Genomic DNA, 72,089 nt, shown 5'->3' with positions numbered 1-72,089 from the left:
ACTTATTTTTTGCTCTCAATCTCCTCAATGTGTCCATGCAATCAGACACCTCCTCATTATCCAACTGATATTTCCTCTTCATTTTCCCTTCCTTCTTCATATCCATGTTGTGATTGATTAGATCTATATTGCACCATTCTACTATTCATTCCTCATTCCCTTGGTTCTATACTGTACCGACCATCCTTTGTTATTCATGTTTTTATCACCCTGTAATTTGAAGGTTGTAGGACAAATCACAGGAATGTAACATTAAACCAAATTCGGGATGGGAATCTAGCCCTTCCAATCCTAGAGAGGGCTCTCTTTGTAAAATTTATCTTTGTTGCTTGAAAACCTTAGACTAGTTATGATTGTACTTGGGTTTTGGGTTTTTGAAGACTGCTTGTATTCAATTTAATTAGAATCTATTGGGAAATGGAGTCAAAAGGTAAGCTGGATGGTAGCATCAATTTTTCACAGAACAAACTCAGGGCAAGTTAGGAATATTTATTGGATCTTTCAGAGTAATAAGTGGATGATGGCAAAACAATGAAAACCTTCAGCAAAACTAAAGAGCAATTAAGGATTCTTTAATGTGGCATTCAGTCAATTAGGTAGAACTAAAGAGAAGTCAAGAATTCTTTAGTGTTGCCTTCAGTAGAAAACATATAGATTGTAAAAGCAGCCAGAATAAGGTACTCAAAAGTAAATCCTATTCATCACATTTCTGTTTTGCAATTGGAATTTAGATGATTACAGTGAAGAGATGACAATGAAACACTTTAACATAAGAAAAACATCACCAGTATTTAAGCCACAAGAATCATATGAATGGTCTGCTTAGTATTGATGCTCCAGTGCTTTAAAAAAACTTATAATGCTCCAACAGATCAATAATATTTCTGATCTCAAACAATCCACACCTAATACTTCAAAAGCATAAGTATTTATACAAAATTTATAAACTATTTACAATAAATGCATTAGACTATAGATGAACCAAAAGCTCTAACTGCTGCAGATTAATAGTTGTGGTGGATTGTGCTGTGCAAAAGCTGTTGCTGTGGAAGTGGGAGCAGGTAGGATGTGGACCCAAATTTGTGGAAGTGGGAGCAGGTAGGATGTGGACCCAAATTTGTGGCTGTGCTGGCAAATGAACTAGTATCTATCTTTTTCTTAGTAATTCACTCAACTTCTTGCTGATCCTCTGACTTGATAATCTGAGACTTCCCTCACTGATGGCTGATCCTGTGACTACCCTACTGTTTTATCATCCATTAGTGTCACAAAATATTTTGGAAAATATATAATAATATATATATTTGAATAATATTTCCAAAATATTTTAAATGAAATTTATAATTAAATTTCTACAAAACCATGTGTTGTTTCCAATCCGTGGTTTTGTTTTCTCTTTCCATGAATTCACAAAACCATGTGTAGTTTTGTTTCTATTACTCCTTCCTCTGTAAATTCATTTTATCTGTATGTAAATTCCTTTTACCCTTGTAGAATACCTGGATGGTTTTACAAAACCATGTGTTGATTTGTATGGTTGGAAGAGTATTCTCACTTTACTCTTTTACTTTCACCTACAACATGATTTTACACCTGTAAATTGATTTCAGCATGCCTGTAAATTGATTTCACCATGCCTGTAAATTGATTTCACCTTAATCTTCTATCGTGAAATGCATTTACATGAATGTTATCTTTGCTCTCTTGTACATTAATTACATGTGAAAATTTCCCTTTTATTTCCTCTGATAAATTCATGGCATCTGTGAATTTTATTTCATGTGTCGCTGTAAAACCATTTTATCTTTGAATCTCATTCCACAACCTTAGTCTTATATTTCCTGTAGCTATATAATTTTACCTCAAGTATAGTTTCACATGTAGCTCTCAAATATTACCACATTCTCATATTTTTGTATTTCACTTGAAATTAATCCACCCTATATTCCCGTAACATTTATAAGATTCAAAACCAAAACATTTAATGGTCTTTAAAGTGGTAGTGGTATTATTTTGGAGGAAGCCATATAACATGGGGTTGCCATGTAGCAAAAAGGTGGGCTGGGAAAACCACTAATCTCGCCTGCATTTTGAGTGCTAAGTGTTGGATGAGCTGACCGCGCGATATGGAATTTTAATCGTTCATTTATTTTTATGATGAAGGGGGTGTAATTCTTAGTGCAGGGTGGACCATCGCGCGATATGGAATTTTAATCGCTCATTTATTTTTATGAATCTCGAGGCAAATAAAAATGAAGGGGGTTTAATTCTTAGTGCGGGGTGGACCATTGGTTGACTTTGCAGGGGAAGAGGTAGTATAGGCTTGTGGGGAGAAATTAATATAAAGTCCAAAACTTTATATTAATAGGGTTTTGTGAAGTAAGGGGTAAAAAGAGGGATTATATATATATATATATATATATATATATATATATATATATATATATACTTTATGGGATTTATCCCACATTCACAAGGGATGGTTTATATAAGCCCATAGTTACATTGTGTTTTGACAAAATAAGCCCAAGGCTACCCACTTGTGCTTGGTGTTAGGTGTGTTAGGCTTAGGTATTGTGAATGCAGGTCGCATGGAGATGGAGCAGGAGCTAAGCTTTCAGGCTTATTTTTTATGCAAATTTCAATAAAATCCAAGGCTTTAAAACCAGAAGCTCTGCAATATATAACCTTTTTGTCACACAAACCTATTCTTAATGACTTGAAAGCAGGTATTCGGCTTATGTTGGGTTAATATTAAGATGAATTAACAAGGTAAGTGGGTGATAAAGTAGGAAGCTGAGTAAAGGACGATGGAAAATTGAGAGGAAGTGGGCAAAGTAAGCAAGCCAAAAGCTTCATCATGAGAGCAACAAATAATATCTGAATCATCAAATTTCCTATAATTATAGGACCCTAACACATGTGTTCCTTAACATTCATGTGTTGCCATTAACACACAAATTTTATATTCTAACAAATATCAATGTGTAATAAACATTATCACCTTGGCTTACCATTGGAAATTTTCTAGTGTAAATCTAGTTGCAACATCACACCTCAATTAGTGCATTAGTATAAGTAAAATCATATAAATCTTTAGCACCATGATACATTCATATGTTCATCACAATCAAGATACACCAAACAATGCATACAATTAGTTCACACAACTTTCATATTTCTAATATCTATCGTGAGGTGTTACTGCCTCACTAAATATTCAAAGTTCTGGGATTGAAACTTATATTCATTTTATCTCTGATAGATCCAAGTGTTGAACCTGGAAGATATGATACCACCTTGTAACAAACCCCCTTACCAACCCTAGCCCAACTAAGGATAGAGGGAGGCAATTATTAAGCTAACCCAACTTCCAATGTCTATTATGGAAACGCGGTCTAAATTTTTTGATCTTTTTTCAACCATCTCAGAACTTAAATTATATAACATTATTACAATTTTCTTTTTGAGACCTTTCCATCAATATAAATTCTGCTTCAATCTGACTCCCAGATCAAAATATATGGCAGATTAAAGTCTTGGCTAATCATATTGTGCCACATGATCAAGCCTACCACGTGGTCCCCACATGGTTGTTCATGTCATAGGCCACATGGATGTTGTCGACTCACTCATACCATGACCCTTCGAAAGCAATGAATGTTCACACATAGACTCTTACGTAGGCTAAGCAATTGCTACCCAACCGACAACCAACAACCTCTTATAGCCACCAGATAGATTGATGTGCCATATCTCCACCACCCGAGCCAACCATGTGGTCCCTCACCTATCTTTTGTGATCGTATGTTTGAAGGTGGGCATCCTGACCCCAAAGGTATGACTTTTCATTGTGTGTTTGGGTAATTTTGTTGACTTATCATGGACACTTTTGGGCATGGATTAGTGGCGAGATTCGACGAAAGAGTGGGTTTGGTTTGTACTCATGTCTCCTTTGTCCAATTTGATGGTTAGCTCTGTATCCTAGTCCCATGGGATCTCTTTTACTGGCTATTAGCTTTAGGGATGGCACTACATAGGGAAATCCTAGTTTTGATTGTGTGGTACCACTTATCGGCACCATATACATCACTCCCCTCTACTCATTATAACCCCTTTCAACGTATTTCCTATCTAGGTCCACAATTGTCTATTGGGTCCACAAGGAGTTAGCATCCCCCTCCCCTTGTCCACACCTTGGGTTGGGGCTTGAATGATGCCCCAGAGGTTGATGCAGCTAAATGAAAAACAAAAAGCATAACTTGGCCACCCTCGACAAAAAATGTACTATAAAATGCAAAAGATGGTTGGGACATACACATTTAGCACATGGACAAAAGCCAAACATGAGTTTTACCCCTATCAGTATGGTGATCACCATGGTGCCTAGGGTTCCTCATATTGACCCCTTTCAGCATTAAGGAGCCCATGATTGTCCCAACCCCTGGTGGGTGATGAACTACCCCACTTTAAAGGGGGTATCCACTGCTATATCTTACACATCATGATCTCATCCCCTCGAGCCTCGAGCAGTTGTAATATAAAACCAATAAAAGGAAAAATCCATACGAAGAAGGGTGGAAAAACAAAGGTCAAGGTAAATCATGTACCATGTTTGCTCCCTCCTACATTCATACACCCAAGCGTGGGCTTTCCTTATTATGACTACCCTTGTACTATGGCATGTGGCTTGGAACCTTCCCCTGATGTCCCATTCCGTTACACCATTATATCACATGCTACCTACCGCTTGATGGATGTACCATGGACATGCCACCCCCTTTAGAAGTAGAAACCATTTAATCAGGTCCTTGGTTAACCCCCTTATTGATCTTGGAGACACCTATACATGCTAAATCCCACTATGAAAGGGCATGTCAATATGAAGTGCCCTTTTTGTTCCATGATTTGTAAGCTCTTTTACTAAATTACTCTAATGATTTGTTATACTGGAAGGCAAGGGGACACATCAAATCTTATATTGGCACCTGTAAGGTGAACGTTGATAGCCATGGGCCTCTACCATAGTAGAGAGCAGATTGCCACTTCATGGATCCCTCAATACCATTCATTGATTGCTTATATTGCACATTTTGGATGAGAATGATGCATCTGGACCACCCCACCAAGCCGAATTTACACTTGAACTACACACTTGGTAGATGTTCCAGGGCCTAGATGAGGATGTGTCTCACCATGGGAGACAAAGGGAGGGCTTATGTCATCATTCTAGCCATTTCAAATGATATACAAGCATTATCGATCCACTTGGAGACCCATGAGGATGCCATTATGCCCCCACACCCACTTGGGGACACCACATTTGATTTGCTTGATATCAAGGGGCCACCCCCTTGGTCACTATGTTTGGAGCCTATTCTCTCACCTTGGCATGATTTCGACTCTAATAGGCCTCTTCAAGGGCCCAACGACTCATTGTATTCACTATTTTTCCCTCTTGAGAGGCTTGCTCTTGTATTATGGAGCTATCTTGGTGGGCTTGTGACCAAGGGATGTTATTATTGAACATTATTTTATTATTTGAGGCTTAATTAGGCCATTTAGGTTATTCAAACCCCCTTATGGATTGTATAAATAGATGAGAGGCTCATTCATTCCTCTCATCAACTCTAGGGTTGGATTAGTATCTCTTGAGATTTTTACGCTTTCTTTCTTGGAAGAAATTTTGGAGTTTCTTGATGCACTATGATGTTTGGATTTTCGCTATTGTCTTTGGAGCTTATTTCTATGCAAAGATGATGAATGTACATACTCTTAGGGCTCTTGTAAGTGAAATTTAATGCTATTTTGTCTTTCGTACTTGTCTAATGAATGGAATTTTATCATTATCCTTGTATGGGCCCTAGATAATGAGAAAATATTCTCAAAGTCTTAAAAAAATGATATATTGCATGTGTTGTTCATAGATAGAGAGTGAATGTTCCTAGAGGCACCCTAGAAGGTTAGAAAGCCTTGAAACTTCATCTCCTTTGCAAATCGAAGCATAAATCCCTAAATGAACTAGTTGTTGCACTTAGAAGGTCTAGCGAAAGTCATCTAGGGCTCCTTAGCATATGAAAATTCTTGATCTAGGTGTATCTTGACTCCATTAGGCCCAAGAAGCAAGGCACCGGTCCTCACATTCCTTTAGTGGTAAAAGTAACCCTTCTTTTCTTCCATTATTCTTACTCTAGGTCTAACCCTAGAAGGCCTCCTAGGTTAGTATTCGACGAAGACATGATCATGATGTTATTTTCCTTACCCTTCCCCTTGGATGCATAGAAACTTTTGACCAATTTGTGGATATTTTCAAGAAAACATGGTCATGTGATGCCCAAGGGACTTTTAACATTGAGAAATTTTACCAAATAAGTAGGGGAAGGGAAGACATAAAGAAATTTATCTAGAAATTTGATAGGGTAGTAAGGGATATCCCTGAAAATTTGAGACTCCCCGATGCTAGCATACTTGAAAAATTCATCAAGGTCATGAGTGGTCATCTGACATATGCATTAAGGGATAAGAAACCTAAGAGCTTGGCTAAGGATAAGGAGTTAGTTATGGAAGTTTAACAAACCTGCGAATTTCTAAAATAGATGTGGATGAACATTGAACATGCTAAAGCTAAGGTTGAAGTCAAAAAGGAAAAATCCAAGGAACAAACTGAAGAGACTCTTTTAGTTCTCCTTAATAAATTCGATAAGCTAACTGAGGAGATGAACTCACGGGATAGACTCTACATGAATAAGCTCACCACCTTTTAAAGGGCTTAAAAATAAAATTATATTCCTAAAGGAAAGCCTTTCCCTAGTGTTACACAGTAATTTGTCACCGTTGGTCACCGTCCCTATCGCCCCGATTCCAGTATATTGGAGGATGCATTTCGGGACCTGTGAGCAGTGACATAGCCTAAAAATACTTGCACTATGTTCCCCTGAGTATGTACTTCATGTTCCCTGAAGACACCTTCTGCAAATTATCCCTGAAAAGTTCCCTTTTTCCATTGGCGCAGGTACACAATGTCTGACCCGTGCCAACAACTCAAATCCTCAAAAAGGGGCGCGCCCATTGGCGCTCTGTCTTAGAACAACACCCGCGCCAACCAACTTTGGTAATGATTTTTTCCAAGCGCGCGCCTGTATGATTTTTCCTTCCAGATCACGAAGTCCTTTGAGGGAAAAATCCATCTAATAGAGGTCGAGAGTCATCATTTATCCTTGACATCTATCCACAGTAGCTTTTCGGAGATGTTGCCAATCCACAATGAGTGTCCTGGTACATTGAATCTTTCTCCCTTCTTCATCTATAAAAGCCTGTCCTCATGCATTAGACATGCTAGTTCTAGTTTTTGAGAGTTCTAGTTTTTAGTTCTAGAGTTTTAGTTCTAGAGTTTGAGTTCTTGAGTTGTTGGAGTAATGCTAGTTGTGTTCATGCTTGTCTTGAGTCTTGAAGTATAGAGAGGATATGCTGCCGGAAATCCGAGAGAGAGGAAGTCTACTGCAAGGCATATAGCTGCTCGCCCAACCAGAGGAAAGGTTCAACGTCAGAACCTTGGTTGTATCTTACTCTGCCTATTATTTGTTAATAAACGACTGCTGTTATAGTTCCAATCCCATTGCTTATTATGATGGTTGATTTATTTCCTTTCTGACTGAAATATAGTTGTACCTTGGTGGATTTTATGCTTGTAGTTGTCTCGTTCTTTGTGTGTGCAGGTGTCCGTTCGCGAGGATCGCAAGGATTGTGACCTGCTGGAGTAAGGGAACGAGAGGGTCAGCTCTACTTCGACATTTGCGTTGGACCTCAGGTTGGTCTTCGTAATCCATCTTTTAGTATACAACTAGGAACTTGCGTAGCAACGTGAATTGATTGTTACTAGACCCCTTTTGGGCTAGTGGGATCGCCTCTGTCCGCAGAGGGGATTTACCTGTTTAACAATTTGGCGACTCCACTAGGGAGAAGCTATTTGGAGTTTGTCTTGCATGTTAGTTTTCTCTTGCTTGCCTGAGTTAATGAGCTTTCTGGGTCAGTTCTAAAATTGCTATCTGCTGTTTGATTCTTCTGGGCACTGTCAGTCCGACCCTGGTCTGTTATATTTATTTTTTGGTTCAGCAAACGCGGTTGGCGCGTTTTTTCTTTTGACAGTCGCGCCAGTTGGCGCATGTTGCACCATAGAGACCCGCGCCAATTGACTGTTAGCGCGAGTTGCAGATTCACAGTCGCGCCAGCTTTGTGAATTTTGCCAGTTTGATAGTTGAAAGCTCCTTAAACTTGGATTTTTGTTTTTCTATATCTTTTACAGCTTCTAGGAGTGTGTTGGACCTCTGTGTGACTGGTTGTTACTTTCATCCTTCAGTCGTTTGCTTATTTCTATCGATTTTGTATCCCAGCCCTAGAGTACCTAGTGGCTTTGCATGTCGAGCCTTCTGTGGGACGTTGTGGTTTGATTATCCAGTCAGCTTTTTGATTGTTCTCCGCAATCATCTGGTGATTGTTAAAATTCGGTATTCTATGCTTCGAGTGATTCACTTCTAGCTTGTTTGGATCTTGCTTGACTTCATTTGAACTTAGATCACACGGTTCATCGAATGTCTTTGTGTTTTCTTTTGCTTTGACAGTTCATCTTCGTGTTTCTGAATTGGTTCTATCTCCATTGAGTGAATTGTGTTTGTTTATACTTGTGGATCTGTGGAAGTTTGCTTAAATGCATTATTCCATCTTAAAAGACAAAAAAACAAAAGATCTTTTTGCATTGTATTAGTTAGCATTTATTGTTATTTGTCGCTTTTAAAAAGAAAAAGAAAAGGAAAAAACTTTTATCTCTTGTTATTAGCTGCATTAGGGTCTTTGTTAATTGCTTGGTAATCATTTTGTTTGTGTAAAAATCTCTACTCTCCTGTAGGTAGAATTCATCGAATGAAATGATACAATTTTGGCATATAGTTTGCATTTAGGAAGTTTTGAGAGACCACATATGGTAGGACCAAAAAACTGAAACATAATTGAAGATAAACTTTAAAATAAACTCAATGAACATAACAACGCATTGGAACATAACACAAACATTCTAGAGGTCTAGGTTAGAGACGTGTTCCGGCGTCTTTAAACCTGGTAGCTTACCGTCGAGTGGTTGGGTGATTCCTCCACGGTGAAACGATAGTTGCCAGTACGGACTGTGCTCCCACGTACCGTCGCGTATACATTGGGAGACCCCTATAGGTTTAAAACCTTTTATCCATAGGAAGCCGTGTCGGCCGCCTTACTGATCGCAATGCACTGAACACAACATTCGGGAAGATTGACCGCCTGTACCCTAAAAAGTATTCTGCGGTTTTGCGAAAAGTTTGGCACACCCTCTACCTAGAATTCCAGAGCAGTCACTTTTGATCCTTTTCGGACTCCTTAAACGAAAAGGTGCCTGTGAGCGTCTTGTCACTTCGTACTCATTAAATATTCGAAGGAGACTAGAGTCATCTTTTTGTCCTTTTCTCGACTCTTAAAAAATGAAAAGGTCAAGTTCAGTGTCCTAAAATTTATTTGGCCACGATAACATTTACCCAATTAGATTTTGTTTGCGTTAGCTTGAGTAGGATTCTTTCTCGCTCAATGGCATCCTTCCCTGAGCCCACTGGCCAAGGTGGTCCCCCGGCTGGTCCGATTCCTTCTGTCGGAAATGTTTGTGTTCAGTATATGGCAACTTTGTCTTTGCCTGGGTTCACCATCGGTTTGCCTGTATGGTTGTTTCCAAACTCGGTGGTCTCGAGTGTGATAACTCCTGTTCCACCACCACCTCCTCCACCCGAACAACATCATGTTGATTCCAAGGTGGACCCCTCCCCTTCTTCACCTATTGCTGCGTCCTCATCTTCTACTTCGCCTGGTGAAACTCTGGATTTAAGTAACCAGGTGGCTAAGAAGAAGAAGAAAAAGACCAAAAAGAAGAAGTCTCCCAAGAGAAAGGTCACATCTACCCTGAATATACCTGAAGTAAATCCACCTTCTGCTCCGCCGTGGAAGGCTAAATTTCCTTGTAGATTATGCAAGGAGGACCATCTTCTTCGCGATTGTCCTGGCATTCCCAGGGTCTTAGAAATATGGTCCCGTGACCCAACTCGCCCCTCGTCGTCACAGATTGACGATACTTTATCAGCTGGTAAGGGAAAAGGGAAGGTTCGTTTCCCTTGTCGACTTTGTGAAGGTACTCATCTCCTTCGCCTTTGTCCACTTATGGATGAAGCCTCCCGTCTTTTGGAAAGTCTGTCAGCTCCCTTACCCCAATTACCCGCTGGATATTAGCGTCTTTTTCCAACTGCAGATCATCTCTCCGCTAACCAAGAAATCAAGCATGATTCCTCTTTGGTCCAGCCTTCTCTTCCCGAACCTGGCTGTGCTCAGCCTGTTCCAGACCAGTCCCTGGTCGGAAAGAGTGTTGATTTACGTTCATCGTCTACGCACCACTTTGTTTCGGGAACGTTTATCATCAAGGATGAACCACCTGAATCCAAACCAGACGAAAGTCCAAAGGTCCAGATGACAGTTGACCCGGTCTTTCCAAAGGTCCAGATAACAGTTGACCCGGTTTTGCCTTCAGAAGTTCCATCCTCAGATGATATTATCACTGTAAAGAATGAAGACCACACCGTCCCAATTCTATTCATAAACATAGACTCTAATGATCAAGTGAGCATCCATCTCATTCCTTCGCAGCAGGAAGGAAGTCCATCAGAGTCATACTCGGCCGTTTATCCGGTCCCACCTCCAAGCAACCTAGTTGTTTCCTTCAATTGGGATCAACTAGGCAATCCCCGGTTACCAGCTTCCATACCATTTCGAATTATAGTTCAAGTCTACCGAATGGTTATGGCCGGTACCATTATTGATGAGGGATCTCCTGTGAGCATCCTTTCTTCAACAGCTTGGGAAGCACTTGGTTCGCCACTGCTTCTGCCTGAGATGAGAAACCTTACAGGTTTTCATCGAGAAACCAGTCGACCTTTAGGAATTCTTCCCAATGTACCTATCACATTAGAAGGGAAGACCGTTCAAATGGGCGTCATGGTAGTCCAAGGCCTGTTAGATTACAATTTACTCCTTGGGCGAGACTATATTTATCGCATACGTGCGATTGTGTCCTCACTCTTCAGAGTGATGTGTTTTCTGCACGAAGGAAGGACGATCAAGATCGTAGACCAACTTTCGCTCCCCGGTTCACACTTCACATATAGTCATCTACCATTCCTAAATGGTCTTATTTCCACAGGAAATGCCTCAACATCCAGTCCGTCATTCTGATGATGGCAGCTGACCCGGGCGCATGACTGAAGCCCAGGGGGCATGCATCCTCCTTCTCAAAATCGAGTCTTTCCTAGATCTCGAAAGTGAACCTTCATTCCATCCACTTTGTTGAATGTAATGAAGCTTGGGGGGCATGTACCTCGATTTGCATTATCATGCTGGGGGCATGCAAATTTATAACAAGCATAGTTTTTTCGTTTCAAGCTTGTGTAAACATGAAACCGAATCCAAGCAGAGTTCTCCATGGTTCAAGCTTGTGTAAAAATGAACCCATACCTGATTTACATCTCGTGACTGCTGCCTATCTGCTAAATTCTGCCAGATGAGCCTTGGTTGTTTCATTCCATCGCCACCATCTTTTTGGTCGATCATATGCTTTCACTTGGTTGTTTTCCTTTCCTGAGGAACCTCAGCGATGAGTGGTTTTATTAGCCAGCCTCTTGACCATTACATGTTTTGAGCAGTTCCACCATTACCGGAACCAGTTGCTACCCTTTATACCACTCGTTCCTCTAGGACGAGTCGCCTTTAAGCTCTTTTCTGACTCGTAAAATATGAAAAGATTGCCGAGTTACTCCCCCTGACTCGTTAAACGTTAATAAGGGGCGGTCGTTTTAAGTTCTTTTTGTCGACCGTTAAAACTTAAAAAGATTACCGGGTTTTGTCATTTTAAACTTGTTAATGGTTATGAAACGACGTGGTCTTGATCGCTTTTTTACTTTTTCAGGTCAAAATCACTATTTATGAAAAGTACTCCTCGATCGTAATGATCGGGCGGTTCTTTCAGGCATTATTTTATACTTTTTCGAGCCCGAGAGACACAACTTTACGAAAAAGGACACCCCTGGAGTTTCCTTTTTGCTGTCTTTTCAAACTCTCTAAACATGAAAAGACGCCGAGTTCTTCCTTTGTCAGACTCGTTAAAACCTGATGACATCGGATTTTGTCGAAATGACGCGCCACAAGCATATGCTATCCCCATCAAGCTTGTTAAAAATAATTGGGGTACTCGCCAGAAATGGTGGGGGAAAAGAAAATTTCGGAACCATAATTATTGTCGTGTCGGCAGTATGTCGCTCTTGAACATGGCACTTCTCTGCTTTCGTGTCTGGGTGGGGACATCTCATCTCATTTTTCACTTGCCTCCGTGGGATTGGGTAATCCTATTTGACCTCTCATCTGCTCATTGCCTCGTCACTATGACCTCTGATCCGTCGATGTCAAATACTGCCAACTCCATTCTAGTGCCGCCGGTATGTTCAAGAGAAGTTGACCTCTGTAAAGAAACAACCTCCCTCTGATAGCTCATACAATTTTGATTCATAACATTATCTCTCTGTCTCGTGTCGATGATGTGGGAAACATTATGGCCCACCTTCGATCAAGGTCACTTCCTGTCGACTTCAGCTCATTATCCAGGAAGCTGATCTAGAGACCCCCTTCCGGTGCCTTGGAGCTTGCATGCCTCAATGGCAGGTTCTTCGTGTTCGACGCGAGGTTTTCATCATTGGCCTCCGATCGAATGATTCTACGGGTGTTCGACTTCAGATCACTAATTCGCACGCCGTAGATTGTACCTATAGTACCTTGAGGACCATTGTCATTATTGGTGGTACCTCTCGCGTTTGTTAACAGTTCCAAATATTGACTGGTAATCAGACGATGTTCATGCATGTTCGACTTCAGCTCACATATTCGCATGCTTGAACTTGTACTTCTGTTCGGGTCGAGATGGAGCGCAAGACCCTGGATTGTGTCTGTTGTAATCCAGGCGTGATTCTTGATACATGACTCATTCACTGGATGGCTGCGACCATACCTGAGTCAATTCATAGATCCTACCCAGATGGCTGCGTCCATACTATGGATCTAAATTATCATGTACTCTCTTATGGATGGCTGCGACCATACCATGTACATCATGTATTTGAGCTATCAATGGTATCTCTCAGTGCAGGTTCTCGGCAGCAGCTATATGTGTTCTTGCAAAGCATTTCACCCCTCTCTCTCACTCGGGCCTCATGCTTTGGGGGGCATCTGTTACACAGTAATTTGTCACCGTTGGTCACCGTCCCTATCGCCCCGATTCCAGTATATTGGAGGATGCATTTCGAGACCTGTGAGCAGTGACATAGCCTAAAAATACTTGCACTATGTTCCCCTGAGTATGTACTTCATGTTCCCTGAAGACACCTTCTGCAAATTATCCCTGAAAAGTGCCCTTTTTCCATTGGCGCAGGTACACAATGTCTGACCCGCGCCAACCACTCAAATCCTCAAAAAGGGGTGCGCCCATTGGCGCTCTGTCTTAGAAAACCACCCGCGCCAACCAACTTTGGTAGTGATTTTTGCCAAGCGCGCGCCTGTATGATTTTTCCTTCCAGATCACGAAGTCCTTTGAGGGAAAAATCCATTTGATAGAGGTCGAGAGTCATCATTTATCCTTGACATCTATCCACAGTAGCTTTTCGGAGATGTTGCCAATCCACAATGAGTGTCCTGGTACATTGAATCTTTCTCCCTTCTTCATCTATAAAAGCCTGTCCTCATGCATTAGACGGGCTAGTTCTAGTTTTTGAGAGTTCTAGTTTTTGGTTCTAGAGTTTTAGTTCTAGAGTTTGAGTTCTTGAGTTGTTGGAGTAATGCTAGTTGTGTTCATGCTTGTCTTGAGTCTTGAAGTATAGAGAGGATATGCTGCCGGAAATCCAAGAGAGAGGAAGTCTACTGCAAGGCATATAGCTGCTCGCCCAGCCAGAGGAAAGGTTCAACGTCAGAACCTTGGTTGTATCTTACTCTGCCTATTATTTGTTAATAAACGACTGCTATTATGGTTCCAATCTCATTGCTTATTATGATGTTTGATTTATTTCCTTTCTGACTGAAATATAGTTGTACCTTGGTGGATTTTATGCTTGTAGTTGTCTCGTTCTTTGCGTGTGCAGGTGTCCGTTCGCGAGGATCGCAAGGATTGTGACCTGCTGGAGCGAGGGAACGAGAGGGTCAGCTCTACTTCGACATTTGCGTTGGATCTCAGGTTGGTCTTCGTAATCCACCTTTTAGTATACAACTAGGAACTTGCGTAGCAGCGTGAATTGATTGTTACTAGACCCCTTTTGGGCTAGTGGGATCGCCTCTATCCGCAGAGGGGATTTACCTGTTTAACACCTAGGAAGAAAAATTATGAATGTAAGCCAAGCTCATCTCAAGTCCCGAACACTTTATTTCCAACAAACGTTTTGGACCAAGAATCATCTTCTCAGGATGAGAAAAGTGATAAGGAAGAGAGTAAAGATGAGGAAATCCATGAGCAAGCTAATATCATAGAATCCAAAGCCTTCAACCTTTTTCTAGGTGGCTCGTACACTCATCCTCCCATTAGTGAAGTGGCCATTAAGGAAGAGAAAAATGAGTTAATCCTCAATGCTGATGATAGTGGGAGATTTAAATGAATCTAATACTGAAGAAAAAATGATAAGAACCCTCCTACCACCTCCAAAGGAGCTTAGAACAAAAGAATCGTTTCCTAAACAGTCCCTTCTTAAAGATCCTCCTCCTAAAGACCCCTTAGGAAATATCCCCTGAAGAAAGAAAGTTCTAAAGGGAATCCTCCAAAATGGAAGCCCAAAAATAAGCCCAAAGGTAAGGAGGTGAAACTTGATTTCGACGTAGATACTGCTATATGAAATATGACCATCCAAGTTCCCTTGAGGGAAATTTTGAAACTCCCACGTTAAGAATGGAAAGTTAAGGTTTGAAAAGGAAGAGGAAAGGAAGAGGACACACCAATAACATTGCAGAACATTCACCTTTCCAAATCAAATCTAGGACATGAGTCATTCTTCCTCACCGTAGCTATCAATGACCTCCTGCTACATAATTGTATGTTATATCTAGGGGCTTTCGCAAATATCATGCCATTAAAAGTCACGGAGGAATTGAACCTTAACATTACCGATGAATATAGGGAGATTTTGGTTTCAACTCCAAGCTTATTGAAGTAGAGGGCCTCATAAAGGATCTAAAGGTTACCTTAGATATGAACCCCGATATATCACTACTCATGGACATTGTGGTCACATATATTCCTGATGTGTGGGGAATGTTGTTGTTTAGTAAATGGAGTGCCACTGTTGGTGGTCAACTCCAAATGGACTTGTCGTATGTCACCATCTTGTACTCTGATGGGACTCCCTTTACCCTTCATAGAGAACCCATATACCCTACTCACGTGGTAAAACCTGGGCCCATCCCTTATTATAAGATCTTTGAGACCAAGGAGAAATCTCTTATTGTCCCTTCTCAAGAGGTCCATGTCCTTAAGAGGCCCAAACACAAGCCAAATAAGAAGTGGACGCCCAAAAAGGAATATAAGGTTGGGGATGTGGTCCTGGTAGATAAAAACCTCGTTTCTATCAAGATTCATGGAAATCTTAGAGAAGATTATTATTACATTTCCAAACTTAATGATGAGCTTTGGCTAGAGCTCGTCAAATTGAGTCGTATCACCCCTTTTCTTGATACTTGACATTGTATCATATGAATGTTAGGGTAGGATACATTGCATGTTGATTTTCTCATTAGAACTCACAACATATGATATTATCATGATATATTAGTTTCATTTAGATTAAAATTGCATTTGAAATAAATTTTATTTTCTTTTTGATTTTATGGCCTAATACTAAGCATGGGTGATCATAAGACACCACAAAACATGTTGACCAGGGTGCTTGGTCTTTGATAGATAACAGGTTTACGGTCCCGAGAGATTATTGGTGTTCTCATGACGTCCATGTTCGAGCATGTTCGTGCACCCTTCTGAGAGCTAGTATCCCCGTTGGAGCCAGATGTTACCCACCATCGATAGGAGAAAATATTTCTCCTATTTGGTCCTTAGTTGGAAACCAACAACCCCTTGCAGCCACTAGATAGATCGATGGGCCACTATCTTCGCCACTTGAGCTAGCCACGTGGTCTCTCAGCCATATTTTGTGATTGTATGATTGAAGGTGGGCATCCTGACCCCAAAGGTATGGATTTTCATTGTGTGATTGGGTAAATTTTTTTACTTATCATGGACACTTTTGGGCATGGATTAGTGGGGGGATGCGGCAGAAAGAGTGGGTTTGGTTTCTACTCTTGTCTCCTTTGTCCAATTTGATGTTTATCCTTGTATCCTAGTCACATGGGATCTCGTTTATTGTCTAATAGCTTTATGGATTGTACTACATAGGGATATCCGACTTTGGTTGCATGGTCCTGCTTCCTGGTACCATATACATCACTCTCCTCCACTCATTATAACCCCTTTCACCATATTTCCCACCCAGGTCCACAATTGTCCATTGGGTCCACAAGGAGTTAGCATCCCCCTCCCCTTATCTTCACTTTGGTTTGGGCCTTGAACAATGCCCTAAAGGTTGATGCAACTAAAAGAAAAATAAAAAGCATAACATGGCCACTCTCAATAGGAAATGTACCATAAAATGCAAAATATGGCTGGGACATACACATTTAGCACGTGGGAAAAAGCTAAACATGAGATCTACCCCTATCATTATGGCCATCAACCTGGTTCCTAGGGTCCCTCAAATTGGCCCCTTTCATTAGTAAGGAACCCATGATTTTCCCAACACTTGGTGGGCGATGAATTATCCCACCTTAAAGATGGTATCCACTGCTATATCTTACACATCACGATCTCATCCCCTCAAGCCCCGAGCATTTGCAAAATAAAATCAATAAAAGGAAAAAGACATATGAAGAAGGGTGGAAAAACAAAGGCTGACATAACTCATGTACCACGGTTACTCTCTCCTACATTCATACACCTAAGTGTGGGCTTTCCTTATTATGGCTACCCTTGTACTGTGGCATGTGGCTTGGAGCCTTCCCTTGATGCCCCATTCCATTGGACCACCATTATATCACATTCCATGTACCACTTGATGGATGTACCATGGACATGTCACCCCCTTTAGAAGTATAAACCACTTAATAGGGTCCTTGGTTAACCCCCTTATTGAGCTTGGATACACTTGTACATGCTAAATCCCACTATGGAAGGCATGCAACTATGAAATGTCCATTTGATTCCATGATTTGTAAGCTCTTTTACTCAATTAATTTAATGATTTTTTATATTGGAAGGAAAGGAGACGCATCATATCTTATATAGGATTGTAGGTAGGTCTCCATTTAGGGTTTGGTCTCCCTATACGGGGTCCAAGCCCTCTAGAGGGCCATATTGGAACTTGTAGGGTGAGCGTTGAGGGCCATGGGCCTCCACCATAGTAGAGAGTAGGTTGCAACTTCATTAATCCCTCAAAATCATTCATTGATTTCTCATGCTCCACCTTTTGGATGAGGATGATGCATCTGGACCACCCTGCCAAGCCGACTTCACACTTGCACCACACACTTGGCAGATATTCTAGGGACCAGATGAGGATGTGTCTCACCATGGGAAATAGAGGGAGGGCTTATGTCATAATTCTAGCCCTAACATATGTTATACATGTGTTATCGATCCACTTGGAGACCCATGAGGATGTCATTGTGCCCCCGCACTCACTTTGGGACACACATTTGATTTTACTGATATCAAGGGGCCACCCCCTTGTTCACTATGTTTAGAGGCTATTCTCTCACCTTGGCACACTTTGGAATCCACTAGGCCTGTTCAAAGGCCCAACGATTTATTGTATTCACTATTTTTCCCTCTTGGGAGGCTTGTTCTTGTATTATGGGGCTATCTTGGTGGGCTTGTCACTAACGAATGCTATTATTTCACATTATTTTATTATTTGGGGCTTAATTAGGCCATTTAGGTTGTTCAAACCCCCTTATGGATTTTATAAATAGATGAGAGGCTTATTGATTCCTCTCATCATCAATTGGATTGGATTAATATCTCTTGAGATTTTCACACTTGATTTTTTGGACAAAATTTTGGAGTTTCTTGATGCACTATTGTTATAGGCCATTTTTTCACATTTGGTCAATAGGCCTTCGAGCTGGATCAATTAACATCCGTGAACACCTTTCCATCATCCCTACACAAAGCCCTAATCATGACTCTTCCAAATCCTCAAGTTTCTGGGTCTAACTGCTTCAAATCAGTGCTTTTAAGGCACAACACACCCTAGCCCTTTACGGAGTTGCATTCAGCAACAGGTTGCTCCATTATGCACCAAAACTGATAAAAAATAGGTTTTCCCTTGTTGGGGGTGCGTTGATTCTAGAAATTTAGGAAAACTGAAAAGAATCCTGAAGCTTCCAGGAGTTGTTTTAACCATTTACCTTGGATAAGAACTTCAAATCTTATCTGATCATACCTTGGAAATTGCACCTCTTATCCCTTGAGCTCATCCACCCCTCTTAAGTGGATCTCAAGCCTAAATTGGTAAATGGGTCAAAATTCCTACACTACCATCTCTTTAATGTAAATTTACAACCATCTACAACATCAGGGTTGGATTTTGGAGACTAATCATACCCTCATGTTGTTGCCTTGAATCCAAGAGAGGCATCATCTTCATGCTTTAAGGTGACATTGAGGTGTGCTTTGTGACAAGGAAGGAGAAGTCAATTTGCGGAGATATATACAAGATCAACTACTATTCTTGGTTGTAAACTCTCTCCTATTCATATTAATTCAAAGAGTATATCATTTTATTATATATGTTATGTTATGTTTACATTAATATATTTCAATGCTTTGTTGATCCATTTAATAGAGTAATTTGATAATGCTACATAGATGTCATAGATATTTGGCTTGTGTTTATTGTATGTGAAGGTTCTAATTATAGAAATCAGAGTTACAATTGGAGCTTACAAGTCGAGAAGAGATAGTGACAGATTCCAAGTAAGCCTCTTTCCATTCTTTAATTTCTCTAAGGGGAACTTTATATTATTTTCTTTTTGTTGTTCTAGAGGAGACCACTAGGTCTACGGAATATAATTTTGTCCGTAGTTATAAATTATGCATAAAAAATTGATGACTCTACTGGGGACTCATTTCATTCCCTTAGTAGTTTTCTTGTCCCTAGTACTTGTTTCACCTCTTGAACAGACCTCCATTGCCTCACTCAGTCTGAATTGACCCTAGGAAGACCTTTTGTTGAGCTTCATTGGATTGTTTGTGTCGGAACTTGGCCTTACCTTTATCAGTGCTCCCTTTAGTCTGGAGCCAGAGCATTGCAGTGATCCCTGACCTTCTCTGCACCTATGCTGCAAATCTCTGGTTGCCCTTCATCACCTGCACTGACCCCTATTTCATGCAAAAAATTAACTTTTTGTGATTTTCTCTCTGATTAGCTTTGTTCCAGCTGGTCCTCCTTGTGTCCATAAGTGTGTCTTGGTCTTTGAGAAGCCTCCAACTTGTTTCTTTTGGTTTTGAGTGCCTTTGATAAGATTTTTTTTGGATTTTGCTTTCTCCTTGACAATCAGGTCATCATCAAACTAAATGCTTAATCGTTGATTGCTTGAAATAATTGGTGTTTCAGTCATCACTCTAAATAGTGTATTTCATTAGTGATTAGGAAAATATCTTATTTTTCATCTGAAAATTAAGTGGAATTGAAAAGAAAATCTTATGCATCTTGCATTACATGTAACATTTTGTGTGTGAAATGGAATTAGGCAAAGTTGCATTAGGGGAATTGCATTTAACAAACTTGTTTGTTGCATCTTGTATGTTGCATACTCTTTGTTCTCTTCCCTCCTGTATATAGATTTTCATTGAAAGAAAAGCTTCATTTCATCATGCTAGCTCGTATTTCTTAGGATATTCAGGTGTAATTCGCAGTGATCCTTGAAAAGTAAAACTTAATTCAAGATAAACTTTAAAATTTGTTGAATCAATCTTAAGGAGCATTTGAAACATTAACGCAAACATCTAGAGGTCTAGGTTAGAGATGTGTTCCAACGTCTATCAACATAGGAGTTGTCATTTTTTTTCCAGCGTTGCATTCCGGGGGTGATATCCCATTCCACATACGTAAGTGTATTGAACCGTTCTCCATGTACCTCCAGGCATATTGGATAGTGCTCCATCCATGAAAATTATATGGGAACGCTCTCATCATACGATTACACATTAGACAACACTAACACAAACTTCACTTCCACGTACCGTCGAGTATATTTTGGAAGTCCACCATAAGTAACCGAGTCGGCTGCCTTGTATACTTTGATACACATAACACAACATTCGAGGAGATGGCCTACTCGTACATAAATCCTTGGTTCTCCAAGGTTGTATATTGCATTTCATGGTTGCTTGGTAAACCTTTATGCCTAGTTTACCCTTTTTGATTTATTTTTTGCATTAGTTGTTAAAAGTTATTAATCCAAAGTGGAAGAACAACACCCTACCCTCCATTGTTTGAGTAGAATGCAAAATAAACCTCCCCTTCCACTTGAGGTAACTCCTGGCCATCATCAAAAGCATAAGAAGATGCAAACTATCGAATCTAGTGTTTCAGGAGCTACTACTTCTAGTGCTTTGCCTGAAATAGATCCACCAAAAACATCTTTTCCCATGAGTACTGAGCCCAAGATTACTTCTCCATAGGTTGGTGAATTTGACAAAGTCGAAACTGAAGCACCTAAACTCTCATTACTTGAGGTTATTCAACTTGACTATAGTGAATTAGAGACAACACAACCTGAGGTTATACAACCTCAGGCACCTCAGTTATCTACACCTATTACATCAGGTCCTTCCTCTTCTCTTCCTCTATCTTAGACACAACCACAAACAATATATCTTGGACCCGATGGTGAACCACTTCCACGTGATCATGTGAGTATCAAAGAGATTCCACAGGAAAAACTTCAACCCTCTTTGGGTAAGGGCTCATTTTTATCAGGCCCATCCTTCTCCTCATACTCCATTACAATCTCCTTTGTCTGATTCTTTTCCTTTCAACTTGCCTTTGCGTTTCCCTCACAACCATCTTTGGGACACTTAGCCATGACAAAATTTGCTATGGTTCCTTATCTTGTATCTATTACCATGATCTATACAGCCCATGTTGCAACTTCATCCACGTTTGTAACATTGCGAGAGACACATTTGTATGGTGGCCCGTCCGTCTTGTTTGGTTACCAATCTTTGTCTGGTACTTTCTCTGGCACAACATCCAGTCCATGGACCTCTCCATCCACATCTATAATTCCTTTTGATACTTCTTTTATGAGTGTTACACAGTCTACTCCTCCTCCTCCATCTACTCCTATGGTTCAACAACAGACTAGTCCTTATGTTAGTGGGTATGGACACCTACAATAGCCCATTCCACCTCCCATTGGGAACCCTCCTCTTCAAGGGCAGTTGCCTCTGCATGACCCTTCTCTTTCAGTAGGAGGGGAACTTATTACAGGGATATTTCCATCTCCTAAAGTTATTTCTCAACCTCATATGAGTCCTCCATATTCATGAATGGCTACTAATGTTTCGCAACTTACTGTGCCCATAAAACCTAGTTTGGTTGTGGCTTCATTTATAGTTTCTCAACCTGTTTCATCTACATCTCATATTCATGTTCAACAACCTATAACTCAACATGTTCAAGCTCAAATGTTTGTAAGCCAACCTTTATAGGTTGTGTCTATAACTCAGCCTATCCCACTGGTATCTGGCGCTTCTCAAGCCCTGTATACGCAACCTTTTCAAAGTAACTTACAAACACAAACACTTGGTCAAGCCATTCCTAAAATTCAGACAGGTTAGACTGTATATGGTATGGCACAGGAAAAACCCTAACCAACCTTATGTTAGGATGATGCAAAATCCCACAAGGAAACAATATCAACAGTATCAAGGTATCCATCAAATGCCTTACGGAAAAAAAATCCAAACCGAGCCTTTTCAACCTTTACAAGGTTATCCTGGAGTTGGGTAGCAAGGTCATGTGTATTATGGTTTTCAAAATCCTCCCTATCCTAGAACACAAATACTTGTTGCTAAGTCCCTCCCATATTATCTAGGGTATCCCCCACCTAACCTCAATAGGTAGTTTCCATTCATAGCAACTGTCGAATTGTCGAATCTGACTAGGTTCACCAATGATCCCATTGCCCATTCTCCTTGGTGGTTGGTTATTCCCACAAAGTTTCCCAGTGAATCCCTAAATTCAATGGAAATCCTGGAGAACACCCATCCACACATGTGACAACTTATAATTTGTGGTGTTCTTCAAACTCTCTCAATGATGACTCTATTCATTTACGTCTTTTCTAGTGTACACTCATCGGTACGACAATAAAATGGTATATTGAATTACCAAGAGTTTCATTTGATAATTTCAGCGCCTTGGCTACCAAATTCCTAACACATTTCTAGTTACCCATATGATATGAGACTGGAACTAAAATTTTAACCAATTTCAAACAAACATGTGCCACCCACATTTCCGATCACATTCATGAGTGGTGACGTTGTCGTCGTTTGGTTAAAATTTTTGTTCCTAATCAATTTTTAGCTGAATGGATCATTAAGTCTCTGTTTCCATCTATCACAAAAGACATCACCAAAGGTGGAGTTGTGACCGAAGATAAGGTAATTACTCGTGCCTTGTATTTAGATCTTATTTATACCCAATATAGCACGTTATATGATAACCTTTAAAACTGTAAATTCTCCTTCGCTCTTCTTCAATTCTGCTGGAAAATATGTAACCTTTAAAACTGTAAATTATTTTATTAATTCTAATCCTCTGCCTTTAATTATCGAGTGGCTATAGTTGTTTTTGTACAAGCTTGTTGATTGTCCATTCAAAACTAACATCCTTCTTTTCCTATGATTCGATAGCTTCCGACCCATATATCTATACACTTCTGCGTTATACTATTGGAGCCTAATATGTCGAAGCTGCAACTCATCGATAATTTATTCTTAAAACGTTACGAAAACAAATTTTCGATGTTCCCTTAACCCCTTTTGTTTAGCCCTTTCCCATATTTCTTTGCCATAAGACCGAGGGTTGTGACCATACCACCTAACCTTGAGGTGTTATGTGTTTTATTCTCTTCCAGGGGCTATTTTCCTTTGTTAAATTATTTAAGATTAGTTCTTTAAGTCTTAACGACTACGCGCCAACCCTAATATCGGAGCCCCCTATGATCAAAACTTTTTTAAGTGGAAAATGTTACAAAGATCCGATATCCTCAACCACTGATACGCTGACATCACTGCCACATGACACCTTGTGAGTGGTGACATGTGTCACCATGATTTTCCCCCTTAAGACTACTACATCATGATGATGTGAGATGCCACGTAGATTTATCAGAACCAATCATATTCCCCCACACATCCCGCTAGAGAAGAGAGAAAAGGGCCCATGTTGCTTTGGTTTTGCGATGAATTTGTTTGTTAACCTGTTTCAACGTTCCCCAATGGTTTAACACTATTAGCGCTTTCTCGACAGTTTAACACTATTGATGCTTTTTCATATTGATACTTCACATATCACAACATTTAAAGTTGTCACCCATCACATATGCCATCGACGATTTCTGATATGCCCTGGATATACGATCGTCGATGTGCGATGTGGGATCGCTGATATATAGGACCCGCCGATGTGCTGATTTGCCATGGACCTCCGATATGCGATATCTCCCGGACCTATGATATGCCTTAGACCTACAATTGCCAATCACCGATATGCTCTTTTTTCTTCCTTTCAAAGGCTTCAAACCCTTAAACTTCAACAAGCCATATATTTTGATCCACGAGTCCATTTTTGGACTTCCACATACCATTGAAAATCTTGTTCAGAGCAATTTCCAATGGAGAGGGTCTGATGTAGGCTTTGAGTCCTTCAGTTGCTTGGAAAATGACTGAAAACCTATCTTCTTATTTACTGGGATTTTCAAAAAATGTCTACAACACTACTATCGATAAATTTTCCTTGTTTATTAAAATTTGAAATACTGACACTACAACTGTCAACATTTTCCAAAAAATATTTAAAAATGCGAAAAGTTTATTGTGATAACAGCTGGCTCCACGGGGATGTTGTCAATCAATGATGGCAGCAAGAACCTTCCATAGACCTGTTGCCTCATCCATTACAAAATTTGGCTAAAAGCAAAATTGACTAAGAAATATAACTTCGTCTTTTTAAGAGATGATTTTACAGACTCTAAACTTGAAAGTAGAAAATACAACTGTTTCTAAAAAACTTCTTATTTTTCTGATGAATATCAGCAGAACCTTAGGGCCTTTAGTTTGGAATTCAATTCCTTTAGAAAATTCATCCACACCTATTGCACACTGCAAACTGAAAATGGAAATTGAAAAACTCACTGCTGAGAAACCACACTTATTAGATGCCATTTCGTACTCTAACCTACTAAAAGTATCTTCCCAATCAGGTGAAATATAAAACCTAATGAAACCATGCAAGTAAATGGTTACTTAACTGATTTCTACTCACATTTTCTTTAAGTAGAAAGAAAAATTTAAGAAATCAAAACTCAAACTGGAATCTGAATCCAATCCCTCTGTCAATGAACAAAGCAAACTCTACCATTACTGATGATTCTAGCAGACTAGCCACAGGGTCTTGGAAAACATGAAAACCACATCTTGTCTAATGATCTAATTGTTCCTTTTGCTTCAGCTATGAATTATCAAGCTCATGATTAAAGTCATAATATTTTCCATTCTTAGAACCGTAACTCCATCCTATGACTTCGAAACATCATAATATAATGTCCAAATATCAATATCTAGTCCTAATCTAAAAAAGACACCATTATTTACATCCACATCAATAACTATTGTTATTTACAAGTAATGTATAGGGGTCATTTTCACTAGTATTCAAACATTAAAGGAGGTCATAATGGATTTATGATGAATTTGGAGATGGTTGGGCTTCATAACAACCAATATTTATTCCCACAAAATAGTTCCCAAAAGTGGCATGTGAAAATTTAATTGGTTCATTTGGCCCCTGTAATTCAGTCACCATGCACTTCGTGTGTGACTCTTTGTCTACCATTATTTGGTTACTCTTTCCTTTTTATGGAAACTAGTGATGGGCCCTGTCTGTAGTATAATAACCTTGTTGTTTATGCGACCAATCTTTACTCCACAATACACCATTTTTTAGTTTGGAAACTTAGATTCACCGCAATCATTTTGTAGGAATGTCTAAGTTTCAGGTCCATAAGTGGATCCATCATCAAGACATAAAATCTTGACGAAATAATGCTTGAGAGAATAACAACATATATACACAAAAATGATAGTAAAAAGAAATAAGTAAAGAAACATCATCTCTAATGAGAAAACCCTTATAATATAAAGAGAAATAAATAATTTAATAATGTAATATTCTAATCAATTTTAAGGAATATTAACCAATATTATGTTCATGACTTGAATTACCTTGGGGTATCAGGATAACCTAATTAGCACATCCTTCATCTCACCAAATACTTTAACCTCAGTTCTGTCCAACTAAATAATCCTAGAATTAGTCTTTTCCAGTACAACATTTATCTTATGGGAGACAAAATACAACAGGACATTGGATGAATCCACCAAGAAGTTATGAACATTATTATTAAATATCCCAAATGTTAAAAGAAATGGCAAAGTCTAAGACTTTGAATAACTACCAATACTAGTGGCATTCACAATATAATTATCCATATTCACACTATCCTGAGTTAAAGTACTAGATTTTCTTGAAGTTTTTGAATTTGACGGTGGTTTTGATTGGTTTGAAGAAAGTTTAAATGTATTCATTATAAGGTCCTGTGGGAGATGGAAGAGATCATACATGGACACATTGGCCTTGATCTTCTTCATATCCTTAATTACAATATATTCTAGTGAATTTCCACTAGTTGAGGCTGAAGGTTGATTGTTCTAAGTTGAGGTAGATTCCTTATTGTTTTGGGCAGATGTTGTCGGTTGCTTAGAAATATATAGGGGAGTGGGTTCTATCTTAGAAGAATGATTTGAAATATCAATATTAGTTCGAGGAGGTAGCACTTGTATGAGAAAAAACTTGCCTTTTCTAATTGATTGATTATTAGGTGTGGGCCCTTTACTATGGAGATTGTATTCTCTTAGGGTTTTCTATGTAACTTGTGCTTCCCTGACTGAAATTTATTCAATAATTTGCATGATTTCATTGACCAACCAATCCCATAGGAACATAACTAAGCCCCTTATTGTCTCTTCCTCTATTATACTCAGTTCGGCCTTAGCTTCTTGGGTAGGTTTATTTGGTAGTAGAAGTTGTCCATGCCAAAATCATCCAGGTTCATGTTAAAACTAGAAATTCAAGTGGTTTTGGATGGTTATTTGGTTTCTTATTGAATGGTTTGAATGGTCTGTGTCCTAAGGAACTTTCTCATGTATTCTTCTTGAAATCTACCACCTCATTAGATAGATCCTTTACCAATTTGAGTACACTTTCCAAATCTATAGCCTCCTTTTTGGCTCGTGTTGGGTCTCCAAAATGTCATCGACTTTCACCTTCATTTCCATGATTTTACCCTCATTCTGTAACTCTATAGCCCCATAAACTTACATTAAGTAACCATTTTCATAATTACAAGGGTTTATCATTATTATTTTCCAAGTCATTGATTTTAAGTATTATAAGTGAATTTGTCATTAAATGTTAGGAAATTAACATATTTTCATATATATCTAAAGTTGTTATGAGTTTTGTGATATTGTAGGCTTACTTGGAGATTCTAGAAGGGTCCTACTTGGCCATCTGACCACAAATTCGAATTTCAAATTCCAACTCATGAGGATTTGTGGAATAATTATAGAAGACGTGGATCATTAACTATGCACATTCAAAGGAGAAGAATCATGGATGAGAGGATTCGTATCTTACATTTTTAGAAAATTGGTTGTAACCATAAGAGATAAATGTGGATTTAGGAGAGATCTAAGGATCTATATTTATTGTATAGTTATCTTCAGTTTTTGTATAAATAGGAGTGCACCCTTCATACAAAGGGTTATTAGTTGTTAAATGCAAGTTAGAAGTTGTCAAGTTGTTAGTGTTAGTGTTAGTTGCTAGTTGGAGGTTCCAAGTTCCATCTGTGTGGTTTGAAAAGTGAGGAGAGAGAATTGTTGTAATAACTTGTAACTTCATTTTATGAAATACATACTGCCATTTTGATATCCACGAGATGTGATAGTTTGTTTAGTATGCTTGCTGAGGAATGGAGGGCCCCCATCAACCACAGTTTGCACACCTTTGTACATATTGGTAACATAGTATAGTTTTGTTATTTCATTTATTTTCATGCAAGTGTGATTTTATTTTCAGAAAGTGTGACTTCATTTCAACAGACGTGATTTACTTTCCAGCAAGTGTGATTTCAATTATGCAAGTGTGGTGTGATTTGAATATGTAAGTGTGATTTCATTTATTCAAGTGTGGTGTGATTTCAATTCTGCAAGTGTGATTTCATTTATGAAAGTGTGATTTCCTTTATGCAAGTGTGATTTAAATTTCTTATGTTTAGTTTGGTTTGGATTATACTAATTTAACTTGTTTGGTAATTAGTTTTAACTGCATTAGATTAATCTATTCTAATAGTGCAGGTATACCTCATCAGTTCTACGAACCCCGAGTTGAAAACTAATGACAAGGATTTAACTCGCAATTAAATCACCCAACAAATGGATTGGTCAATAGTAGAGGATTCTTTCTTGTGGCCTTAGGCTCTTCTTTGGTTAAGTTTCTTTCTAGGGAAAACATTTGTTTCTAATTTTTTAAGGCCTCATTGAAATTATTAGCTAGTGTGTGCTTTCTTGCTCTCTTCATGAACAAGGCTATGAAATAATTGAGACACAAAGTGTAGAAAATGCTAAGGGACCAACAAGTTGTGAATGAGTGGGAATTTTTTTCATTAGAGTGGTGAATAATTGATTAAAGTCCTTGACCTTTTCCTTCTTCTCCATCCTTATGGAAATAAATTCTTCTGGGAGTGTGGCTAGGGATTTTCATTCTCCAAACTTATTAAAAAATTATCTTTCAAAATCATCTTATCCATTTATTGAGGTGACTAGAAGATTGTGGTACTAGGTGCTTTCTTTGTTTTCAAATGTGTATAGAAATAACCTACATAATACCTCTTCATTCTCTACCTCCAATAGGTGTAAGGCTAAATATAAATTATTTTTAAGGTCTTCTAGACTAACATATTTATAAGGGCCAAACTATGGTAATAACCTTTCCGAACACCAAGGAGGAGGAGGATGTGAAGGCTGTAAGTTAAGTGCTCCCTAGGATAAACAACTCAATTAATGTTGTCCTGTCATCGCATAGACTTGACAAAGTATTTTTTCTTTTGAATCTAAAGAGGTATCAATATGGTCATTACAATCAGAATGATAAGGAGAATCAGATGGAGTAAGGGAAATCTAATCAAAAGGACCAAGAATATTGGTCAAGGATAACTTAAAAATATATTCAATAGAAACAACTAGAACACCTTCATTGGGAATATGTATTCGAGTAGCTTTTCATCTTGGGAGAAGAGGTGCTATGTTATAGATCTGATCTGAAAATATATGATACTAGAAATATACCCAAAAATAACAATATCTGAATATAGAAATGCTTCACTTTATTAATCAAACCCTTAAGGTAGGGCAACACCATACAATCACTCCTTAAGGAAGGAGAACACTCCACAAGCCATACGCCTGTTCATACAATAAGACACCTCTCAATGGGGAGTCTCTAGCCTCTATATAGGCCTCATACACACAATACCATGGATCATTACCAAGGTTCTCTCAATACCATCTATCTAATACCATGGGTTTGTTACATTATTGCTAACTACTTGTGGTCCCTTGCATGATACGGGTTAACCACTTTATTTATTACTATGGCCCATTTCGTTATTACATTAGTCCCTTGGGTACCTCCCTCTGTACCCCATACTATCCCCCCTAGGTATACTACATTCCACCCCCTTAAACATGTTTCATCCTCGAAACGTAAGAAGAACACAAATAATAACATCTACTCAAACGAGTAGTCCACTGGTACCATGCACGTGCATCTAGCCATCCAAGAGAAAGGTGCACCTTTGATCTAGCTGGTGCTTCGCTCGCTTGAGATGGAAGTTGACCCTGACGGATCTTCTGTGTTGCTGTGTTGTGGGTGGATCATCGCCCCTCTCTATCTGTCATGTGGGGGTTGTTGTCCTTGTTATTGATTCGTTGCCATCTTGTTGGTTGTTTTCTTGCGGGGTGATGTGGGTGGTGATATGATAAAGTTTTAACCAATGGTGTATCTTTCTTTAATTCACCACCTAATGGAGCCTGATTGGTATCTAGTACATGTTGTAGTGTCTTCTGTTGTTGCTTATCTTCCAATATGACTTCAACCGCCGATTCCTCATCTGATGTATCAGTACGTGTAACATTTTCTGCTTCAACCTCCTTGGACTCTACCTGTTGTTCTGGTACCTGGTTTGATGTTTATGTTTGGTTGTCGACCATCAAAGGCTCATCATCTGATGTGTTAGTCCCTGGAACATCTTCTGCTTCAACCTCCTTGGACTCTACCTGTTTATTGATGGAAATATCCTGTAATGTAATTTTCTTCTTTTTATACCAGAGCTTCAGGAATTTCTTCTACACATTAATATTGATAGTACCCACCGATTCCATCCAAGGGTATCCCAAAAAAACATCCACATTAGCCATATCTGAAGCATAAAAATCAGAATGCAATACATACTTGTCCATAGAAATCTTCAAATCTTTATAAACTTGCACCTCCTCATTATTAACCTGTGTGTGCTCCATTTGTTTTGCTGGAACTTGCAATTTTTTTGCCAAATTGACATTTATAAGATTTTGCTTGCAACTAGGATTTATAGACACAATGATCTTCTCCTTCTGAATATATCCATGAACCTATAATAAGCAGATACCAGTAGAAAATAACCCCACATGTTTCTCATTATCTTGTTTTCTAGCATGAGACCATCTCTATAAAAGGATTTTTTCAAATTCTTCATCGGGCAGGTTGGAACATTTCTTTTTGTTAAATAATTCCCACCATGTGGCTGCTTCATCTTTAGAATTAACCATTGCCCAAAATTTCCAATGTGTTGCCCATAATGACTTTCGTTCTTTTATGTATTCTTCAATAGTAGGACCATTATCTTTTCCTATAAAATATAGAACCGCCATGAAGAGGGTTTTGAAAAAAATTCACTTACTTGGCGAAAATTTGAAATGGCCACAATTTAGTCAATATTGCTCAGAATCCCTATTATAACTTGTTTTCGGAAATGGAACAACCATTCTGGATCTTCCCATGTGATAGAAATCCCGATCTAGGCACTGAAATTTCAGATTCGAGCTGCAACTGTCCCGCCGTCACAAAAATTTCTGAAAAAAGAGCTGATTTTAAATTAGCGCTATCTCCCTCATCCTGACTCCAATTTGACCGATTTTATTTATTTATTATTATTATTATTATTTTATTTATTTATTTTTAATTGGGTATTTTTTTGCAAAGAACCTAGATCTGCAATTAGATTATGCAAATGTTGCCCCAGAACATATAGATCTGATTTGCAAAATCGCCGCCCCGAAAAATGTCTACCACACAACTGATTTTTAAATCAACAATATCTCCCTCATCTGGACTTTGATTCAACTGATTTTTTTTTTCAAATTGGGTATTTTTTCACAAAAAACCTAGATTTGCAATTATATTCTACAAATATTTCCCCAGAATGTAGAGATCTGATATGCAAAATCTCCGCCCTGAAAAATGTCTGCAACATAACTGATTTTTAAATCAGCGATATCTCCCTCATCCGGACTCCGATTCGACCGATTTTCTTTTCAAATTGGGTATTTTTCCACAAAAAACCCAGATCTGCAATTATATTCTACAAATATTTCTCCAGCACATACAGATCTGATTTTCAAACTCGCCGCCCCAAAAAGTTCCTGCAAAAATAGTAAAAAAAATTCTCCTCTTTGCCCAAGAAAGTGCTCTGATACCACTTGTTATAAATGATTTGAAAATATATGATAATAGAAATATACCAAAAAATAACAAGATGTGGATATAGAAATGCTTCACTTTATTAATCACACCCTTAAGGTAGGGCAACACCATACAATCGCTCCTTAAGGACGGAGAACACTCCACAAGCCGCTTATTACATTATTGCTAACTACTTGTGGTCCCTTACATGATATGGGTTAACCACTTTATTTATTACCATGGACCATCCCATTATTACATTATTCCCTTGGGTACCTCCCTCTGTACCCCATACTATCCCCCCTAGGTTCCCTCAATACCATCTATTTAACACCATGGTCTTATTACATTATTGCTAACTACCATCTATTTAACACCATGGGCTTATTACATTATTGCTAACTACTTGTGGTCTCTTACATGATACATGTTAACCACTTTATTTATTACTATGGCTCATCCCATAATTACATTATTCCGTTGGGTACCTCCCTCTGTACCCCATACTATCCCTCCTAGGTATACTACATGCTACATGCAGTTTCCCAATCCACTTTTCATAATCATGACTAATGCATCTAAAGGAGATTACATCAATATGGGGAACAAAATACAATTGCTCTTCAACTGGAGAACTATAATGTTTTGGTTTAGAGGGAATGTCTTCCTAGCTTGTTTTATTTTAAGTATGATCTAGAAAAATAAGAAGGGTATGACGATGTGGAGAGTGAAATTAATCTCTAGTAATAATAGTTCAATATGATCAAGAGGTATTACTAGCCATGCAATTTATGCAACCCTCCTTCTAGCGCAAAAATCTATTAATAAGGCAAAAATTCCATAACAACAATTAGGGGTTCTCTCTTGTATGAGGTCACAATTATACCTCACACCATTTGGTATGAGAGACCCATCTAGATTATAGTCCGACTGCCATTTTTTGTTGTGTGTGAGGGTTGTGAGATGTGTGTGTGTCATCACAGTGGTGGGGAGCACCTATTGAGTTAGCAACTAACCTAAATGCAAGAATGAAATTATTCTAAATGCAGGAAGTTAGATGAGAAAATTGGGAGAAATGAGTATAAAAATGCACAGATGCATAGCCAAGGAAAAATTAGATATAGGCTTAGATGACGTACACTTAAATCATCTGAGTAGAATAAAAAATAGTCAGTCCCTGAACTAATAAGTTCTAAATGTAGAAAGAAAATGAGTTGAAACCACAAATGAGAAATTACAAACTAATTTTTAGATTAGTCTAAAAGCAGTTTTAATGAATCTCACACATACATATATACATGAATTTCTCGAGAATAGTCAGAAAATAAAACACCACATACATGGAGTGAACTTCATTGGTCGTATTCATATATTGTCTATATTAAATGGTCAAAATAATATAAAATCACTAGTTCCCCGTCTCCGGTTTATAGGGATTTAAAAGAAGGGAAAAAAGTCCTTGTTACATTCAACTCTACACTATTTGTAGGCTTGAATGGTAACTGCTTCTTGAGACTGCTGGAATTCTCAAAGGAAGTTACAACTTTCTAACTTCTCATATTTTCTAATTAAAACTACAATAATAATTTGTTAAAATTTTTAAAATTCATTCAAGACAATTGCATCCTCTATTGGAATCTTCTTCATATCCGTAAGATATGCTACCCATAATTCATTATAGGATCCAATAATTTTGATCCTACATGGTAGCAAACTCTCCATGATGATGTCATACTCTTTAATGTTATAGAAGAACGTGGGTATTTATCTTTGTAATGAGAGTAAGAAGGAGTTGAGGATTGTCTACTATTGTGATGATTCTACTAGATGATGCTTGAGATTATCCTTGTTAAACTTTTTGCTGAAAGTTTTGAAGGATATTTCTTTTGAATTGAGGGCTTCTTCTAGTTCTCTAGTTACGTCTCTGATATTTTTGGCCTCTCCTTGAGCTCCAATGTATGGAAATTTATTAACTTTGATGATCCTTTCAACTAGAGAGTAATTTTGTTGGTACATGGCCACTAACCTAGAAATATAATTCTCTAGCATTTCTTGTATCCTTATGGACTAATTGGCAACAAGATTCATATGTAAATTCCTTTCCACTAATCTTGGGGAGATATGATGGGGCCTTTGGACACTCTTTATTCCATTCTTCTAACCAAAATATTGCATTTAGAGCTCCCTATAGTTGCAAATCTCATTTTTTGACCTTCTACTAGAGTGTTAATAATTCTTCCACAGACTTCTACGTGACTTATAAATTTGAGTACACCTATTGAACCAATGATTTATAGTGCTCATGAAATTATACAACACATGGATTGTAATAATCTACTCTAACACTCATCTACCTCATGGTATTTGTTTTGATCCTTAACATTTTCACCTTTTCTTCCAACTCTACAATCCAATTATCTTTCTCTTGGACCTATTCTAAGAGAGCTTGAATGTTTCTTTTAGTTTCTCATGAAAACACTATGACAATAGAGGCTATTGCGGGAGGATCCTTCTTGGTATCTAACAAAATGGTTCCTTTTGTCATAATATGTATTGGTGATAATTGTGGCCTAACATGCATCCCATCTGTGTGCTTCATAATTTTGTTTTGGGTGTAGTCGAATTTGAATTTATTTAGACTTACTACCTTCTTTCATTTAGCCAAAACAATGGCCATCTCTTCTATTGGTAGATGAAGTTTTGTAATCTTTAACAACATAGGAGTAACTGAGTCTATATCCATGTCGGTCATATCAAGAAAAGGCTATAGTTCTAGTTCTTCTAATTGACTTTGTAGGGATTCTTATGGAATTCTAGCCTAAGCTTCATCTTATACCCTTGTCTACTCTTCTTCTTGCTCAACTTCAATTATTTTTCTTCGCTCCCTTTCTCTCCTCATATAATATTCCTCTTCTTTTTCTTTAAGTTCTTTTTCATGATTTGTTTTGGTAGCTTCCTTTATTATTTGAATTACTTCTCACTCCTCCTGTAACTTGTCTTCTCACTCCTTCTGAGCTATTTCTTATTTGGTTGCCTACTCCTGGGCTATTTTTTGTGATTTACCCTATTCCTCTTTCGTATTTTTTTGGGCCATTTCATAATTGATTCTTGAAACAATCTCTACGTATTCATGAATTTGCACTTCCTCCTATGTTGATGTCTCTAACCAATATTCCCATATGAATTTATACGACTAGCAATGATTTTTAACTGTTGTTATAGGAACCTATAAAACATCAGATACCCAAAACATAAATGTGTTAGTGCATCTACCTCCACTCTAGCCTTCTTAATTATATCAATTGATAGGCTCTCACATGGAATGGCATATGTGGCCATGAATTCTTATTGAATCTTTGAGAGAGAACCACCTATTCCTGTGTGAACTTGAAATGCTATTCTTTTAACACCACATGGTCAGTTACAAATATATGTAACAAGTGGGGAGACTTGGTTTCTCTAAACAATCTAATGAATGTACAATTTTTATCAACAAACCAATTTCCAACTACTGGGACTACTTTTCCATCCCTTTTCAACATGTAAGGACTAGCTTCGCTAAACAAGTCATCGTGTAATGGAATTAAGAAGTCATGTTAAATTTTTGTGTATGCTTGAATTTATTAGTCTTTCCAAAGGGTTTTACAGTGAATTTGTATAGGTTCCTTGTGGAGGGTCCATCTCTATTTCATGGTTGGGAGTACCATTCTAGCATAGATCACATTTAGAAGGTATGATGCCATGTAAAGAATGGGTTGTTGTCCTTCTCCGTTCTAGCCATTCTCAATATTTTCTTTTAATTTGTTTTATAGGATCTCAACCTAGTTGAAGATCCTACCCTCAATAGTGTAGGTTTTAACCCTTTACAATTAATTGTTGCAAACAAATTCTTAATAAAACAGAAAAGATGCAATGGGAAACACACACATAAAGACAAAGATTTTACCTTGGAAACCCAAAATCAAGAAAAACTACAATATATTTCAATATATATTTTTCTATAAATTGTTAAAATAATATATATATATATATATATATATATATCCCACTATATATATATATTTATATATATATAGATATAGATATATATCCCACTCTCTCTCTCTCTCTCTATATATATATATATATATATATATATATATATATATATATATATATATATATCCCACAACATTCATGAACCACCAATCGATTTACCCTATATTGGAATACAACCATAGTTCCTTAACCGAAACTAAAAAAACATGGGAAAAACAACCATGCAATATAAAACTACTTATAGCAAAATCGTGTGCCGAAAATTTCCAAATATAGATGCAAAAAATTGCCCATGTTTTTTTGGGGGGTGCTACCCCTAAACCTCCCTTCCCGTTGCACATTGCACATTATATAATGCATGGGGATATTTGGGCAAATAATGTAGCCTATAACTATCACTCTCCCACTTATTGTTTTCTTTTCACATTGGGGGTTGCAGGGGTATATGATAAATAGTCTAGGAAAATAATAGCCATTGTTTCTCTACACCAAGAGAACTTCACACTGTTCACTAATTTTGTTAATGAATTGCAACATTATTTAAAGTGTTCAATTTTTCCAACAACATCTTCTTGTCTTCAATTATATCTCTCATGAAATGATACTAAATGTCAATATGTTTTTTCTTTAAACGATAAGTCGGGTTCTTTTCCAGTAATATTGCACGCTAACTATAACAATATATCCTTATTGGCTTACTATACCATCTACTACCTGAACACAATCTCTATAAACATATTGTTTCCTTTCTTGCATGAGCAACTACCTTGTATTCAACTTCTCTCTTATTTTCATAGGACATATGCTCAGTAAAAACATCTCAACCATTGTTTCCAGTCATTCTCTTTCAGAACTTGTGGTTTTTCTTGATTCAATATTCTCTTTATATCTAAAATTCTTTGATCTTCTTCTTATTTTCGTCTTAATACTACTCCTAAAGTTGTATTTGAATCATAAGTGGATATGTGAAAAGGAAGGGACCAATTTTTTCCTCTGAATACAGGTTTTTTAGAAGGCTTTTCCTTCAATGTTTCAAAAGAAATTTTACAAGAATTATTCCCAAATAATTCACTATTTTTAGTTAGAAATTTAAAAAATGGTGATGTTATTTTTGAGAAATTTTCTATAAATCGCTTATAATATCCTACATTTCCTAATAAATCCTAACATCCTTTTGAGTCTTTGGCACTATAAGTTTAACATTAAATTCCGTTTTGGCCAAAACAACCTTGATTTCTATAGATGATATGTAATGACCCAAAACAATTCATTCAATAAGCAACATATAACATCTTTCATGACTTAATGAAACATCAATTTCTTGGTATGTAATTAAAACATTTTCAAGGTTTTCTAATGCTTCCTCAAAAGAATTACTATAAATAATAAAATTATCTATGTAAACCTCTACATAATCATGAATTAAGTAAGAGAAAATAAAAGAGGGAGTTGAAAAGTAGCAGGAGCATTGAATAACCCAAAGGGTACTAAAATGTAAGCATATGTCCCCATGAACATGTAAATGTAGTCTTCTCTTGATCTTCTGAAGCGATTTGAGTTTGATTATAATTTCTAAATCCATTAAGAAAATAAAAACACTTCTTTGTCGCTAAGGTATCTAAAACTTGATTTATAAATGGAAGAGGAAAATGGTCCTTTAAGGTCACTTTGTTTAGTTCAAGATAACCTGTGCAAACTCACCATTTTACATTATTGTTAGGAACAATTACTAAAGGTGAAATCCATTGACTGTCAAATATAAGATATCCAAAGCTCACATTTAGTAATTTCTACAATTCCTACTTTATAATTTCTTTATAACTGTATTCCTACGTCTTTGGGATTGTCTAATAGGCCTATAATTTCATTGTATATAAATGTGATGTATACATGTATTGGAATGAATTCCACATATACAAGTATAATCCCATGCAAATGCACTAGAATGTTTTTTTAGTTTTTGAATCAACTATTCTTCCCGAGATTCTTCAAGTTTAGAATTTATGTTTAAAGTTCTTATCTGTTTAATCTCAATCTCAGTACTGTAGGAGTTTGATGTTGAATTAATGAAATTTTTAGAATCAAATAGTGTTGATAAAGTGTTTATAGTACAAATTCCCTGATTTTTTTGTCCAAGATATGATCAAAATAAGACTACCCCTTGAGATATTGAATGAAATCATAATTAGTAATAAAATTAATCATTTGATTTTCTTCAATATCCTCTTTTAAATTCATAGCTTGGTCAAGTGTGAAGATCAATTATGCTATTTCTTAATCATTATTTGCATCATCAAGCCACCATGTATTTTTTAATTTAGTTAAATATTTTGTAGGTGGATACAAAGTAAATTTCTTAATTGTATCACCATGTGAAATTGTTGCATCACCAAAACTATGATTAATAAGTGCATTAGCTATATCTAACTAGTATCTTCCTAGGATTAATTGATGATGACCCAAATTAGATTTAGGTTATAAAACCATAAAATCCATAGGATATTCCCATGCATCTAAAGAGACTATAACATCTTTTATCACTCCTTTAGATTTTATTGTAGATATGTCTACTAATTGTAAAATTGTGGTGCGTGACTAAGATTAGATCATTGTAATTCATCCATAGTTCCTTTTGTCATGACATGAATAGTAGCTTATATATCATTAAAATTTTTGCAATTGAATTATTATTGATGTGAATTTTAATATTAGGACTACATAGATCAACACATTTCTCCATAAATAGTTTACTTGACATTAAATTTGTTATTTTGTTAATGACTTATATTATTTGTGGATCCTTTTTGTTTCTTCCTGGTCTTCTTTAACATAAGTTCCTAACAATTTTAGCATAGATTGGAATATCTTCTATTTCTTGTAGTAAAGAAATTTTAATACAAAAATTCTTTAATTCACCCAATAAATCATATTTAGATTGTTTGACTTGCTTATCCAAAGTCAACCTTTTTAGAAAAGCGGGAGATTTAGATGATGGTGGTTGAACTATTGTAGACGAATGGTTTTATTATTATTAATATTGCAATAGGACTATTATTATTTTTTGATTGACTAGGAGTTTCCTCAAGTTTTTCTTCAATAATACCATGATAATTTTTATGAATTACTTTTCTTGATCTAAGATGAATATTCTTTAAATGAATAGGAGTAATCATGTAAGTTGGAAAACTTTGTACTCAATATTGTAAGTGTTTGAGATACTTTATTGTTGGGGTTCGAAATGGGTTGTGTTGGCAGCTAGGTAGGTCATGGAAGAGGTTGATTCAATGGTAATTGTACTTGTCATGATTGTGGAATTTTTGGTTTTTGAGGTTGAGTAGGATAGGGTTGTTGAACTTGTGAGGGGCACATGGTTTGAAGAGGATATTATGGACATTTCTATGGGAAATATGGATAATTTGACATTTTCCCATAGGTACACCCTCACCATCCTTGTTTCTAAGGTTGATTTTGAGCTTGTTAAGGTGACCATGCTTGCGAAGGCATAAGAGGAATTCAAGTTTGCTAGGGGTATGTTGGCTTGAATAATACGAATTAAATTGTTAGATCTAAGACTTTTGTGATCCACAATGTTGATATGAGTGTTTTAGATTAATCACATCATTAGGATTTGATCGACATTTCGAACCAAATAATGTGGTTCATCCTCAGGACAAGGTGAGAAATATCCGAGGGAATAAATAGCGAGGATGCATCACTGCCTAGAGTTAGCTGTTAGATAATTTGTTTAATAATTTAGTTAGAAATTAGCTATTATGTAATAAATAGATATTTCATTTCGATATTATAAATTGATAACATTAAATTTAGTTAGAAACTAGCTGTTATGTAATAAATACATATTTTATTTTGCTATTATAGATTGGTTGTTAATATTAAATTTTAATTTTTTATAGTTTGTTAGGGTTTTGATTCATTAAATTGTTTGATATTGGAAACTAGCCGTTATGAAATAATTAAATATTTTATCATAAGTTAAAAGTTTAATAGTAATATTACCTATAAATAATTAATTTAAATAATATAATTTGTTATGGTGTGACCTATTCAAATAAATTGGGTTAAAAACCTACCAATTGGAATAATATTTTATAATATAATAATATTAATTTCTATAATAATAAAATAAAAAGACTATGAGTTGATAGAGGAAAACTAACCTCTTTAAGAAAGGAGGATGGCTCAGGTAATTAATAAAATCCACAATAAGTCTAAATCAGAAATATACATCAAGAACTAAATTATTGTATAGGGTCTTGAGACATGCCTAATGCCCATGGCTACCAAGGTCTATTTGGTGTGACAAAACAAAGTTATTTTATAGCTTCTTTATCTCCTTCATAGACTGCATTAAGTTTTGGTATTGAAAGACAATTTTATAATACATGTTTCTCTATACAAATGCCACAAAATTAAATTTATTCAAAGGACATTCTCTCATACGATACTTTTTCCTACATCATAGGAAAAAATAAAAATAAAGCTACAACCTCTTCTTCTTGATTTTGCTTAACATTTAAAGTATATAATTGCGAGCTAAGAATAATAAAAATATCAGTTTTGAAATCTTCTAAAATAATTACCAATTTTAACATTGGGTACCTCACTCGTTATTGATTTAGTTACTATACATATTTTATCTCTAGGTCCCTTACCATCTCTATCTTTTCCTCTAGAGTTTAGGTTGTCCACTTATTTATAGTCCATTAATTAGAGCATGCAAATAAGCTATACACCCATTCTTACCACTCTTACCACAATAATGATAACACTTGAATACTTAAAAGTAGTTGAATACTTAAAAGTGGTTTGAGTGCACTTTTTTACTATTCCTATCATTATTTATTACAATGTAAAATAGGCTATAAATTTATTCTATGTGCACACTTATACTTTTCACATATCATTAACATAACTTTCACACTTGTCAATCCACATGACAATCATCCACATGGAGCATTGTTTTCGACATATTTGTGTCCAAAGATTAATGTGATCGAGCTAAATGGTCCATCTTTTATCTCCACATACTAAAGAATACCAAAATCATCATAGTGCTTGATCCCACCTTAATCAGAATCATCAAGGAGGACACTAAAGTTTTAATGAGATTTTCTATGAATTTGTAAACTATAAAAAATGGTATTTTGAGACTTTGTTTCCACATATATGCGTCCATAGATTAACGTGATCTAACTACATGGTTCATCTTTTATCCACATATTGAAGAACACCATCACCCTAATGGTTAATCCCACCTTCATCATAATCATCAAAGAGGACATTAAAATTTTGAATATGAATTTCAATAAGTTTGTAAACTATGAAAAGGTAATTTTGAGACTTTAACATTGAAAGAATTAAGAAGTCATTTTAAAATGTTTAAAAAAAAAAATGCAAAGTATTATTTATAGAATTTAGAGTTTAACTAAAAATTTGAATTTATTAAAATAATTTTTTTAGAAAAATTAAAACCACCCAATAAAATATATTTAAAACGTGTAATATATTTATTAAATTTAATAATTTAAAATTTAATATAATTTTCAATCCAAAAAAATCATCTTAATAAAAAACATTTATTTTTTCTTTAACATAATCTTTATAATTTTTTATAAATTTCAATTAATTAAAAAATATATATAATTTTATCTTAACAACTTTGTTTTTCACAAATTCATTTTTGAAATTTATAAATAAATATCTCATTAAAAAATTAATATTATTAGAAATAAAATCTTATAAAGATAATAACTCTCCTAATTCTCTATTTTTATATTACATAATTAAAATATATTAAATAATTTCCTAAAATTTAGATATTTAAATTTTATATTAACTTTAAAATTAAATCCCCTATTATTTATTAACATTATTGAAAATATAAAATATCAAAAAAAATAAAATTTCATTTTTTTCACATTATCCCCTTTTTGAATTAAGAAATCAAATATCTTATAAATACTTTCCTTTTACAAAATAATTAAACCATAACTACCTTCACTGAAAAACAATGCATCGCATTACTATAATTGAATTTTCAGTTTTTTTATACCATAAATATTTATATTTTTTTGAAATATAATAATTTTAGCTTATATTTTAAATTTAAATTTCTCTAAATTATAACTAAAATTGGTTAATAAAAAAAAATCTTATAACACTATTTTATTTTTACAATATTTGTTATTATAATTCAACCATTGGAAAAAAATTACATAGAAGCTACCATGCATTACATAAATTTGATACCATGAATTCATAACTTACTTGATACCCTGAATTCATAGAACTCATTAAAACGAGAGTGACCAGAAAAGCAAAAACAGGGAAAAAAAAAAAGGAGAATTAGCACATGAAAGTAGCAGATTGGAAGATAACTCATCATTGTCCAGAGTTTAAGTTCAAACTTGGCATGATCCAGTCTGAATATGGGTATTAATGAAGACTAGGCTATAGTTATAGGGAGAACCTTAATCAACTGGCAAAATAGAACTTTCCACATAGCTTTTATTGAAGGAATCTTAATATTGACTGTAACTCTCCATGAGCTACTGAGGGTGAGAAGGCTTGTGGACAACGAAGGCAATGCACTGTGTCTGGCGTTTGTTGTCAAACCCCAAACAGCGGATGTAAGCATTAGGGTAAGCCTTCTTGCATTCCTCTAACTCACTCAACACTTGAGCAGAGTTTGTGCATCCGAACATGGGGAGTTTCCAGAGAGTCCAATACCTCCCGTCGTAATATCCAGGGATCATCACCCCACTGGTGCGCCGCACTTGACCCACCTGCAATTTTAATATTTCAGGGCATGGAACCTCCAATAAAATTGCTATAAATCATGGAAAGAAAGCCAAAAATGTAAAATTATTGATTAAGGATTAGAGATCAGAGAGCGTTTTGAATAGTTTACTGCGTCGAATTCCAAGCAGGGAATCCATCCGTTGGAGATCATGTAATCGATCTCTTTGACGAGGGACTCCTGGCTGAGAGGTGGAAGATATGATAATGTCTCGAATTTCGCATTGTTTATTGGAGACCACACCTGCAATAAAATTCAACGACAAAATTCTATAAGCTAACTGAAGCCTTATGAAGCAGAAACCATGGTGGAAACCATTAAATCAATATATTAAATTACACTGGCTTTTCTTTTTAATTTTGAAAAAACTGTATTTTTAGATAGGTATATGTTGTGTACGAGTTTATTTATGTTTTAAGTTTTGAGTGGTCTCACCACTTATTATTAAGAATTCAAGTAAAATATGATAGCTGGAAAAGAGTGCTGGGTATTTGAGTGATTGCAAAGAACTCAAATAAAACAGGATAGTGATTGCACCACTTATTATTAAGAATTCAAATAAAACATGATTGATAGGAAAAGAGTGCTGGGTATTTATAAAGAAAGAATTCCAATAAAACATGATTGATAGGAAAAGAGCGCTGGGTATTTATAAAGAAAGACCTTTAAAAAAATCAAAATAACTTTAAAAAAAAAAGTGTTAAACATATTTTTGGAAAATTTGTCTGCCAGTGATTATATGAGCTACCAGTGGCACATATACATTAAACCCAGGTATATTTGTCTTAAACAAAATACCCTCCTCATATATTACCATATGGGTACTACCAAGGCATTATTGAACTTCTTTAGATTGCATATTTAGGGAATATTTCAGAATCCGTTAGTAGAGTGAGGTCAATAGGGAATACTTCAGAATTTGTTGGTAAAGTGAAGTCAAACAATTGACCTTACTAAATAAGAATATCCTATCTAATAACACATACCTTTTAACAACTAAACATATCTAAAACGGAAATATATATATATATATATATCAAATTCCAATAAAATGAATTTATATATCAAATTCCAATAAAATTCAGAATCTGTCAGAGTGAAGTGAAACAATTGACCTCACTTTTAATCAAATTCTAGAATATTCCAGAAATATACAATCAACTTAAAATACATAAAAATACTTTAATACATAACACAAACCCTTTTACAATTAAATATATCTATACATCTAAAACCTAATATGTTTATCTCCAAAATTTTAATAAAATTCAAATATATCAATAATTAACATTACTACTAATTATCCAATTTTCAAATATTCCCAAAATTTATCACCTATATAAAATACATTAAAACATAACAGAAATTCTCTTACAATATCTATACATCTAAAACCCAAATATATCTGTAGTTGAAATTCTAATAAAAGTCAAATATCAAAGAATTTCAAATTCAAATAAAACATTCCGCTGTTAAACGGCTAAGCCATAGCTTGTGAAGAAGTTGAAATAAAGTCAATGGTTATTAGCCTGTAAAGATATGATTGGTTCTTGCTGTTCAACTGGAGTAATATATAGGCGTAGGAACTTTTCTAGTTTTAGGTCTTGGCTCTTTGTTTGCTACTCATTTTATTTTATTATAATTTTGTTTGAAATTTTATAGGGAATGGTGGTATTTTTATATTGAATCAGATAATCTATATGTTTTTGTTTTTTTAATGTAAATTTATTTATATATAAAAACATTATTTAATAAATTTAAAATATTAAAAATTAAAAATTAAAATAATTATATATATACTAACTGGATTATATTTTTATTATGTTTAATATATTATTTTGGGAAGAAAATGATTTGGTGACTTTAGATTAAAGAGTGCTTTAATAGAAAGTCTGATTACGTCTATTGAAAACTTAGTGAAAAATAAATATATACATTTTGAAAAATATTTCTTTTTAAAAATGAAATAGTTAACTAAGTTCCAATCTACAATGTCAAGAAATTGAAACAAAGTTGATTGTTATTAACTTGCATAAATATATGATTAACTTTTGATGTTAAGATTGGATTTACAAGATTGACAAGCAATATAGAATTAATGCATTTTGAAAATGATTAGTTTTTTATCTTACCATTAAAGTTTAACATGTAAATTAATTAGTTTACATAAAATTTAGTTATTTTCAAGTTAAAGATTCAAGAGAAAAGTTAAAGAGAGAAACCATCCCATAAAAAGTTAGTCCTAACCTATGCTAATCCTAATCTGAAAAAAAAAACATCATTTTTCTGGTTTGTATCATCTAATAACTGAGAGTTATATAAGTCCGGATGAATAACCTAAGAGTCAATAAGAGGGTTACAAGGTTGGTAGGAAAATCTTGACTGCCTACTATAATGAAATAGAAAATCATATTTAAATGAAAAGAAAACACACCATGAAATCTCATTTGACTTTTACAAAGGATGTTGTTTCGTTGAAAAATCTCGACTGGTTTCTAGAAGGAAATAGAGGATCATACTATTTCATATAAAAATGAATTAGAACACACAACCTAACTTCTTTGACTTATATAAAAATGAATTAGAACACACAACCTAACTTCTTTGACTTAAACTCAGGGTGTAGATGAGAAGAAAAACATCCCATCCCAGAGCTCACAGGTTAACAGACAGAATACTAACATACCAATCTACAATACTACTTGGGGAGAAGAGATGTTTTGAATTTGCTTTGGGTGTTCAGGCTCTGAGGACAAGTGCTTTTCCTCGTTCAGTTGATGGAAACGTTACTCCGGCAGTAAAGATTTGAAAGGCTGTACGCTTGATCCAAATCCATTTCTAAGGTTTATAAGACTAATGTAATATTGATTATTAGCATGTGTTTTCATGGTTTAAGGTATTTTGATGGTTTGTTTAAGTTTTTATGGGAATTGAACTTTGTTTAGCTGTGAAAATATATAAATATCATGTGATTTACGTCAAAAAATCTCTCATAAACTCATGGTTAGATTTAAATGGTGAATTTTGTTTCACTTTTCACTATTCAAATTGAAAAATACCTCATTTTCCAACCTTAAATCTAATTGTTTACATAATAAAATTATATTATTAATAATAAAAATGATTTTATTAAAAAAATTAAATATCCAAATATAAATATCTAGTCCTAATCTAAAAAAGACACCATTATTTACATCCACATCAATAACTATTGTTATTTACAAGTTATTTACATCCACATCAATAACTATTGTTATTTACAAGTAATGTGTAGGGGCCATTTTCACTAGTCTTCAAACATTAAAGGAGGTCATAATGGATTTATGATGAATTTGGAGATGGTTGGGCTTGATAACAACCAAGATTTATTCCCAAAAAGTAGTTCCCAAAAGTGGCAGGTGAAAATTTAATTGGTTCATTTGGCCCCTCTAATTCAGTCACCATGCACTTCGTGTGTGACTCTTTGTCTACCATTATTTGGTTACTCTTTCCTATTTATGGAAACTAGTGCTGGGCCTGGTTTGTAGTATAATAACCTTGTTGTTTATGTGACCAATCTTTACTCAACAATACAGTGTTTTTTTAGTTTTGAAACTTACATTCACCCGAAAATTTTTGTAGGAATGTCTAAGTTTTAGGTCTATAAATGGATTCATCATCAAGACATAAAATCATGAGGAAATAATGATTGAGAGAATAACAACATATATACAAAAAGATGATAGTAAAAAGAAATAAGTAAAGAAACATCATCTCTAATGAGAAAACCCTTATAATATAAAGAGAAATAAATAATTTAATAATGTAATATTCTAACCAATTTTAAGGAATATTAACCAACATTATGTTCATGACTTGAATTACCTTGGGGTATCAAGATAACCTAATTAGCACATCCTTCATCTCACCAAATACTTTAACCTCAGTTCTGTCCAACTAAATAATCCTAGAATTAGTCTTTTCCAGTACAACATTTATCTTATGGGAGACAAAATACAATAGGACATTGGATGAATCCACCAAGAAGTTATGAACATTATTATTAAATATCTCAAATGTTAAAAGAAATGGCAGAGTCTAAGACTTTGAATAACTACCAATACTAGTGGCATTCACAATATAATTATCCATATTCACACTCTCCTGAGTTAAAGTACTAGATTTTCTTGAAATTTTTGAATTTGACGGTGGTTTTGATTGGTTTGAAGAAAGTTTAAATGTATTCCTTATAAGGTCCTGTGCGAGATGGAAGAGATCATACATGGACACATTGACCTTGATCTTCTTCATATCCTTAATTACATTATATTCTAGTGAATTTCCACTAGTTGAGGCTGAAGGTTGATTGTTCTAAGTTGAGGTAGATTCCTTATTGTTTTGGGTAGATGTTGTCGGTTGCTTAGAAATATATAGGGGAGTGGGTTCTATCTTGGAAGAATGATTTGAAATATCAATAATAGTTTGAGGAGGTAGCACTTGTATGAGAAAAAACTTGCCTTTTCTAATTGGTTGATTATTAGGTGCAGGCCCTTTACTATGGAGATTGTATTCTCTTAGGGTTTTCTATGTAACTTGTGCTTCCCTGACTGAAATTTATTCAATAATTTGTGTGATTTCATTAACCAACTAATCCCATAAGAACATAACTAAGCCCCTTATTGTCTCTTCCTCTATTGTACTCATTTCGGCCTTAGCTTCTTGGGCAGGTTTATTTGGTAGTAGAAGTTGTCTAGCCAAAATCATCCAAGTTCATGTTAAAACTAGAAATTCAAGTGGTTTTGGATGGTTATTTGGTTTCTTATTGAATGGTTTGTGTCCTAAGGAACTTTCTCATGCATTATTCTTGAAATCTACCACCTCATTAGATAGATCCTTTACCAATTTGAGTACACTTTCCAAATCTATAGCCTCATTTTTGGCTCGTGTTGGGTCTCCAAAATGTCATCGACTTTCACCTTCATTTCCATCATTTTACCCTCATTCTGTAACTCTATAGCCCCATAACCTTACATTAAGTAACCATTTTCATAATTACATGGGTTTATCATTATTATTTTCCAAGTCATTGATTTTAAGTATTATAAGTGAATTTGTCATTAAATGTTAGGAAATTAACATATTTTCATATATATCTAAAATTGTTATGAGTTTTGTGATATTGTAGGCTTACTTGGAGATTCGAGAAGGGTCCTACTTGGCCATCTGACCACAAATTCGAATTTTAAATTCCAACTCATGAGGATTTGTGGAATAATTTTAGAAGACGTGGATCATTAACTATGCACATTCAAAGGAGAAGAATCATGGATGAGAGGATTTGTATCTTACATTTTTAGAAAATTGGTTGTAACCATAAGAGATAAATGTGGATTTAGGAGAGATCTAAGGATCTATATTTATTGTATAGTTATCTTCAGTTTTTGTATAAATAGGAGTGCACCCTTCATACAAAGGGTTGTTAGTTGTTAAATGCAAGTTAGAAGTTGTCAAGTTGTTAGTGTTAGTGTTAGTTGCTAGTTGGAGGTTCCAAGTTCCATCCATGTGGTTTGAAAAGTGAGGAGAGAGAATTATTGTAATAACTTGTAACTTCATTTTATGAAATAAATACTGCCATTTTGATATCCACGAGATGTGATAGTTTGTTCAGTGTGCTTTCTGAGGAATGGAGGGCCCCCATCAACCACAGTTTGCACACCTTTGTACATATTGGTAACATAGTATAGTTTTGTTATTTCATTTATTTTCATGCAAGTGTGCTTTTATTTTCAGAAAGTGTGACTTCATTTCAACATATGTGATTTACTTTCCAGCAAGTATGATTTCAATTATGCAAGTGTGGTGTGATTTGAATATGCAAGTGTGATTTCATTTATGCAAGTGTGGTGTGATTTCAATTCTACAAGTGTGATTTCATTTATGAAAGTGTGATTTCCTTTATGCAAGTGTGATTTCAATTTCTTTATGTTTAGTTTGGTTTGGATTAGATTAATTTAACTTGTTTGGTAATTAGTTTTAACTGCATTAGATTAATCTATTCTAATATTACAGGTATACCTTGTTAGTTCTACGAACCTCGGGTTGAAAATTAATGACAAGGATTTAACTCGCAATTAAATCACCCAAAAAATGGATTGGTCAATCGTAGAGGATTCTTTCTTGTGGCCTTAGGCTCTTCTTTGGTTGAGTTTCTTTCTAGGGAAAACATTTGTTTCTAACTTTTCAAGGCCTCATTGAAATTATTAGCTAGTGTGTGCTTTCTTGCTCTCTTCATGAACAAGGCTATGAAATAATTGAGACACAAAGTGTAGAAAATGCTAAGGGACCAACAAGTTGTGAATGAGTGGGAATTTTTTTCATTGGAGTGGTGAATAATTGATTAAAGTCCTTGACCTTTCCTTCTTCTCCATCCTTATGGAAATAAATTCTTCTAGGAGTGTGGCTAGGGATTTTCATTCTCCAAACTTATTAAAAAATTATCTTTCAAAATCATCTTATCCATTTATTGAGGTGGATGGAAGGTTGTGGTACTAGGTTCTTTCTTTGTTTTCAAATGTGTATAGAAATAACCTACATAATACCTCTTCATTCTCTACCTCCAATAGGTGTAAGGCTAAATATAAATTATTTTTAAGGTCTTCTAGACTAACATATTTATAAGGGCCAAACTATGGTAATAACCTTTTCGAACACCAAGGAGGAGGAGGATGTGAAGGCTCTAAGTTAAGTGCTCCCTAGGATAAACAACTCAATTAATGTTGTCCTATCATCGCATAGACTTGACCAAGTATTTTTTATTTTGAATCTAAAGTGGTATCAATATGGTCATTCCAATCAGAATGATAAGGAGAATCAGATGGAGTAAGGGAAATCTAATCAAAAGGATCAAGAATATTGTTCAAGGATAACTTAAAAATATATTCAATAGAAACAACTAGAACACCTTCATTGGGAACATGTATTCGAGTAGATTTTCATCTTGAGAGAAGAGGTGCTATGTTATAGATCTGATCTAAAAATATATGATAATAGAAATATACCCAAAAATAACAAGATCTGAATATAGAAATGCTTCACATTATTAATCAAACCCTTAAGGTAGGGCAACACCATACAATCACTCCTTAAGGAATGAGAACACTCCACAAGCCATACGCATGTTCATACAATAAGACACCTCTCAATGGGCAGTCTCTAGCCTCTATATAGGCCTCATACATACAATACCATGGATCATTACCAAGGTTCTCTCAATACCATCTATCTAATACCATGGGCTTGTTACATTATTGCTAACTACTTGTGGTCCCTTGCATGATATAGGTTAACCACTTTATTTATTACTATGGCCCATCCCGTTATTACATTATTCCCTTGGGTACCTCCCTCTGTACCCCATACTATCCCCCCTAGGTATACTACATTCCACCCCCTTAAATATGTTTCGTCCTCGAAACATAAGAAGAACACAAATCATAAGATCTACTCAAAAGAGTAGTCCACTGGTACCATGCACGTGCATCTAGCCATCCAAGAGAAAGGTGAACCTTTGATCTAGCTGGTGCCTCGCTTGCTTGAGATGGAAGTTGACCTTGACGGCTCTTCTGTGTTGCTGTGTTGTGGGTGGATCATCGCCCCTCTCTATCTGTCATGTGGGGGTTGTTGTCCTTGTTATTGATTCGTTGCCATCTTGTTGGTTGTTTTCTTGCGGGGTGATGTGGGTGGTGATATGATGAATTTTTAACCAATGGTGTATCTTTCTTTAATTCACCACCTAATGGAGCCTGATTGGTATCTAGTACATGTTGTGGTGCCTGCTATTGTTGCTTATCTTCCAATATGACTTCAACTACCGATTCCTCATTTGATGTATCAATATGTGTAACATTTCCTGCTTTAGCCTCCTTGGACTCTACCTGTTGTTTTGGTACCTGGTTTGATGTTTGTGTTTGGTTGTCGACCATCAAGGGCTCATCATCTGATGTGTTAGTCCCTGGAACATCTTCTGCTTCAGCTTCCTTGAACTGTACCTGTTTATTGATGGAAATATCATGTAATGTAATTTTCTTCATTTTATACCAAAGCTTCAGGAATTTCTTGTACACATTAATATTGATAGTACCCATTGATTCCATCCAAGAGTATCCCAAAAAAGCATCCACATTAGCCATATCTGAAGCATAAAAATCAAAATGCAATACATACTTGTCCATAGAAATATTCAAATCTTTATAAACTTGCATCTCCTCATTATTAACCTGTGTGTGCTCCATTTGTTTTGTTGGAACTCGCAATTTTTTTGCCAAATTGACATTTATAAGATTTTGCTTGCAACTAGGATTTATAGACACAATTATGTTCTCCTTCTGAATATATCCATGAACCTATAATAAGCAGATACTAGTAGAAAATAACCCCACATGTTTCTCATTATCTTGTTTTCTAGCATGAGACCATTTGTCTAAAAGGATTTTTTCAAATTCTTCATTGGGCAGGTTGGAACACTTCTTTTTGTTAAGTAATTCCCACCATGTGGCCGCTTCATCTTTAAAATTAACCACTGCCCAAAATTTCCAATGTGTTGCCCATAATGAGTTTCATTCTTTTATGTATTCTTCAATAGTAGGACCATTATCTTTTCCTGTAAAATATAGAACCACCATGAAGAGGGTTTTGAAAAAAATTCACTTACTTGGCGAAAATTTGAAATGGCCACAATTTAGTCAATAGTGCTCAGAATCCCTATTATATCTTGTTTTTGGAAATGGAACAACCATTTTGGATTTTTCCATGTGATAGAAATCCTGATTTAGGCACTGGAATTTCAGATTCGCGCTGCAACTGTCCTGCCGTCACAAAAATTTCTAAAAAAAGAGCTGATTTTAAATTAGCGCTATCTCCCTCATTCGGACTCTGATTTGACTGATTATTATTATTATTTATTTTTTTAAATGGGTATTTTTTTGCAAAGAACCTAGATTTGCAATTAGATTATGCAAATGTTGCCCCAGAACATATAGATCTGATTTGTAAAATCGCCGCCCCAAAAGATGTCTGCCACACAACTGATTTTTAAATCAACAATATCTCCCTCATTCAGACTCTGATTTAGCTGAATTGGGTGTTTTTTCACAAAAAACCTAGATCTGCAATTATATTCTACAAATATTTCCCCAGAATGTACAAATCTGATCTGCAAACTCTCCGCCCTGAAAAATGTCTGCAACACAACTGCTTTTTAGATTAGTGATATCTCCCTCATCCAGACTCTGATTCAGCCGATTTTTTATTTTTATTTTTTTTCCAAATTGGGTATTTTTTCACAAAAAACCCAGATCTGCAATTAGATTCTACAAATATTTCTCCAACACATATAGATCTGATTTTCAAACTCACTGCCCCAAAAAGTTCCTGCAAAAATAATAAAAAAAATCTCTGCTTTGCCTAAGAAAGTGTTCTGATACCACTTGTTATAAATGATCCATAAATATATGATAATAGAAATATACCAAAAAATAACAAGATCTGGATATAGAAATGCTTCACTTTATTAATCAAACCCTTAAGGTAGGGCAACACCATACAATCGCTCCTTAAGGAAGGAGAACACTCCACAAGCCGCTTATTACATTATTGCTAACTACTTGTGGTCCCTTACATGATATGGGTTAAACCACTTTATTTATTACTATGGCCCATCCCATTATTACATTATTCCCTTGGGTACCTCCCTCTGTATCCCATACTATCCCCCTAGGTTCCCTCAATACCATCTATTTAACACCATGGGCTTATTATATTATTGCTAACTACTTGTGGTCCCTTACATGATACAGGTTAACCACTTTATTTATTACTATGGCCCATCCCATAATTACATTATTCCCTTGGGTACCTCCCTCAATACCCCATACTATCCCTCCTAGGTATACTACATGCTACATGCAGTTTCCAAATCCACTTTTCATAATCATGACTAATGCATCTAAAGGAGATTACATCAATACGGGGAACAAAATACAATTGCTCTTCAACTGGAGAACTATAATGTTTTGGTTTAGAGGGAATGTCTTCCTAGCTTGTTTTATTTTAAGTATGATCTAGAAAAATAAGAAGGGTATGACGATGTGGAGAGTGAAATTAATCTCTAGTAATAATAGTTCAATATGATCAAGAGGCATTACTAGCCATGCAATTTATGCAACCCTCCTTCTAGCGCCAAAATCTGTTAATAAGGCAAAAATTCCATAACAACAATTAGGGGTTCTCTCTTGTATGAGGTCCCAATTATACCTCACACCATTTGGTATGAGAGACCCATCTAGATTATAGTCCGACTGCCTTTTTTGTTGTGTGTGAGGGTTGTGAGATGTGTGTGTCATCACAGTGGTGGGGAGCACCTATTGAGTTAGAAACTAACCTAAATGCAAGAATGAAATTATTCTAAATGCAGGAAGTTAGATGAGAAAATTGGGAGAAATGAGTATAAAAATGCACAGATGAATAGTCAAGGAAAAATTAGATATAGTCTTAGATGACATTGTACACTTAAATCATCTGAGTAGAATAAAAAATAGTCAGTCCCTGAACTAATAAGTTCTAAATGTAGAAAGAAAATGAGTTGAAACTACAAATGACAAATTACAAACCAATTTTTAGATTAGTCTAAAAGCAGTAGTAATGAATCTCACACATACATATATACATGAATTTCTCGAGAATAGTCAGAAAATAAAACACCACATACACAGAGTGAACTTCATTGGTGGTATTCATATATTGTCTATATTAAATGGTCAAAATAATATAGAATCACTAGTTCCCTGTCTCCGATTTATAGGGATTTAAAAGAAGGGAAAAGACATCCTTGTTACATTCAACTCTACACTATTTGTAGGTTTGAATGGTAACTTCTTCTTGAGACTGCTGGATTCTCAAAGGAAGTTAAAACTTTCTAACTTCTCATATTTTCTAATTAAAACTACAATAACAATTTGTTAAAATTGTTAAAATTCATACAAGACAATTGCATCCTCTATTGGAATCTTCTTCATATCCGTAAGATATGCTACCCATAATTCATTATAGGATCCAATAATTTTGATCCTACATGGTAGCAAATTCTCCATGAGGATGTCATACTCTTTAATGTTATAGGAGAACGTGGGTATTTATCTTAGTAATGAGAGTAAGAAGGAGTTGAGGATTGTCTACTATTGTGATAATTCTACCAGATGACACTTGAGATTATCCTTGTTAAACTTTCTGCTGAAAGTTTTGAAGGATATTTCTTTTGAATTGAGGGATTCTTCTAGTTCTTTGGTTATGTCTCTGATATTTTTGGCCTCTCCTTGAGCTTCAATGTATGGAAATTTATTAACTTTGATGATCCTTTCAACTAGAGAGTAATTTTGTTGGTACATGGTCACTAACCTAGAAATATAATTCTCTAGCGTTTCTTATATCCTTATGGACCGATTGGAAACAAGATTCATATGTAAATTCCTTTCCACTAATCTTGGGGAGATACGATGGGGCCTTTGGACACTCTTTATTCCATTCTTCTAACCAAAATATTGCATTTAGAGCTCCCTATAGTTGCAAAACTCATTTTTTGACCTTCTGCTAGAGTGTTAATAATTCTTCCACAGACTTCTACATGACGTATAAATTTGAGTACACCTATTGAACCAATGCTTTATAGTGCTCATGAAATTATACAACACATGGATTGTAATAATCTACTCTGACACTCATCTACCTCATGGTATTTGTTTTGATCCTCAACATTTTCACCTTTTCTTCCAACTCTACAATCCAATTATCTTTCTCTTGGACCTATTCTAAGAGAGCCTGAATATTTCTTTTAGTTTCTCATGAAAACACTATGAAAATAGAGGTTATTGCGGGAGGATCCTTATTGGTATCTAACAAAATGGTTCCTTTTGTCATAATATCTATTGGTGATAATTGTGGCCTAACATGCATCCCATCTGTGTGCTTCATAATTTTGTTTTGGGTGTGGTCTAAATTGAATTTATTTAGACTTACTACCTTCTTTCATTTAGCCAAAACAATGGCCATCTATTCTATTGGTAGATGAATTTTTGTAATCTTTAACAACATAGAAGTAACTGAGTCTATATCCATGTCGGTCATATCAAGAAAAGGCTATAGTTCTAGTTCTTCTAATTTGACTTTGTAGGGATTCTTATGGAATTCTAGCCTAAGCTTCATATTATACCCTTGTCTACTCTTCTTCTTGCTCAACTTCAATTATTTTTCTTCGCTCCCTTTCTCTCCTCATATAATATTCCTCTTCTTTTTCTTTAAGTTATTTTTCATGAGTTATTTTGGTAGCTTCCTTTATTATTTGAATTGCTTCTCACTCCTCCTGTAACTTGTCTTCTCACTCCTTCTGAGCTATTTCTTGTTTGGTTGCCTACTCCTGGGCTAGTTTTTGTGATTTACCCTATTCCTATTTTGTATTTTTTTGGGCCATTTCATAATTGATTCTTGAAACAATCTCCGCATATCCATGAATTTGCACATCCTCCTATGCTGATGTCTCTAACCAATATTCCTATATGAATTTACACGGCTAGCAATGATTTTTAACTATTGTTATAGGAACCTATAAAACATCAGATACCCAAAACATAAATGTGTTAGTGCATCTCCCTCCTCTCTAGCCTTCTTAATTATATCAATTGATAGGCTCTCACATGGAATGACATATATGGCCATGACTTCTTATTGAATCTTTGAGAGAGGACCACCTATTCCCGTGCGAACTTGAAATGCTATTCTTTTAACACCACACGGTCAGTTACAAATATATGTAACAAGTGGGGAGACTTGGTTTCTATAAACAATCTAATGAAGGTACAATTTTTATCAGCAAACCAATTTCCAACTACTGGGACTACTTGTCCATCCCTTTTCAACATGTAAGGACTAGCTTCGCTAAACAAGTCATCATATAATGGAATTAAGAAGTCATGTTAAATTTCTGTGTATGCTTGAATTTAGTAGTCTTTCCAAAGGGTTTTACAGTGATTTTTTATAGGTTCCTTGCGGAGGGTCCATCTCTATTTCATGGTTGGGAGTACTATTCTAGCATAGATCACAATTAGAAGGTATGATGCCATGTAAAGTATGGGTTGTTGTCCTTCTCTGTTCTAGCCATTCTTGATATTTTCTTTTAATTTGTTTTATAGGATCTCAACCTAGTTGAAGATCCTACCCTCAATAGTGTAGGTTTTAACCCTTTACAATTAATTGCTGCAAACAAATTCTTAATAAAACAGAAAATATGCAATGGGAAACACACACATAAAGGCAAAGATTTTACCTTGGAAACCCAAAATCAAGAAAAACAACAATATATTTCAATATATATTTTTCTATAAATTGTTAAAATAATATATATATATCCCACAACATTCATGAACCACCAATTGATTTACCCTGTATTGGAATACAACGATAGTTCCTTAACCGAAACTAAAAAAACATGGGAAAAACAACTATGCAATATAAAACTACTTATAGCAAAAATCGTGTGCCAAAAATTTCCAAATATAGATGCAAAAAATTGCCCATGTTTTTTTGGGGGGTGCTACCCCTAAACCCCCCTTCCCGTTGCACATTGCTCATTATATAATGCATGGGGATATTTTTGAAAATAATGTAGCCTATAACTAGCACTCTCCCACTTATTGTTTTCTTTTCACATTGGGGGTTGCAGGGGTATATGATAAATAGTCTAGGGAAATAACACCCATTGTTTCTCTACACCAAGAGAACTTCACACTGTTTGCCAATTTTGTTAATGAATTGCAACATTATTTAAAGTGTCCTTTTTTTCCAACAACATCTTCTTGTCTTCAATCATATCTCTCATGAAATGATACTAAATGTCAATATGTTTTTTTTCTTTAAACGATAAGTCGGGTTCTTTTCTAGGAATATTGCATGCTAACTGTAACAATATATCCTTATTAGCTTACTATACCATCTACTACTTGAACACAATCTCTATAAACATATTGTTTCCTTTCTTGCATGAGCAACTACCTTGTATTCAACTTCTCTCTTATTTTCGTAGGACATATGCTTGGTCAAAACATCTCAACCATTGTTTCTAGTCATTCTCTTTCAGATCTTGTGGTTTTTCTTGATCCAATATTCTTTTTATATCTAAAAATCTTTGATCTTCTTCTTATTTTCGTCCTAATACTACTTCTAAAGTTGTATTTGAATCATAAGTGGATATGTGAAAAGGGAGGGACCAATTTTTTCCTCTTAATACAAGTTTTTTAGAAAGCTTTTCCTTCAATGTTTCAAAAGAAATTTTACAAGAATTATTCCCAAAGAATTCACTATTTTTAGTCAGAAATTTAAAAAATGGTGATGTTATTTTTGTGAAATTTTCTATAAATCGCTTATAATATCCTACATGTCCTAATAAATCCTAACATCCTTTTGAGTCTTTGGCACTAGAAGTTTAACATTAAATTCCGTTTTGGCCCAATCAACCTTGATTTCTATAGATGATATGTAATGACCCAAAACAATTCATTCAATAAGCAACATATAACATCTTTCATGACTTAATGAAACATCGATTTCTTGGTATGTAATTAAAACAATTTCAAGGTTTTCTAATGCTTCCTCAAAAGAATTACTATAAATAATAAAATTATCTATGTAAACCTCTACACAATCATGAATTAAGTAAGAGAAAAAAAGGAGTTGAAAAGTAGTAGGAGCATTGAATAACCCAAAGGGTACTAAAATGTAAGCATATGTCCCCATGAACATGTAAATGTAGTCTTATCTTGATCTTTTGGAGTGATTTGAGTTTGATTATAATTTCTAAATCCATCAAGAAAATAAAAACACTTCTTTGTCGCTAGGGTATCTAAAACTTGATTTATAAATGGAAGAGGAAAATGGTCCTTTAAGGTCACTTTGTTTAGTTCAAGATAACCTGTGCAAACTCACCATTTTACATTATTGTTAGGAACAATTACTAAAGGTGAAATCCATTGACTGTCAAATATAAGATATCCAAAGCTCACATTTAGTAATTTCTACAATTCCTACTTTACAATTTCTTTATAACTGTATTCCTACGTCTTTGGGATTGTGTAATAGGCCTATAATTTCATTATATATAAATGTGATGTATACATGTATTGGAATGAATTCCACATATACAAGTATAATCCCATGCAAATGCACTAGAACGTTTTTTTAGTTTTTGAATAAACTATTCTTCCCGAGATTTTTTCAAGTTTAGAATTTATGTTTAAAGTTCTTATTTGCTGAATCTCAATCTCAGTACTATAGGAGTTTGATATTGAATTAATGAAAATTTTAGAATCAAATAGTGTTGATAAAGTGTTTATAGTACAAATTTCCTAATTTTTTTGTCCAAGATATGATCAAAATAAGACTACCCCTTGAGATATTGAATGAAATCATAATTAGTAATAAAATTAATCATTTGATTTTCTTCAATATCCTCTTTTAAATTCATAGCTTGGTCAAGTGTGAAGATCAATTATGTTATTTCTTAATCATTATTTGCATCATCAAGCCACCATGTATTTTTTAATTTGGTTAAATATTTTGTAGGTGGATACAAAGTAAATTTCTTAATTGTATCACCATGTGAAATTGTTGCGTCACCAAAACTATGATTAATAAGTGCATTAGCTATATCTAACTAGTATCTTCCTAGGATTAATGGATGGCGACCCAAATTAGATTTAGGCTATAAAACCATAAAATCCATAGGATATTCCCATGCATCTAAAGAGACTATAACATCTTCTATCACTCCTTTAGGTTTTATTGTAGATATGTCTACTAATTGTAAAATTGTGGTGCGTGACTAAGATTAGATAACTGTAATTCATCCATAGTTACTTTTGTCATGACATGAATAGTAGCTTATAGATCATTAAAATGTTTGCAATTGAATTGTTATTGATGTGAATTTTAATATTAGGACTACATAGATCAACACATTTCTCCATAAATACTTTACTTAACATTAAATTTGTTATATGGTTAATGACTTATATTATTTGTGGATCATTTTTATTTCTTCCTGGTCTTCTTTAACATAAGCTCCTAACAATTTTAGCATAGATTGGAATATCTTCTATTTCTTGTATTAAAGAAATTTTAATACAAAAATTCTTTAATTCACCCAATAAATCATATTTAGATTGTTTGACTTGCTTATCCAAAGTCAACCGAGATTTAGATGATGGTGGTTGAACTATTGTAGATGAATGATTTTATTATTATTATTATTATTATTGCAATAGGACTATTATTATTTTTTGATTGACTAGGAGTTTCCTCAAGTTTTTCTTCAATAATAACATGATAATTTTTATGAATTACTTTTCTTGATCTAAGATGAATATTCTTTAAATGAAGAGGGGTAATCATGTAAGTTGGAAAACTTTGTAACTCAATATTGTAAGTGTTTGAGATACTTTATTGTTGGGGTTCGAAATGGGTTGTGTTGGCAACTAGGTAGGTCATGGAAGGGGTTGATTCAATGGTAATTGTACTTGCCATGATTGTGGAATTTTTGGTTTTTGAGGTTGAGTAGGATAGGATTGTTGAACTTGTGAGGGGCACTTGGTTTGAAGAGGATATTATGTACATTTCTATGGGAAATATGGATAATTTGACATTTTCCCATATGTACACCCTCACCATCCTTGTTTCTAAGGTTGAATTTGAGCTTGTTAAGGTGACCATGTTTGCGAAGGCATAAGAGGAATTCAAGTTTGCTAGGGGTATGTTGGCTTGAATAATACGAATTAAATTATTAGTTCTAAGACTTTTGTGATCCATAATGTTGATATGAGTGTTTCAGATTAATCACATCGTTAAGATTTGGTCGACATTTCGAACCAACTAATGTGGTTCATCCTCAAGACAAGGCTAGAAATCAGTAGATCCGAGGGAATAAATAGCGAGGATGCATCACTGCCTAGAGTTAGTTGTTAGATAATTTGTTTAATAATTTAGTTAGAAATTTGCTATTATGTAATAAATAGATATTTCATTTCGATATTATAAATTGATAACATTAAATTTAGTTAGAAACTAGCTGTTATGTAATAAATACATATTTTATTTTGCTATTATGAATTGGTTGTTAATATTAAATTTATTTTTTTATAGTTTGTTAGGGTTTTGACTCATTAAATTGTTTAATATTGGAAACTAGCCGTTATGAAGTAATTAAATATTTTATCATAAGTTAAAAGTTTAATAGTGATATTACCTATAAATAACTAATTTAAATAATATAATTTGTTATGGTCCGACCTATTCAAAATAAATTGGGTTAAAAACCAATTGGAATAATATTTTATAATATAATAATATTAATTTCTATAATAATAAAATAAAAAGATAAATTGGATTAAAAACCAATTGGAATAATATTTTATAATATAATAATATTAATTTCTATAAAAAAAATAAAAAGACTATGATTTGATCGAAGAAAACTAACCTTTTTAAGAAAAGAGAATGGCTGAGGCAATTATTAAAATCCACGATAAGTCTAAATCAGAAATATACATCAAGAACTAAATTATTGTATAGGGTCTTGAGACATGCCTAATGCCCATGGCTGCTACCAAGGTCTATTTGGTGCAACAAAACAAAGTTATTCTATAACTTCTTTATCTCCTTCATAGACTGCATTAAGTTTTGGTATTGAAAGACAATTTTCTATTACATATTTCTCTATACAAATGCCACAAAATTAAATTTATTCAAAAGACATTCTCTCATAGCATACAAACTTTTTTCCACATCATGGGAAAAAATAAAAATAAAGCTACACCCTCTTTTCTTGATTTTGCTTAACATTTAAAGTATATAATTACGAGTTAAGAATAATAAAAATATCAGTTTTGAAATCTTCTAAAAGAATTACCAATTTTAGCATTGGTTACCTCACTCGTTATTGATTTGGTTACTATACATATTTTATCTCTAAGTCCCTTACCATCTTTATCTTTTCCTCTAGAGTTTAGGTACATTAATTAGAACATGCAAATAAGCTATACACCCATTCTTAGCACAATAATGATAACACTTAAGTACTTAAAAGTTGTTTGATTGCACTTTTTACCATTCCTCTCATTATTATTTATTATATTGTAAAATAGGTTATAAAATTATTCTATGTGCACACTTATACTTTTCACATATCATTAACATAACTTTCACACTTGTCAATCCACATGACAATCATCCACATGGAGCATTGTTTTCGACCTATTTGTGTCCAAAGATTAATGTGATCGAGCTAAATGGTCCATCTTTTATCTCCACATACTGAAGAATACTAACATCATCATAGTGCTTGATCCCACCTTAATCATAATCATCCAGGAGGACACTAAAGTTTTAATGAGATTTTCTATGAATTTGTAAACTATAAGAAATGGTATTTTGAGACTTTGTTTCTACATATATGCGTCCATAGACTAACGTGATCTAACTACATGGTTCATCTTTTATCCACATATTGAAGAACAATATCACCTTAATGGTTAATCTCACCTTCATCATAATCATCCAAAGGACATTAAAATTTTGAATATGAATTTCAATAAGTTTGTAAACTATAAGAAATGTATTAGATATCATTTTTTGGGATTCAACTGCGTTAAGTAAATCATTCACGTATGACCATTTCCATGAGAGGTAGTCGTAACTGACTAGTTTCTCATGATGATTTTTGAATAGTTCACTTAGCACTCATTGCATCGAGTGATGCTCACACGGGTGAAGAAGTGGGATTGAAACTTCTTCACCCCTGTGAGCATCACCCGATGCAATGAGTGCTAAGTGAACTATTCAAAAATCATGAGAGATTAGTCAGTTACGACTACCTCCCATGGAAATGGTCATACGTGAATGACTTACTTAACGCAGTTGAATCCCAAAAAATGATATCTAATATAATGCACTACGTAAACCCCCATACTTATAAGAAATGTAATTTTGAAACTTTAACATTGAAAGAATTAATCCAAGCTAGAAATTTAAGAAGCCATTTTAAAATGTTAAAAAAAAAATGCATAGAATTTAGAGTTTAACTAAAAATTTGAATTTATTAAAATAATAACCACTCAATAAAATATATTTAAAATATGTAATATATTTATTAAATTTAAATTTAAAATCTAATATAATTTTCAATCCAAAAAAATCATCTTAATAAAAAACATTTATTTTTTTCTTTAACATAAACTTTATAATTTTTTATAAATTTCAATTTATATATATATATATATATATATAATTTTATCTTTATAACTTTGGTTTTCATAGATTATTTTTGAAATTTATAAATAAATATCCCATTAAAAATAATTAATATTATTAGAAATAAAATCTTATAAAGATAATAACTCTCCTAATTCTCTATTTTTATATTACATAATTAAAATATATTACATAATTTCCTAAAATTTAGATATTTAAATTTTATATTAACTTTAAAATTAAATCCCCTATTATTTATTAACATTATTGAAAATATAAAATATTAAAAAAATAAAATTTCATTTTTTTCCACATTATCCTCTTTTTCAGTTAAGAAATCAAGTCTTATAAATATTTTCCTTTTACAAAATAATTAAACCATAACTACCTTCATTGAAAAACAATGCATCACATTACTATTTTTTATCATAAATATTTATATATTTTTTTTGAAATATAATAATTTTGGTTTATATTTTAAATTTAAATTTCTCTAAATTATAATTAAAATTGGTTAATGCAAAAAAAAAAATTCTTATAACAATATTTTATTTATACCTTTGAGCCATCTTAAATATTTGTTATTATAATTCAACAATTGGAAAAAAATAATACATAGAAGCTACCATGCATTACATAAATTTGATACCATGAATTCATAACTTACTTGATACCCTGAATTCATAGTACTCATTAAAACAAGAGTCACCAGAAAAGCAAAAACAGGGGAAAAAAAGGAGAATTAGCACATGAAAGTAGCAGATTGGAAGATAACTCATCATTGTCCAGAGTTTAAGTTCAAACTTGGCATGATCCAGTCTGAATATGGGTATTAATGAAGACTAGGCTATAGTTATAGGGAGAACCTTAATCAACTGGCAAAATAAAACTTTCCACATAGCTTTTATTGAAGGAATCTTAATATTGACTGTAACTCTCGATGAGCTACTGAGGGTGAGAAGGCTTGTGGACAACGAAGGCAATGCACTGTGTCTGGCGTTTGTTGTCAAACCCCAAACAGCGGATGTAAGCATTAGGGTAAGCCTTCTTGCATTCCTCTAACTCACTCAACACTTGAGCAGAGTTTGTGCATCCGAACATGGGGAGTTTCCAGAGAGTCCAATACCTCCCGTCGTAATATCCAGGGATCATCACCCCACTGGTGCGCCGCACTTGACCCACCTGCAATTTTAATATTTCAGGGCATGGAACCTCCAATAAAATTGCTATAAATCATGGAAAGAAAGCCAAAAATGTAAATTTATTGATTAAGGATTAGAGATCAGAGAGCGTTTTGAATAGTTTACTGCGTCGAATTCCAAGCAGGGAATCCATCCGTTGGAGATCATGTAATCGATCTCTTTGATGAGGGACTCCTGGCTGAGAGGTGGAAGATATGATAATGTCTCGAATTTCGCATTGTTTATTGGTGACCACACCTGCAATAAAATTCAACAACAAAATTCTATGAGCTAACTGAAGCCTTATGAAGCAGAAACCATGGTGAAAACCATTAAATCAATATATTAAATTACACTGGCTTTTCTTTTTAATTTTGAAAAAACTGTATTTTTAGATAGGTATATGTTGTGTACGAGTTTATTTGTGTTTTAAGTTTTGAGTGGTCTCACCACTTATTATTAAGAATTCAAGTAAAATATGATAGATGTAAAAGAGTGCTGGGTATTTGAGTGATTGCACCATTTATCATTAAGAACTCAAATAAAACAGGATAGTGATTGCACCACTTATCATTAAGAACTCAGATAAAATATGAATGATGGGAAAAAAGTGCTGGGTATTTATAAAGAAAGATCCTTAAAAAAAAATCAAAATAATTAAAAGAATGTTAAACATATTTTAGAAAATTTGTTTGCCAGTGACTATATGGGCTACCAGTGGCACATATACATTAAACCCAGGTATATTTGTTTCAAACCAGAAAAACAAAATACCCTCCTCATATATTACCATATGGGTACTACTAAGGCATTACTGGACTTATTTAACATATATATTAAACCCAAGTATATTTGTCTCAAACCTAGTTATTTCAGAAAAACAAAATACCCTCCTCATATATTACCATATGGGTAGTACTACTAAGGCATTACTGAACTTATTTAGATTGTATATTTAGGAAATATTTCAGAATCTGTTAGTAGAGTGAGGTCAATAGGGAATATTTCAGAATCTATTGGTAAAGTGAGGTCAAACAATTGACCTTACTAAACATAAAACAGATAAAAATAACCTATCTAATAACACATATATTTTAACAACTAAATATATTTATACATCTAAAACCCAAATATATATATATATATATATATAAAATTCCAATAAAATTCAAAATCTGTCAAAGTGAAGTGAAACAATTGACCTCACTTTTAATCAAATTCTAGGATATTCCAAAAATATACAATCAACTTAAAACAGATAAAATACTTTAATACATAACACAGACCTTTTACAATTAAATATATCTATACATCTAAAACTTAAATATATTTATTTCCAAAATTTTAATAAAATTCAAATATATCAAATAATTAATATTACTACTAATTATCCAATTTTAAAATATTCCCAAAATTTACCACCCACATAAAATATATTAAAACATAACAGAAATTCTCTTACTGCCCGTAGCTTCAGGAGGTATTCACGTTTGGCATATGCCTGCTCTGACCGAGATCTTTGGGGATGATTCCGTATTACAGTTTGGTGGGGGAACTTTGGGACATCCTTGGGGAAATGCACCTGGTGCAGTAGCTAATCGGGTTGCTCTAGAAGTTTGTGTACAAGCTCGTAATGAAGGACATGATCTTGCTCGTGAAGGTAATGAAGTGATCCGTGAAGCTTGTAAATGGAGTCCTGAACTAACTGCTGCTTGTGAAGTATGGAAGGAGATCAAATTTGAATTTGATGTGATTGATCGCTTGTAATCTAATATATCTATACATCTAAAACCCAAATATATCTGTAGTTCAAATTCTAATAGAAGTCAAATATCAAAGAATTTCAAATTCAAATAAAACATTCCGCTGTTAAACGGCTAAGCAATAGCATGTGAAGAAGTTGAAATAAAGTCAATGGTTATTAGCCTGTAAAGATATGATTGGTTCTTGCTGTTACAACTGAAGTAATATATAGGCGTAGGAACTTTTCTAGTTTTAGGTCTTGGCTCTTTGTTTGCTACTCATTTTATTTTATTATAATTTTGTTTGAAATTTTATAGGGAATGGTGGTATTTTTATATTGAATCAGATAATCTATATAATTTAAGTGTGTTTTTTGTTTTTTTTATGTAAATTTATTTATATATAAAAATATTATTTAATAAATTTAAAATATTAAAAATTAAAATTATATATATATATATATATATATAAACAAGATTATATTTTTATTATGTTTAATATATTATTTTGGGAAGAAAATGATCTGGTGACTTTATATTAAAGAGTGTTTTAATAGAAGGTTTGATCACGTCTATCCAAGACCTCGTGAAAATAAATATATACATTTTAAAAAATATTTTAATAACTTTTTAAAAATAAAATGGTTAACTAAGTTCCAAATCTACAATGTCAAGAAGTTGAAACAAAGTTGATTGTTATTAACTTGCATAAATATGTCAAGAAGTTGAAACAAAGTTGATTGTTATTAACTTGCATAAATATATGATTAATTCTTGATGTTAAGATTGAATTTACAAAATTGACGAGTAATATAAAATTTATGCATTTTGAAAATGATTAATTTTTTATCTTAACATTAGAGTTTAACTATGTAAATTAATTAATTTACATAAAATTTAGTTATTGTCCAAGTTAAAAATTGAAGAGAAAAGTTAAAGATAAAAACCATCCCATAAAAAAGTTAATCCTAACCTATGCTAATCCTAATCTGGAAAAAAAAACATCATTTTTCTGGTTGGTATCATCTAATAACGGAGAGTTATATAAGTCCGGATGGGGAAATGAGTCAATAAGAGGGTTATAAGGTTGGTAGGAAAATCTTGACTGCCTACTATAATGAAATAGAAAATCATATTAAATGAATAGATAACACACCATGAAATCTCAATTGACTTTTACCAAGGATGTTGGGTTACAAGTCTTCGTTGAAAAATCTTGACTGGTCGCCAGAATGAAATAGAGGATCATACTATTTCATATAAAAATGAGTTAGAACACACAACCTAACTTCTTTGACTTAAACTCAGGGTGTAGATGAGAAGAAAAACATCCCATCCCAGAGCTCACAGCTAACAGACAGAAGACTAACATACCAATCTACAATACTACTTGGGGAGAAGAGATGTTTTGAATTTGCTTTGGGTGTTCAGACTCACAGGACAAGTGCTTTTCCTCGTTCAGTTGATGGAAACGTTACTCTGGCAGTAAAGATTTGAAAGGCTGTAAGCTGGATCCAAATTCATTTTGAAGGTTTATAAGACTAATGTAATATTGATTATTAGCTTATTGATTATTAGCTTGTGTTTTCATGGTTTAAAAGGTATTTTCATGGTTTGATTAAGTTTTTATGGGAATTGAACTTTGTTCAGTTGTGAAAAACTCATAGTTGTTGAATTGAGGCTTCTGTGATCTATATCAAGTTTATGAGAGATTTTTCGGCGTAAATCGCATGATATTTCATTTGTCGATGCGTTTCGACAAATGAAATATCATGTGATTTCATGTGATTTACAACCGAAAAATCTCTCATAAACTCATGGTTAGATTTAAATGGTGAATTTTTTTTTCACTTTTCACTATTCAAATTGAAAAATTCCTCATTTTCCAACCTTAAATCTAATCTTTTACATAATAAAATTATATTATTAATAATAAAAATAATTTTATTAAAAAAATTAAGAAAACCTTTCCTAAAATAAAACTTAAAAATTTTGTTGGACCTTAACCGTTTTTCTTCTTCCTAAGTACTGAAATAGGATAGGATAACAACCCCAAAACTTAAAGGCATTGGCAAGAGTGAGAACCTGTTTTTTGCAAGCCACCAACAAAAATTCTAGATAATTAATTTTTTTGAATAACAATAATAAACCCAACTGATTTGATAATTAAATTATAATACTATAACTTCAAAATTTTGTAATTTTATGAATGCTAACCTCCCATCCACCTCCTACACTTTTATATTGAGATGCGATGTATGTGCGAAAAAACATGTATCCACTGAAGAACCTGATATTATCTTATCCTTTAAAATTATATATTCAGTTTTTTAATAATGAACAGAGTATATACTCAAATCTTAAATATGGTTTTTGAATTCCAAAAAGTTTATTAAATTATCACAAATTGTCAAATTGCACATACTCAAATATTTATAACTTTACCAACTTACTATACATAATGCTATTTGTCCTAATCCAGAGATTATTAAATTTTGTTGTATAGATTAGTGCGTCTCACGATCGAAGGTTTTCGACTGGTGCCCACCATTAAATATAAGAACTTCTTACTCTATGAATTTGGAATGATTTCAGCTGAGCACATTCGCAACTTGCTTTAAATTATCCCACTTCTGATTATTAGATTGTGGGACGCACTAGTAAAAATACAATATTTAATTACGATGCTTTTCGCTTACCACCTCCCCTAGGATTCTTCTCACATTGCCTGTAGAATTTATTATCAGCGGAAAAATCAGAATTCTCGAGAATTATTTTATCAGATTACAGGCTACTTTTCCGCCATTTTAGACATTCCTCGATTTATCCAATCCAATGCAGCATGAGTTGGTCTGCGTTCAAAGCTGAATTCAGGGGTTTGGTTTTCATCGTATTGCATAGGCTGACGGATTTTTCTGGGTATCTATTTCTCTGTTTATGTTTGCTTTGAACGTCTCCTCTGGCAATGGGATTGAAGAATGTAATTATTGTTTTTTTTTTTTTTTAAAATTAAGGGTAAGTTAATTTATTCGCTATAGTTTATCTATATTGTTTTTTATTCTGAAAGTTATAGAAATTTTGGTTATATTTTCAAAAATTTTGGAGAGATTTTTGTAAATTCAAATTACAATTGTTAAATTTCAAAATTTTAAGTGTCTCAAAATTTTTTAATGGCGCTGAATCTATTTCCACTATCAATAACATAATTCAAACACTGCCTTTACAAAATTTTTGATTCCGACTACTTTTGACCTCGAGCAATTCCTCCACTGGATAGATAACTTTGGAGAACCATCTACTATATAATAAAATAGATAAATAAATGCTTAGCTTTTTAGATACTTTAATTCCCTGTAATAAAATTTGAACCTGAGACCTTTTCTAGATAGAGTTTAAAATCTTACTGTCTTCCAAGGTGTAGAAATAAAAAATCTAGCAAGGCACAATGTTGCAGGTTTAGGTTCTCGGACTGGAGTAGTATAAAGGGAATAAAGCTTTATTATTGATGTCAATTGTCTCATTCTAGGACATGAGCAAATTCAACGGGTGATTGGGTTCTATATAAACTTAGTCTAACCATCTAAATTCAATAATTGGTCCATGTATATAGACTCATTATCACTAAAGTTAATTGTATATTTTTTAATCTTCTTTAATTTTACTTATAATTTTTTTTTTTAAATTTTAATTTTACCTTAAACATTTTTATGGACATAAAAATGTAGGATATGAAAAAGGAGGCTTATGAGAAAATGGGAGGAAATGGAAATTGATGAAGTAATGAGTGGATTTAAAATGGATTTAATCTTTATGGTAGGTTAAATTTGTAATTTGTAAAATGATTTTAAAAGCATTTCTAAAATAATAAAATTTTACAAATAAATTAATATTAAAATTAATAATATTGAACTAGTATTATAAATTTATATTCGGTTTATTTTTTAAATCTAAAATAATAATATAGATATAAATAAATTATTTTTCAAATTAGTGGTGGGGACTATTATCACTATCATAATTTAGTTGTCAAGTTAATAATGGGACAGTTATTACTCGTGCTATCCTAGAATGCAGACTGACTCATCACTATTATTCAAGGAAAACTAAACTATTTAGGATTATCTTATTGGTGGTCCACAATAGACCAGCCTTTCACTCTAACTATATATACCTATAAGTGCTATTACCCTATTGCCTCTTTAAAAACAAACTCTTAACCAAATAAAAACAATTTTAAAATATACCCCAACCCATCACACCAATCAACATTTAAACTTTAAAGTCTTTAAAAAGAGCGATATTGGTGTATCGCTCAGTCGTGAGAACTGTATTATGAAACCTAGAACTGTATTATGAAACCTAGCTAGCCTATCTGTCAGGAAACTCTGAAACGCATGTCAATCCTGGGTTCTACTAGGTTTATGCCAGAACCAAAAATGCTGGTCAATCTGGCACCATATTCAAGTCACTGAAACCAGTTACAAAATCCTCATAAATCCAAAAACCCATATCCAAAAACCCATTTGCACTGTAGAACACCAGCTCCTTCACCCTCATCCATACTGTAAATCACCTACCCATATCCAAAAAAACCCATTTGCACTGTAGAATACCAGCTCCTTCACCCTCATCCATACTGTAAATCACCTAGCTTCTTTGATCAAATTCTTTTATTTGCAAAATCATGAACTGATTAAGACTAACTTGCTCTTCTATTCTGAAAATAACTGTATCTTCTACAAAGCACATGATCCATCCATCTTACAGAAACAACATGGATCCTCACCATATTTCTTACTCCTATAACATAGATTCAATCTGATTCAAACCTTACAGTATATCATATCATAAACAACATGGAAGAGAAAAATCTGCCAAGCAAAAATACAGGAACTCACCTTCATGCAATGAACCCTGCTGCCATTAGTAGTGGTCTTCTCCTCCCACTCAAGTTTAGCAGAAAACGCAGCAGACCCAGACTTGAGGTTATTCAAGGCTGGGACAGAGCTGGACATGCTTTGAACACCACTTTTTCTTGAAACTGTGCTCAGAGCTGCTGTTGAAGAAACCATGGAGGCCATCATTGCAGATACCATACTTGATCTCTAACTTAAATCTCAATTTTCCAAATTCCAAATCCAAACCAGTCACAGATTGCTGTGCAATGGCCCAACTACAATATTAAGATCACAGAATGAATTTTGTTACTGCTATTGTTGATATCAAAACACAAAATTATATTATTCATAAAATAAAAATATAATAAAGGTGTGCCGGTGGGATTGGTAAGTACTGTCTCTTCTTTTTGCCATGTGAAAAGATTGGCAGTAAAATCTCCCAAACTACCCATTGATTGACACGTCAGCTTGGGAAATCGTCTTATCCTCGCCACGTCATCAATGGGATCGTCTTATCCGAGTGTCTGAAAGGAACGATTCAGAAAATGAAGGCCCGTGATGTCACTTCTGATCTGTTGGTTAATACCAGCTGTCGACAGCCATCTGTCTTTTCTGTCCCTTCCAAAAGAAAATTAGTAAATTCATTATTTCGTTGAAATAATAACGTAGTGCATGACGAGTGGCTTGTTTGTAACTTTTGGGTTGGTATCGGCTTTCGGTTGATACAGTCGGAGCAATCAAGGATTGTGTGCTTTTGTAATTTATCTCAAAATATCAATGTATGGTCAGCCCTATGACCCCACCACCATGGGAACCTTGTCCCCATGGTCCTACGAAGATAGATGCATGAATGTACGTGCTTTCTAATTGAGCAAGCCAGATGTACTTTCAGGGTATGTTCAAATTCTCGCCTAACATTTTGATGCTCTAATTTGTAAATTAATGTGAGTTGAAGGCTCATGGTTGGGACGCAGGTGTTGCATTCTTCTCATTTAAGTTAAAATTTTGAAGAGATATTTATTCGTTGTAATAAGGTTAGAAGGGTAGTTTCTTTAGAGGTGGCTTTCCTTTAAGTATGCTTTAGATTTCTCAACTCTTGTTAAGTCATAAGTTATTGGATATATATACTCTTGGGTTATAGTGGTTAGCTAGTTGGTTTGATCTCGAGCCTAGCCTAAGTCGCTATAATGAGTTATCGATTCTCATGACTTTTGACATTGTTATTTGGTTTCCATTAGACTCTCCACTACCTGTCAAGTTTGTCATGACAATCTAGTTGATTCCTTCAGTTTGTGTACTCACTCTTTTTTATATTTCTTTAAGGGACATTTCTTTTTTCAGCAAAAAAAACCATCTATTTTATATTATGATTAAAATAGTACATACATATGAAGGACACATCGTCCTCATAAATCCTGTGATATCCACAATTTGACTACATAGGGGAGTAAATACTCATCATATAGACATCTAAAACTTTCCGCTAAATATAAAACAATGTCTATGAATCTATATATTCTTAGCCTCATCCATAATATATCACAGATATTCACTATGTAAGTCTATAAAACTAGGATGTATCTTGGATCATTTACATGTTCTGTATATACCTACATTAAAGTAGCCTTTCCTCTTTCTTTTCTATACAAAACGAAATACAAAAAATGTACAAAACTTTAAGAAAAATACAAAGATTTTCAAGGAACTTATTTGCATTGATGTTCTGCTTTTTTGTGGTGATCTTCAGTGGTCTATCCCGGCATCTTGAGGTTTTCTACTTCTGTCTCGTCTAATCCTATTTTTATCAGGATATTCATGCCATATTCTATGGCTAGTAATCCTTTCTTTGACAATTCACCTGCTATCTTGTTGTGAGCCCTGCTAATACGATGAATGGAGGGATGCTAAAGGGTATTCCATATGGTTTTTATACGCCTCAGCCAGCCTTGTAGAGAATTTTGCAAGATGTTATTCTTCCCCTTAACATGATCTCTCATACATTTGGAATCCCCATAAATTTGTATTTGAGGGATATCCAAATATTTAATAAACCATAGTAGACCCCATAAAGCTATAGCTTCTGCTTTCATACTTGTTCCCTCTCCCACATTCCAGTAAATCCGGAACTCTTGTTCTTCTGATAGCTTTATCCAGATTCCACACCCACATCTTCCTCCTTGAGCTACCCCATCAAAAAACCCCGTTGGGTAGTTGGTGATCTGAAACTTCCCCTTTTCTATCTTCCTTTTTTCCTTAATGTCGTCATTTTGATCTGATATAACCCATTGTTCTATGAGTTCATAGATTACATTTTCTCCCCTTATATTGGAACCAAAAATCAGTTGATTTCTATCTTTACAGATTTCCCAAAAAACAACCAAAGTGAGCAGTCACCTATTTTTGCTTTGAGTGCTCCACCATTGTAAACACTCAATTGTACTAAACTGTATGAATGGAATCTGCAACTTGGTAGTGAAGTGTTTCCAAATGCTAACAGATCTACGATAGTGTAAGAATAAATGTTCATTATCCTCAACATTGTGCCTATACATATAACATATCCCAGGGCCATGATGATTCTTCTTTTGTAAGTTTGCTCATGTGAGATTCTTATTTTGCCAAGTTAGCCAAAGGAAAATTACAGTTTTTATTGGAATATTAATTTGCCAATAACTGTGAAACGAACAATATTCCACATTATATAGTTCCTTCAAGAATATTTTGAGATAGCAGTCCGCCACCTCGCTCTCTCCTGTTCTCTT

General features: G+C 34.4%; 1 protein-coding gene across 2 annotated transcripts; it reads right to left on the bottom strand.

Moving 5' to 3' along the window:
• Positions 1-41,729: 41,729 nt before the first annotated feature.
• On the bottom strand, positions 41,730-69,658 carry LOC149197221 (ribulose bisphosphate carboxylase small subunit, chloroplastic-like). Of its 2 annotated transcripts, none has more exons than XM_089405771.1 (3): positions 69,328-69,658; positions 42,295-42,426; positions 41,730-42,169 (listed from the first exon to the last, which is right to left on the bottom strand). In XM_089405771.1, exons 1-3 carry the CDS (start codon positions 69,523-69,525, stop codon positions 41,933-41,935), a joined length of 567 nt encoding a protein of 188 aa, XP_089261897.1. In that variant the 5' UTR covers positions 69,526-69,658; the 3' UTR covers positions 41,730-41,932. The 2 variants fall into 2 exon arrangements, with proteins under 2 accessions (XP_089261897.1, XP_089261896.1); XM_089405770.1 differs by lacking the exons at positions 41,730-42,169; positions 42,295-42,426 and adding exons at positions 62,249-62,688; positions 62,814-62,945 and having other exon boundaries at positions 69,328-69,647.
• Between the last annotated feature and the right edge of the window lie 2,431 nt (positions 69,659-72,089).

The sequence above is a fragment of the Pinus tabuliformis genome, chromosome 2_2, assembly GCF_031772625.1.
Source record: "Pinus tabuliformis cultivar Carrire ecotype Pingquan chromosome 2_2, CPIR1, whole genome shotgun sequence".
NCBI lineage: Eukaryota > Viridiplantae > Streptophyta > Pinopsida > Pinales > Pinaceae > Pinus > Pinus tabuliformis.
Note: the sequence above shows the minus strand (reverse complement) of the source record. Positions and strands in the feature narration are given on the sequence as shown.

Coding starts and splice junctions, on each gene's coding strand:
- LOC149197221 (XM_089405771.1), bottom strand. CDS start 69,525: ATGGTATCTGCAATGATGGCCTCCATGGTTTCTTCAACAGCAGCTCTG. Junction 42,427..69,327: donor GCAGGGTTCATTGCATGAAG/GTGAGTTCCTGT, acceptor ATTTTATTGCAG/GTGTGGTCTCCAATAAACAA. Junction 42,170..42,294: donor CCTGCTTGGAATTCGACGCA/GTAAACTATTCA, acceptor TTAAAATTGCAG/GTGGGTCAAGTGCGGCGCAC.